This window comes from Capricornis sumatraensis, chromosome 9 (genome assembly GCF_032405125.1).
Source record: "Capricornis sumatraensis isolate serow.1 chromosome 9, serow.2, whole genome shotgun sequence".
Lineage (NCBI taxonomy): Eukaryota > Metazoa > Chordata > Mammalia > Artiodactyla > Bovidae > Capricornis > Capricornis sumatraensis.
Window position 1 is genome coordinate 19,334,492 of NC_091077.1, and position 69,995 is coordinate 19,404,486.

The 69,995-nt window shown below is 50.4% G+C and overlaps 3 protein-coding genes across 8 annotated transcripts; 2 read left to right on the plus strand and 1 right to left on the minus strand.

The window, feature by feature from the left end:
* The first annotated feature begins 242 nt into the window (after positions 1–242).
* On the plus strand, positions 243–21,459 carry PLIN3 (perilipin 3). Of its 5 annotated transcripts, none has more exons than XM_068979781.1 (9): positions 260–285; positions 2,909–3,126; positions 3,406–3,487; positions 8,842–9,040; positions 9,193–9,275; positions 10,413–10,710; positions 15,523–15,722; positions 16,991–17,116; positions 20,680–21,459. In XM_068979781.1, exons 3-9 carry the CDS (start codon positions 3,422–3,424, stop codon positions 21,022–21,024), a joined length of 1,317 nt encoding a protein of 438 aa, XP_068835882.1. In that variant the 5' UTR covers positions 260–285; positions 2,909–3,126; positions 3,406–3,421; the 3' UTR covers positions 21,025–21,459. The 5 variants fall into 5 exon arrangements, with proteins under 5 accessions (XP_068835881.1, XP_068835885.1, XP_068835882.1 ...); XM_068979782.1 differs by having other exon boundaries at positions 273–285; positions 2,923–3,126; XM_068979780.1 differs by lacking the exon at positions 2,909–3,126 and having other exon boundaries at positions 243–285.
* Positions 21,460–30,912: 9,453 nt separating this feature from the next.
* Positions 30,913–46,988, plus strand: TICAM1 (TIR domain containing adaptor molecule 1). Its single transcript, XM_068980608.1, has 2 exons — positions 30,913–31,036; positions 44,292–46,988. The coding sequence occupies exon 2, from the start codon at positions 44,438–44,440 to the stop codon at positions 46,754–46,756; it is 2,319 nt and encodes a 772-aa protein (XP_068836709.1). The 5' UTR covers positions 30,913–31,036; positions 44,292–44,437; the 3' UTR covers positions 46,757–46,988.
* Positions 46,989–62,557: 15,569 nt separating this feature from the next.
* FEM1A (fem-1 homolog A) lies at positions 62,558–66,125 on the minus strand. Of its 2 annotated transcripts, XM_068980179.1 has the most exons (2): positions 65,319–66,125; positions 62,558–65,216 (listed from the first exon to the last, which is right to left on the minus strand). In XM_068980179.1, the coding sequence occupies exons 1-2, from the start codon at positions 66,029–66,031 to the stop codon at positions 64,070–64,072; spliced, it is 1,860 nt and encodes a 619-aa protein (XP_068836280.1). In that variant the 5' UTR covers positions 66,032–66,125; the 3' UTR covers positions 62,558–64,069. The 2 variants fall into 2 exon arrangements, with proteins under 2 accessions (XP_068836280.1, XP_068836279.1); XM_068980178.1 differs by having other exon boundaries at positions 62,558–66,125.
* Between the last annotated feature and the right edge of the window lie 3,870 nt (positions 66,126–69,995).

Here is a 69,995-nt window from a genome sequence, read left to right on the forward strand (position 1 = left end):
CTCCTGGGCTGGCTCCGGGGTCGTACGGGTGTTGCCAACTGGGTGTACAGTTGGGAGGGCGCCCTAGTCCAGCCTTTCCTGGACTTCACTTGTGGCTCCAACGTCCCAAGCCGGGCGAGGGGCGTGGCCTGGCGGCAGGCGGCTCCCAATCAGATTGGTCCTCCGACCCGTCACTCCCGGGCGCCCGCCCCCAAATATAAACGCTGGTCTTGGTCCGGCCCAGGACGGTTTTGGAGCTGGCTTTGAAGTAGTGGCGGTTGCGCCCTGGACGTCCCGCTGACCGCGGTGAGAGGCGAGGGGCCCCGATTGAGGTGGGGGCAGGGTCCGCTGAGTCCTGGGGTGCCCTAAGGGAGGTAGGGACAGGGAGGGCCTTCCTGGGGACTCTGCTAGTCTCCGCGGCCCGGGGAAGGGTCTCCAGCCTGGGCTAAGCACTCTTCCCTCCCCAGAGAAATTAAACTTCTGGAACAGGCTTCGACGTTCAGACTTTCTTCTCTCAATATCTAGGACTTTGGCGGGGGGGAGGCGCACGAAAGAACACCCTAGAAGTGGCAGCATGGGGCGGGGGTCCAAGTTCCCCGTCCCAAACCACATCCTCCTGCATTGCTGACGCACTTTGGAGACAAGCCGTAGCCCATTCCGCGTAGAAATTCCCCCCCAACCCCGACCAGGGGAGCAATCCCTCTGCCTAGCAAAGCCCCTTCCTCTCCAAATGGTTTTGCCGCCTGGGGACTTGGCCCCTCCCTTCCCCTCCTTCTGGCACCCCAGCTGACTCTGGGAGGGTCTGGGGCCAATCCCGCCCCCTTTTCCTAGGTGGTGTGGCCAGTGGATTGCGCAAAGTGGCGGTGGGAAGGCCTACCCTTTATCTGAGTCCTTGGGACGTTTGTAAAACCAGAGCCAAGGCTTGGGTTCCTTCTCGGGAGAACTCTGGAAGTTGGATCTTAGCATATCCTGGCTGCAGTTGGACGGCTGCGTGACTCCAGTTTCAGCCAGTTCTTGCTCTCACAGCTGAGGCCCGCTGCAGGCAGGTTGCTGACCCCCAAGGACTTTTATGGGGCAGGGGGGTGTGATATCTGCAATGGCCGTCCTTGGTTAAACCGATTCCAGAGGGACTGGATGGACAAAACGGATGGGAGGGAGGACCTGTGTGCCGTCCAGCTGAACTCAGACTCTGGGGAAGATGAAGGGGAGAACAGGAGTCAGGTGATGATCACCCGGGGGGATGGGCCTCCTCTCCCCACTTCCCCTGTGGGGACCTTTGTACCAAGCAGAAGCTCAATCCTGGCTGTTTCACCAGTTTCTGTGTGGCAGACAGAGTGATGTGAGATGGATCCGTTTCCTGAGCGCCTGCTACATGCCAGGTCCCAAGCTAAGTGCGCACGCGCAATCTCTCCTCCAATCCGCAGGGACTCTGTGCTAGGAATGGTTACCTCCATTTCATAGATGTGGGAAGTGAGGCTCCAAGAAGGGGTGTTGCCTTCCTAAACTCCCACAGCTAGCAAGTTGCAGAGCTGGGATTAGAACCCAGTTTGGACACCAGAACTGGTGCTCTCAAAACATGGGTTTGCCGGGTTCCACTCTTGTGTGTGCACGCTAAGTCGCTTCAGTCACGTCCAACTCTTTGTGACCGCATGGACTGTAGCCTGTCAGGCTCCTCCCTCCATGGGATTCTCCAGGCAGGAATACTGGAGTGGGCTGCCATTTCCTTCTCCAGGGGATCTTCCCGACCCAGGGTTCGAACCCTCCTCTCTTATGTCTCCTGCCTTGGCAGGCAGGGTCTTTACCCACTTCCCAGGTTCTGAGAAGCCTGGGTTCCACTTCGGGAATGGCAAACACAATGTCTGGAAGAAAATGCTCAGACTCGAGGTCAGGGGTTCACCAGAGGCTTCTAGAATGACCCTGGGGGTCATTCATTGTGAGGGGACTCCTCTGGCGGTCCAGTGGTTAAGACTCTGAGCCTCTGAGCTTCCACTGCAGGTGGGGCACAGGTTTGATCCCTGGTCAGGGAACATGCCATGTGGTATGACCAAAAAAAAAAAAGCAATTGGAGAACCAGCCTTAAGGAAGGTTTAGCCCCATTTTACAGATAAGAGGACTGAGGTTATCAGGTTATGAGATTATCAGTTACGAGGTTATCAGCTCCTTGCCCACTTGCCCAGCATAGGTGGGGCTGGGACTCCTGAAATGTAATCTGACGAGGCTCTAGTTTTTCCACCTGGCCAGGAAAGTGGAGCACCTGTGGCTGCTGTCTTGCCTGCAAATATGTGCATTAGATTCACGCAGGGAACCTCTTTTGATTTCCCCACATCCCTGAAACTGACATAACGGACCTGCACTGGGGCCAGGCTTGGTCTCTCTAGCTTTTTTTTTCAACGTTAATTTTTTTTTTTGAACAGATAATATTATCTACTTGGCTCACAAGTCAGAGGCTTGTCCCAGCTACAACGATCTTTCTTCCTGTGTCTCTTTAAAGATTTATAAGCAAAAACTTTAGCCCCACTCACACCTTTGGTCTCTTAACAATATCTTGTGTTAGTCGCTCAGTAGTGTCCGACTCTTTTGCGACCCCAAGGACTGTAGCCCGCCAGGCTCCTCTGTCCATGGATTCTCCAGGGAAGAATACTAGAGAGGGTAGCCATTCCCTTTTCCACGGCATCTTCCCAGACATGGGCTGTGTCAATTATGTGTGAGTTTTACAGTCTTCAGCCACTGCCCTGGGCTACCATTGTTATCTATCTTTATTGCCCTTCTTTTCAGCAACACAGGTACACACATCTCTGTCCACGTGGCAGTACCAGTATGAGACTGTCCCCAAAGTGAGGTTTCTGGGTCAAAGGGAAGATGTCTTGAAACCCAGTAGTAACTGACAACTTGCCAACTCCAGGGGTTTTGCACCATAATCCTGATACAGGTGGGGCTTCCCAGGTGACTCAGCAGTAAAGAATCCACACGCCAATGCAGGAGACTTGATCCCTTCGTGGGGAAGATCCCCTGGAGAAGGAAATGGCAACCTACTCCAGTGTTCTTGCCTGGGAAATCCCACGGACAGAGGAGCCTGGTAGGATACAGTCCACAGGGTCACAAAGAGTCGGACACAACTGAGTGACTAAACGACAACAACTGATACAGGTGAGCCCTTGGAGGGCTGTGCGCAGACCTTGCCCTTTAAGTTGTGGCCCCAAGACCAGCTGCTTGAGCAGCAGCTGGGAGCTTGTTGGGAATGCAGACTTCTGACCTGATGAGTCAGCACCATTCTGAACAGGCTCACAGGGGCATGTGGTTGGTCTACAGGCAGAGTTCTAGGAAACTGGAGGGGTGGGGGAGCCCTGAGGGCAGGGGTGAACCCGGACTTGCCCATGGAGGGAGGCGAGAAGCAGGCTGTGCCCTGACTAGTCCTCCTGTTCACAGCGCGCGCCTCTGCGAAATGTCCGCTGACGAGACTGAAGCCGCTGCCAGCACCCAGGCGACGGCAGAGGAACCGGTACAGCAGGTGAGGAAGGCCTGGGATCTGTGGGAGGGCCTTCCCACACGGGGAGCCTTGGCAGAAGGCTGCTGGCAGCACAGAGGGGTCGAGAGACACCCTTCCAAGTGGGTCGAGTTCTAGACCCTAGCAGGTACCCCATTAACAGGTGAAGGTGGGAGAATTTGGGGTTCCAAGGGCTCTTGGGAGAACAGGGGTGCAGCTCTGTTTGAACTGCCTGACTCCCCCAGCCAGTTCTAATGCACATATCAGAGTCCTCCTTCTAAGAAAGTCAGTTTCTATTTCCACTTTTTCTTCTCAGTTTAAATAAAATTCCCCCTGCTACATTTTTTTTGGCCATGCCAGGACTCTTGGGATCTTAGTTCCCCAGCCAGGGATCGAACCCAAGCCCTCAGCAGTGAATGCTAGGCGTCCTAACCACTGAACTGCCAGGGAGTTCCCCAAAGCCCCTTTTAATAAACAGTTTTTTAAAAATAGAAAGTGAAAGTGGCTCAATCGTGTCCGACTCGTTGCGACCCCATGGACCGTAGCCTACCAGGCTCCTCCATCCATGGGGTTTTCTAGGCAAGAATACTGGAGTGGGTTGCCATCTCCTTCTACAGGAGATCTTCCCAACCCAGGGATTGAACCCGGGTCTCCCACATTGTAGGCAGACGCTTTACCATCTTAGCCACCAGGGAAGAGGTATCATTCACATACCATAATTGGAGAAGGAAATGGCAGCCCACTGCAGCATTCTTGCCTGGAGAATTCCACAGAGAGAGGAGCCTGATGGGCTACAGTCTGTGGGGTCTCAAAGATTCTGACATGACTAAGTGACTAACACATGCACACACACATACCATAAAATTCATCCTTATGAGGACTTCCCTGGCAGTCCAGTGGTTAAGACTCTGCATGCCCACTGCAGGGGGCATAGGTTCAATCCCTGGTGGGGGAACTAAGATCCCACATGCCCTGTAACAAGGCAAAACAACAAAAAAAGATGATGAAGCGTTTTTAAAAAGTTTACCCTTATGAAGAGTACTACTTAATGATTATTAGTAAACTACCCATATGCAGCCGTCACCACCACACTGGACATGTTTCATCTCCCGCCAAAAGAGACCCTGTACCCACCAGCAGTCACTCGTCCTTTCTGTTTCTCCTGGGAACCCCTTATCTAGGTTCTGCCTCTCCTGATTTGCCTGTTTTGGACATTCCGTATAAATGGAGACGTACGCTACAATGCCCTTCTGCACCTAGCTCCTCTTACTGAGCGTTATCTGTTTGAGGTCCCTCTGTGTTGTATTGATAGCATCTGTCGGGGCTCTGTCCCCTGACTTTTTTAAAAATTGATTTTTATTGGAGCATTTTGACTTCCCTGGTGGCTCTGTGTAAAGAACCCTCCTGCCAATGCAGGATGCGAGAGATGAGGGTTCGATCCCTAGGTTGGGAATATCCCCTGGAGAAGGAAATGACAACCCACTCCAGTATTCTTGCCTGGAGAATCCTATGGACAGAGGAGCCTGGTGGGCTACCATCCATGGGGTCACGAAAGAATCAGACATGACTTAGCAACTAAACAACAACAGCAACAGTTGACTTTTATTAATTCAATTAATAATATAATTTATTAATGCAGTGTTGTTCATTTCTGCTATACAGCAAGGTGAGTCAGTTATATGTATATCTACTGTTTTTTAGATTCTATTTTCATAGGTAATTACAGAATATTGAGTAGAATTCTCTGTGCTATATAGTAGGTCCTTATTAATTTTCTCATTCCTTTTAAAAAATTATGGAAAAATCCACATAACATAAAAATATACTATTTTAACTGTTTTGAAGTGTGCAGGTCAGTGACATTAAGTACATTGGCAGTGTACAACCATCATCACTGTCTTATTCCAGAGCTCTTTCCTCACCCCACATTGAAACCCCACACCCACTAACAGTCACGCCCGTTCCCCTCTCCCCCAGCCCCTGACAACCACTAACCTGCTTCCTGCCGATGGATTTACCTATTGGACATCTTGTAGAAGCAAAATAAGCAGAATCATGTTTATAAAAATAGAACCTTCTGGGACTTCCCTGGTGGTCTCAGGGCTTTGTGCTTCCACTGTAGAGGGTGAGGATTCGATCCCTGGTCATGGAGTTGAGATTTCACAAGCCACAAGGCGCAGCTGAAAAAAAAGTAGAATCTTCTGCTTTAGGTATCACATAAGTGGAATCATACAGTATTTGTCCTTCTGTGTCTCGCTTATTTCACCGAATATAATGTCCTCAAGGTTCACCCGTGTTGTGTCAGAATTTCCTTTTTAAGGCTGAATCCTATCCCACTGTGTGCATGGACTACAGGACACTCAGCTTGCTTCCACGTTTCAGCCGTTGTGAATAAAGCTTCTTTGACCATGGGTATACAGATGTCTCTTTGAGATTCTGTTTTCAATGCTTTTGTCTGTATACCCAGAAGTGGAACTGCTGGATCATATGGTAATTCCATTTTTAGTCTTTTGAGGATCACCATAGTGTTGTCCATAGTGGGGGTGGCATTTTGCTTTCCCGCTAATAGCACACAAGGCCTTCAATTTCTCCACGTTCCCACCATTGCTTATGAATACCTGTTCATTTGATAGTAGCCGTCACAGTGAGTGTGGGGTGTGAGGTGGTATCTCATTGCAGTTTTGACTTGAATTTTCCTAACTAATTGTGATGTGGAGAGTCTTTTCTGCCTGTTAGCCCTTCGAAGGGTATATTTGTGTGTGTGTGTGTGTCTATGTGTGTGTGTGTGCGGGCTTTTCTCTAGCTGTGGCGACTGGGGGCTTCTCATTGCGGTGGCTTCTCTCGTTGTGGAGCACCGGCTTTAGGAGGCAGGGCTCAGTAGTTTCAGCTCCCGGGCTCTAGAGTACAGCCTATTAGCTGTGGCACACAGGCTTGGCTGCTCCGTGGGACGTGGGATCTTCCTGGACCAGGGATGGAACCTGTACCTCTTGCACCGGCAGGTGAATTCTTTACCACTGAGCCACCAGGGAAGTTCTTGGAGGCTATGAATTTTTTAAAAACATGCTTTATACCACATTTTCTTTATCCATTCACGAATTCATGGACATTTGGATTTTTTCCGTTTCTTGGCCATTGTGAATAGTGCTGGTGAAAACATTCATGTACAAGTCTTATGTGGACAATGTTTTCCTGTCTCTAGGGTAGACTCATAGAAGCAGCATTGCTGGATTTTGTGGTAAATTTGTAATTAACTTCTGAAAAGACCTCCTGGGCAAACACTGAAGGAGGACTGCCTGAGTCCAAGGTCCAGCTTTGCCATTGGCTAATTTTGTGACCTTGGATGACTTACTTAGCTTCTTCTTGCCCCAGTTTACCTGTCTGTAAAGTTGGAATAATACTCCCAACCTCCTGGGACTGGTGATTGAACAAATTTTACAGGTAGCACCTTTGAGACTTAAGTCTTCTGCATGCGTCTTCACATGGGTCACCTTTGCAACTCCTTTAGGACAGAAATGAATTCTCATTTTATGGGTCAGGAAACTGAGGCTCACAAGGCCTGTCTGACTACTCAGTTCTGCTCTTGTAGGTTCCGTTCAGTTCAGTCGCTCAGTCGAGTCTGACTCTTTGTGACCCCATGAATCGCAGCACACCAGGCCTCCCTGTCCATCACCAACTCCCGGAGTTCACTCAGACTCAAGTCCATCGAGTCAGTGATGCCATCCAGCCATCTCATCCTCTGTCGTCCCCTTTTCCTCCTACCCCCAATCCCTCCCAGCATCAGAGTCTTTTCCAATGAGTCAACTCTTCGAATGAGGTGGCCAAAGTACTGGAGTTTCAGCTGTAGCATCAGTCCTTCCAATGAACACCCAGGACTGATCGCCTTTAGAATGGACTGGTTGGATCTTCTTGCAGTCCAAGGGATTCTCAAGAGTCTTCTCCAACACCACAGTTCAAAAGCATCAATTCTTCGGCACTCAGCTTTCTTCACAGTCCAACTCTCACATCCATACATGACCACTGGAGAAACCATAGCCTTGACTAGATGGACCTTTGTTGGCAAAGTAATGTCTCTGCTTTTGAATATGCTGTCTAGGTTGGTCATAACTTTTCTTCCAAGGAGTAAGCATCTTTTAATTTCTGCAGTGATTTTGGAGCCCCCCAAAATAAAGTCTGACACTGTTTCCACTGTTTCCCCATCTATTTGCCATGAAGTGATGGGACCAGATGCCATGATCTTCGTTTTCTGAATGTTGAGCTTTAAGCCAACTCTTTCACTCTCCTCTTTCACTTTCTTGTAAGTTAAGAATGGCTATATTCAATACGTAAATGAATGGGAATAGCCATGTGCCAATAAAACTTTATTTACAAAAACCAGGTAGCATGGAATACCATACCATGAAACAGTGAGGCACTGACATGCAGCGCAATGTGGACGAAGCTTGAAGGCATGTTCAGTGAGGGAAACCAGGCACAGAAGGACAGGCACTGTCTGACCCCACTCACAAGAGTCCTTAGAGGAGTCAAATCCATAGAGACACGTAGATGGTGGGGCCAGGGGCTAAGAGAGGGGGATCAGTGTTTCAAGGGGACAGAGTTTCAGTTTAAGAAGCTGAGAATCTGGAGACAGGTGCTGGCAAAGGTTGCACAGCAGTGTAAGTATACTTAGTGCCACTGAGCTGTGCACGTAATTATTTAAATGGTAAATTTTATGTGTATTTTACCATAATTTTTTAAAAAAGGAGTGAAGCACTGGCACACGCGACTACATGGAGGAACCTTGAAAATGTCACTGTGTGAAAGAGGCCAGACACAAAAGGCCACGTGTGATTCCATTTTTTTGTGAGGTGTCCTGAACAGGCAAAAATCTAGGGTCAGAAAGTGGAGTCATGGTTACCAGGGGCCGGTAGGCAAGGGTGTGACAGTCAGTGACAGCAAGTTTCTTTTGCGAGTGATCAATAAGTTCTGAAATTAGACAGAGTTACTCAACCTTGTGAACACACTAAAACCCTCTGAATCGTGCATTTCAAAATGGTGAAATTCTCTGACATTTGAACTAGATTTCCATAATGCTGTTAGAAAAAAGAAAAAAAACATAGGCAAAAGGAAAAGCAGGTAGTGGGCTGGCCCTGGGGTGGGGGGTTGGGGGCATAGTTTACTGACGTCAGTTTTAGACCTGAGCTCCAGGGCAGTGGGGTTCTCATGTCTTGTCACTGCCTGGCACACTGTGGGTGTCAAGGTCATGTTCAAACAAGTGAGCTGCCAGGCCGAGACAGAGGAAGCGCCTGGCGGAACCAGGGAGTTCCTGGCTTGTGCAACCAAATGAGTGCAGAGGGAGGGGAGACGAGCCACGTCCGCGGCCTGAGCCTCTCTGCCCGTAGCCCAGCGTGGTGGACCGCGTGGCCGGCATGCCGCTCATCAGCTCCACCTGCAACATGGTGTCCGCCGCCTACACATCCACCAAGGAGAGCCACCCCCACGTCAAGACTGTCTGCGACGCGGCTGAGAAGGGGATGAAGACCCTCACGGCTGCCGCGGTCAGTGGGGCCCAGCCCATCCTGTCCAAGCTGGAACCCCAGCGTGAGTGAAGCATGGGAGCCCATGGACCGTCCGGTCACTCCGGCCTATTTCCGGGTGGGGGAGGCGGGGCAGTGTCTGTGGACTCTCCTAGAGACCCCGAGGGATGTACATGAGCAGTAACCATCAGCTGTCTATCGCCCCCACCCCCACAGTCACCTCGGCCAGTGAATATGCCCACAGAGGGCTGGACAAACTGGAGGAGAATCTGCCCATCCTGCAGCAGCCGCCGGAGAAGGTGACTAACCCCCTCCATGAGGGGCAGGGTGGGAAGGATGCTCCGCTAAGACTGGGGGCCTACCTGGGCAGGGGGTCTGTGGTCTCAGCTTAACCCATAGCAGACAAATGTGACCGCATTTATTCTCCAACCCTCTCCCCATTGGGCAGCTGGAGGAACATTGTGAACACTAGCCAGGCATGCCCCAAGCCCCCTCGGGTCTTCCACCTTGCCTGGAGCAAAAGCCAGAGTGTTTCTGGCGGTCCCACCTGGTCTAGCTCCACTGCCTGCTGACCTTCTGCGCCCACCTCAGTTGCTCCATTCTGTCCGCGCTGGCCTCCTTCCAGTTCAGTCACATTAGTGCCCACGTGTACAGGACAGGGTGATGGATACAGAGCCCCTGCCTTCATGGAACTTTCATCTTGGGGAGGCAGGGAAAAGCAGAGACAGTGAACACACCCATCTCAGAGCTGCCTCAGGACCTTTGCACGTGCCGTTCCTTCTCTGTGGACCAGGCTGCCGGGTCTCTGAACTTTCTCTGCACATGCTCTTTCTCTGCACCATCCAATATGGAAACCAACAACCATATGTGGGTGCTGGGCCCTTAGAAGTTGGCCAGTATGACTGAGGAACTCAGTTACTAATTTTAGTTATTTTAAATTTTATTTTTTATTTAATCTACTTTATTTGGATTTTTTGATGTGGACTGTCTTTAAAGTTTTTATTGAATTTTTTAGTCTTGCTTCTATTTTATGATTGGGTTTTCTGGCCCCAAGGCATGTAGACAGACTGGATTAGGATCCACTATGATGGCCTCATTTTACCTTAATTACTGCCTTAAAGTTCTCATCACTAAATATGGTCACATTCTGAAGTCCTGGGGGCTTCAGTACCCTTTAGCCCATAACACCATGGGAAGAAGTGGAGGCCCAGAGAGGTCGAGTGATTTGCCTGAGGATACACAGCTAGGATATATCAAGCCAAGGACTCTAACTGGGCCATCCAGCCCCAGAGCATGTGATCTTAACTGCTCTCACCCTTCAGGGTCACCCGGGAGCTGGAGCGCCTCCCTCCAGCCCACCCCTTCTAGAGGTGCAGGGGTCAGGGCACCCAGGTACGAGGGGAGAATGGAGATGCTGATGCTGGCCCTTCTTGTAGGTCCTGGCAGACACCAAGGAGCTTGTGTCGTCCAAGGTGTCAGGGGCCCGACAGGCTGTGTCCAGCACGGTGTCCAGTGCCAAGGACACTGTGGCCTCCCGCGTCACCGAGGCAGTGGACGTCACCCGGGGTGCTGTGCAGAGCGGCGTAGACTTGACCAAGTCCATGGTGGCCAGTGGTGTCCACTCGGTCGTGGGCTCCCGTGTGGGCCAGATGGTGCTGAGCGGGGTGGACACAGTGCTGGGCAAGTCGGAGGAGTGGGTGGACAACCACCTGCCCATGACAGATGCTGAGCTCGGTGAGTGCAGGCCTTGACTCTGGGGCCCCTCCCCAGACCATCTGATATGGGTCCCTCCTAGCCACCTGGAGTCTGTCCCTCACAGGCTGTCGTCTGGTCCCTGCCCCCTCTCCCCTTCTGTCTTAGCCCACCTCAGTCAGCTTGGTTCCTCTGCCCTGGCTCATGGTATCTGTCCTCCCTGAAGCAGCCTCCAGAGGGCGCCTGTGAGCACTCAAGTCAGGCCCCTCCTCTCCCTGCAGCCCTCCAGGGCTCCCATCTCCCTGTTGGTAACAGCCTCAGTCCTCCTGGAAGCTCCCTTGTACGTACCCACCTGCCCTCATTCATTCTGCTCCAGCCTCACTGGCCTCCTTGCCCATCCTTGACCATGTTCCCACACCGGGGCCTTTGCACTGGCCTTTTCTTCTACCAGAAACCCTTACATGACATCTAGATGGCTCGTTCCCTTCCACCTCCAGCTTTGTGCTCACATGCCACACACCCCCATAAGACCTCTAAAATCACACCATTCCTTGTTCATATTGTGTCCTGAAACCTCAGCTTGGCTCTGATTTTTCTCTAGTCATTGATTCCACAAAGCAGAAGCTGTGTCCCCTGTCTGGTGCCCAGCAGGTGCTCAAGTCCCCGAATAAAATCACTGAAACTCTTCTCTATCATTCCACCCATACCCAGGCATCTATTTGTTTGTTCAAACCCTGAGCACCGGTTATATGCCAAACCTGCTTCCAGGTTCTAGGGATATGTCAGTGAACAAAGTTTTGCCCTCATGGAACCTAAAGGGTACAGAAATTAGATTAAAGGAGATGTTTCTGAGGAGGTGACCTTGCCCTGAGGTTTATGAAGCTGTGGTGATGTCTGAGCAGAGAGACCAGGGGCCAGGGTGGTGCCTGATGTGTGTGGGAGGAGCAGGGAGGAGGCATGTGTGGCTGGAGCAGAGTGAGCCTGGGAGAGAGAGGGAGGAGGGAAGGGCAGCGAGGGTACAGGAGCAGATGGTGAGCCATGGGAGGACTTGGTCTTTTACCCCTGGGGCAATGGGAACCCTGGAAGACTGAGAGCGGAGGGGGCGGGGCCTGACTCAGTGTTCACAGGCGCCCTCTGGTGGCTACTATGGGAAAGACACCGGGGGTGGGAAGCGAAGGAGACAGGTTCAGGTGACCCTGCTGGTCTAGGTGAGCTGTGATGGGGCTGGACCAGATGGTGGCAGGAATAAACCAGGGGTGAAAGGTGAGACAAAGAGGCCAGTCTTACTCATGGTTTCATATACCTATGGCTTGTGGAGTTGGCCTTGGCTCTGCGTTCAAGGCACAGCCATCCTTTGCACACCGTGATGGGGACTTCCAGCTGTACCAGTATTGCACACACTGGTGCCCATGGCAACAAAGGTCCCCGAGGGCCACGTGTACCAAGACCCCACGCTCCATCCAGGGGGAACAGGGCCAATGATCTCAGGCCCTGCAGCTCCTAGGTTGAGGGTCTCATGTCACTTGGCCTTTGAGCTTTCAAAACTTTACCCTGTATCTCTTAAAGGAAGGGATCCGGCTGATGTCTTCCATCTTGCACACCAAGTTCAGTGCCTGCTGGCCCCTCCTAGTGCTCAGACGGAGTAAGATGCAGCTGTGAGTCTTGGTCAGCAGAAGGCAGGGGAGATGCAGAGTCTGCAGGGAGGCAGGCCTGGGAGCCACTTCAGAGAACAGATCTATCTGACCAGCTTTGAGTTTCTTTCTTTTGTGTCCATCTGCTAAGGATGAACAGCTTTCCTGGTGGCTCAGTGGTAAAGAATTTGCCTGCCAATGTAGGAGACGTGGGTTAGATCCGTGGGTGGGGAAGATCCCTTGGAGGAAGGAGTGGCAACCAGCTCCACTAATCTGGCCTGGGAAATCCCATGGACAAAGGAACCTGGCGGGCTACAGTCCAGGGGATCACAAGGAGTCAGACACGACTTAGTGAATAAAGAGCAGCAACTAAGGATGAAATCACTGTGCAGAGCGGGGCTTCAGGTGCTGGGAGTCTGTGAGTTAAGGCGCCATGTTATAGCTGGGACGCTGCTCACGGGCTCCTGCCAGAACAGCCCTGCTCCCCCCATCTCCTGGGTCTCCCCTTTGCCAAGGGCACCTGCCCCCTCCAGGGGCCCTGCCAGCTTGCTCCCACATGCCTGGACTCTGCCAGACAGTTCAGTTCAGTTGCTCAGTCGTGTCTGACCCTCTGTGACCCCATGGCCTGCAGCACGCCAGGCTTCCCTGTCGGTCACCAACTCCCAGAGCTTGCTCAAACTCATGTCCATCAAGTTGGTGATACCATCCAACCATCTCATCCTCTGTTGTCCCCTCAATCCTTCCCCACATCAGGTCTTTTCCAATGAGTCATTTATCATTGGTCTTTTCCAGTGAGTCAGTTGCCAGACAACCTTGGCCTAAATAACAAAGCTGCTTTCACTTCTGAGGGCAGAGCTCCAGGGTTCGCAGAGGGCCATGGAGAAGTTGTGACCAGTAGCCTGGGTTCAGAATATTGGTGGTTTGGATTTAGTTTTTGCAGACTTGCCTTTGGTCAGGAAAACGGGGCAAGTTTGTTTTTCCCAAGATGCCAACTTTTGTTTTTGTTGCTTTTAAATGTCCTGGGTGTTTAGTATTTTTGTTCAGTTATTTGTTTGTTTTATACATTGTAGAATCCTTTTCTTGAAGGTAAAAAAAATTTTATTGAAATATAATTGATGTACAATTTGTGGTAGTTTCAAGTATACAGCAAAGTAATTCCATTTTACATACATACATGAATATATTCTTTTCTAGATTCTTTTCCATTAGAGGAAGAGAATATACTACAGGACATTGAGTATAGTTCCCTTTGCTATAGAGTAGGTCCTCGTTAGTTATCTTTCTCATTTAGTTTTTACTTTTATTTACTTTTTCAAAAATTATGTATTTATTTTACTGGGCTGCTCCGGGTCTTGGTTGCAGAATGCAGACCAAATCTTCAATTTTTGTCGTGGCAGGCAGGATCTGTAGTTGCAGCAGGCGAACTCTCAGTTGCGGTATGTGGGGTCTAGCTCCCTGACCAGGAGTTGAACCTGGGCTCCCTGCACTGGGAGCTTGGAGTCTGGACCACTGGACCACCAGGGGGCTTCCTTTTTTTCTTTTTAAGTATAACTCTTTTTCAGGGGACCACATTTTCTTGACAGGCCAGGTGGTAAATAATTTGGGCTTTTGGGGGCCATACAGCCTTTGTTCCAACTATGCAACTCTGTCATTGTAGCCCAGAAGCGTAGTCAGTAGGTAAATGAATGGGTATGACTACATGTCAATAAAGTTTTGTTGACAAAAGTAGGTGGCATTCAGCCCAGGGGCTGTATTTGTAGACCCTGTTACAGGGCATTTCAAATCCAGATAAGGTTACTTACAAAACTCAGACTTTAAGAGCTACTATATTAAAGTCTACAGGGAGCAGAATAAGATAGGAAAAAACTATCAAGACAGATGGATTTCCATCCTGTTACCTTGTAAATTTACGGGTATTTTCTGGACTAGACAGTCCTAACTTTTCCTTAACTGCTGGGAAGATGGTTCTCTTGTGGCTCAGACTTCTCCTCATGGAGAGTCAAGTATCATGGATAAGAACATGGGGCCTAGCATCAGATCTTGACTTGTGGAGCCCCAGCTGTGTGACCTTCGGCAAGTCAACTAATCTCTCTGAGCCCCAGTTTCCCCACCTGTAAAAATGGGATGACAGCGCTTCCCTATTAGAACTGTTAAAATTTAACAAGAATACATGTGAGGAACTTGCCTGGTGGTCCAGTAGTTAATAATCCGGGCTTCCAATGTAGGGGGCACAGGTTTGATTCCTGGTCGGGGAACTAAGATTCCCGAATGCCACACAGCATGGCCAGAAAAAAAAAAAAAGACAAAACAAATGCATGCAGAGCACCTGCTGCTGCTGCTGCTGAGTCGCTTCAGTCATGTCCGACTCTGTGTGACCCCATAGATGGCAGCCCACCAGGCTCCCCCGTCCCTGGGATTCTCCAGGCAAGAACACTGGAGTGGGTTGCCATTTCCTTCTCCAATGCATGAAAGTGAAAAGTGAAAGTGAAGTCGCTCAGTCGTGTCCAACTCTTAACGACCCCGTGGACTGCAGCCTACCAGGCTCCTCCATCCATGGGATTTCCAGGCAAGAGTACTGGAGTGGGGTGCCATCGCCTTCTCCGATGCAGAGCACCTAGAACATTGTAAAAGATTAACCACTATTAATATATGCTAGGACTTATACAGGCAGCATTGACCAACTTTTTTTGTAAAGGATCAGATAATGAATATATTTTAAGAAATATTTATTTATTTATTTGGTTGTACGGGGTCCTAGTTGCAGCACACGAGATCTTTAGTTGAGGCATGCAAACTCTTGGTTGCAGTATGTGGGATCTAGTTCCCTGACCAGAGATCGAGTCCAGGCCTCCTGCATTGGACGCAGAGTCTTAGCCACAGGACCAACCAGGAATTCCCAGACAATATTTTCATCTCTGCAGGCTAAGAGGCCACATACTCTGCCACTATAGTTTGAAAGCCGCTATAGACAGCGTATAACGAACATGCACAATTGTATTCACAGGTTGGATCGTATAAAACTGGAGGCAGGACAGATACAGTCCAAGGATCGTAGTTTTCAGACCCTCACATTAGTCTAAGGCCTCTTAATCCCAGGATATTTGGCCCCCATCCTACCCATTTCACAGATGAGGAAAAAGCCAAGGCAGGGAGATCCTTTTACACTTGCAGACCGGGGCATAAACTCTGCCTTCACCATGCTTCTCCTTCCTCCACACCGCAGCCCGCCTCGCCACGTCCCTTGAGGGCTTCGACATCGCCTCGGTGGCCCAGCAGCGCCAGGAGCAGAGCTACTTCGTGCGGCTGGGCTCCCTGTCAGAGAGGCTGCGCCAGCGGGCCTACGAACACTCTCTGGGCAAACTGCAGAACACCAGGCAGAGGGCACAGGAGGCCCTGCACCAGCTGTCACAGACGCTGATCCTGGTGAGGTCCATGGTGAGAGGGTCCGGTGGCGAGGGCAGCAGCATACGCCCCAGTGAGCCCGCCTCAAGCCTGGCGGCTTATTCCTCCCCATTCTGCATATCTGCTTGGGCCGGCTCATGCGGTTGCAGTCCTGGTTGAGTTTGCTGGGGCTGCTGTAACCAAGTACCCCGAGCTGGGCAGCTTAACACACATCCCTGCCTCACAGTTCTAGGGGCTGAGAGTTCAAGATCCAGATGTCATCAGGGTTGGTTCTTTCTGAGGCCTTGCTCCTTGGCGTGTGGATGGTGTCTTCTCTCTGTGTCCTCACCTGGTCATCCCGTCATACGTCTGTGTCCTAACATCCCCCTTAAAAAAAATTTTCGTTCATTTATTTTCTTTTTGGCCACGCTGTGCGTCATGCAGAAGCTTAGTTCCCTCCCCGACCAGCAGTTGAACCTGTGCCCGCTGCAGTGGAGCCTCAGAGTCTTAATCACTGCACCACCAGGGAAGTCCACCTAACAGCCCCTTTTTATTCAAGGACACCAGTCATATAAAAACATTGTTGTTGTTCAGTTGCTAAGTCTTGTCCGACTCTTTGTAACCCCATGGACTCTAGCACACCAGGCTTCCCTGTCCTTCACTGTCTCCCGGAGTTTGCTCAGATTCATGTCCATTGAGTCAATGATGCCATGCAACCATCTCATCCTCTGTGACCTCAACCTTTCCCAGTGTCAAGGTCTTTTCCATTCAGTCGGCTCTTCACATCAGGTGGCCAAGTATTGGAGCTTCAGGATCAGCATCAGTCCTTCCAATGAATATTCAGGGTTGATTTCTTTTAAGATTGACTGGTTTGATCTTGCAGTCCAAGGGACTCTCAAGAGTCTTCTGCAACACATTTCAAAGGCATCAGTTCTTCAGCACTCAGCCTTTTTTATGGTCCAACTCTCACATCTATGCATGACTACTGGAAAAACCATAGCTTTGACTATATAGACTTTTGTTGGCAAAGTGATGTCTCTGCTTTTTAATATGCTGTTTAGATTCATCATAGCCTTTCTTCCAAGGAGCAAGCATCTTTTAGGTCCACCCTAATGATCTCATTTTAGCTTAATCACTTTGAATACCTGTCTTCAAATGCAGTCACAGCCTAAGATCCTAGGGTTCAGGGCTCCAACCCCTTGGGCTCCCTGTGGATTCCTGCCTCTTCCAGCGTTCCTGTGGATCCCCAGGGCCTCTCCCAGATTCATTCAAGCCCTTAGGTAGCCACCGTCTATCTCCTTCTGCCCCAGATGGAAACCATCAAGCAGGGCGTCGATCAGAAGCTGGTGGAGGGTCAGGAGAAACTACACCAGATGTGGCTTGGCTGGAACCAGAAGCGGCTGCAGGGCCCGGAGGAGGACGCGGCCAAGCCAGAGGTACCTACCTGGGGTGGCACTGGGTGCTTGGGGCCCTGGCTCCCCTCTCCACATGCTTTCCCCAGCCTCTCCTCCCATTAACTGCCTTCAGGACCTGATGACAACTCCTCCAGGATGCCTGCCTGGATTTCTACTCTTGGGTGCGTGTATTGCTTCTGAACCACAGGGCACTTGATTGGGATGGGTCTCCACCTGCTGAATTCTAAGCCATGCTTCATTTTCTTGAGTCTTGACTCCTCGGGTTCAATCCCTGGGTCGGGAAGATCCCCTGGAGGAGGAAAGGGCAATCCACTCCAGTATTTTTGCCTGGAAAATCCCGTAAACAGAGGCTCTTGGCCGACTACAGTCCATAGGGTCACAGAGTCAGACACGACTGAGTGAGTGACTCCTCTCCCCCATCCCAGCGTCCCGTGACATCCTTCATATGTGCCCACCAGGCTCCTCACGACAGCTCCTCGCTAGCACGCTCTGGCCCCTCCAGCCCATGGCAAGCGCTGGTCTCTTGAACGAGCCCTGACTTTTGCCACCTGTGGTGCCCCTCATCCAGGCTTTCATTGAGTTGCTGCCTTAAACAATTCTCGTGCCTCATTCTGAACCATAGCCTCTCTGTATTAGGGACTCTTTTAATATCCTAGCACTGCAGGTTCTCAGCCTAACCTCGCTGGGCCTCAATTTCCCCATCTGTGAATGGGGTGCAGGACCATCGGCAGGGTCATTAAGGTGAAATGAACATACGTGTTTATAGCAGTATTTGTCACAACAGCCACAAAGTGGAACAGCCCAGATGTCCACCAGCAGATGATGCATCACAAAATGTGGTCCTTCCACACACGGGAGCGCCACTCAGCTGTGAAAAGGAGGGGAGCCTGAGACTCACTACCACGTGGACGGACCCTGAGAACACAATGCTCAGTGAGAGAAGCAGGCACAGAAGGACACACGGGGTGGGATTTCGTTGATGGGAAACGTCCAGAACAGGCCGATCTGTTGACACAGAGAGTGGATGAGTGGTTGCTGGGAGCTGGGAGAGGGGTAAGTGGGGAGGGAGTGTCTTTTTCTTTCTGTGCCTTTTATTTTTCGGTCAAGCCAGAAGGCTTTTGAGATCTTAGTTCCCTGACCAGGGATCAAACCTGTCAACCAGGGATCAAACCTGTGCCCCTGGCAGTGAGAGCTCAGAGTCCTAACCATTGGACCGCCAAGGAATTCCCTTTTTTTTTTGGAGTTTCTTTTGGGGTGATGGAATGTTCTGAAATTAGATAGAAGGGCTGGTTGCACTACCTGGTGAATGTACTATAAAAAAAAAAAAATCACTGAATTGTTCACTTAAAAGCGTGAGTTTCCTGGTATATGAGTTATTTTACACACACACACATTGACACATAAGGCACATAGTGTTAAAAAAATGATATTTCTAAAGATATTGTGAGTGTCTCTGTAAAACTGTTGCTCATTCAGACCCTAACCACTTAAAACCATCAACCCCAACCCCCCAACTGCTGAAGAGAAAATAGATACTGATCCTGGCAGCACCTCCTAGCCAGGTTCAAAGCCAGAGTCCTCAGCTGACCAGGCTCAGGACAGTCTAGGGTCCCTACCTGCTTTGATTTCCTCCCCAGACTCAGGAATTTTCAAGGACTCTTATCTCAGCTATGGTCTCCCCAACTGCTTACATCTTCTCCCTCAAAAGTTCTTCCAGACCTTCTCATTAAAAAAAAAAAAAAAACAACACTTTTTCAAAAACAAATTTATTGAGGTGTAAAATTCAGTATCTTGTACCTTAAAAAAGTTCTGAGGGAATTCCCTGGTGGTCCAGTATGTTAAGGACTCAGGACTTCCGCTGCCGTGGCCCCGGTTCAATCCCTGGTTCAGGGAACTAAGATCCCACATACAGTACAGTGAGACCAGAATTAAATAAAGAAGTTTTGAGATATAATTCACATACTGCACAACTGACCCATTTAAAGCGTACAATTTAGTGGTTCTTAGTATATTCACAGGTTGTATGACTATGAACTGTGTTAATAATTCAGAGCATTCGCATCACCCCAAGAGGAGACTGTCTCCCCAGTATCACAGCAGCCCGTCTCTGTCTTCCTCCATGCCCTGGAAACCGCAAATGTACTTTGTCTCTGTGGATGTTTCGTATCAGTGGAATCATAGGCCCTGTGGCCGTCTGTGTCTGGCTTCTCTCACTGAGCATCATACCCTTGAGGTCCGTCCACGTGGCAGCAAGTGTCAGGGCCTCGCCCCTTTATATGGCGGAAGAACGTCGCGGTGTGTGAATGAACCACATTCTGTGTCCCCATTTGCCAGCAGATGGGCATTTGGGTTGCTTCCGCTTTCGGCGGCTGTGAATAACACCCCTTTGAGCATTTGTGTACCAGTCTTGGCACAGACATGCATTTTCTTTTCTCTCGGGCGGAAGTCTAGGGGGTGGAATTGCTGAGTCAAGTGCTTACTTAGGCTTACAGTTTACCATTTTGAGGAACTGTCAGACCGTCTCCCAAAGTGACTGCTGCGCTCCAATATATGAGGGTTCCAGTTTCTTCCCATCCTCGCCAGGGCCTGTTCGATCTTGTTTTTTCAAATTTATTTGGCTGTTCCAGGGCTTAGTTGTGGCGTTCAGGATCTTGAGTTGCAACATTCAGGATCTAGTTCCCTGACCAGGAATGGAACACGGACCCCGTGTATTGGGAGCATGGAGTCTTAACCACTGGACCACCAGGGAAGTCCCATATGTGTTTTGTTTTTTGGCTGTGCTAGGTGTTTGTTGTTGCACGGACTTGCCCTAGCTGCAGCAAGTGGGAGCTGTTCTTTGTTTTGGTGCACAGGGCTCTTTCTGCGGTGGCTGCTTTTGTTGCAGAGTACAGGCTCCGGGGTGCACAGGCTTGGTTGCCCTGAGGCATGTGGGAACCCTCCCAGACCAGGAATCGAACCGGTGTCCGCTGCTTTGGCAGGCAGATTCTTAACCACTGGACCACCAGGGAAGCCCCCATATCCGTCTTTTTTGACCCAAATCATCCTGTGTGGGTGAGGTGTGTCTCATCGTGGGTTTGAGCCACACTTCCCTGATGCCTAATGAGGCTGAACATCTTTTCATGTGCTTATTGTTCTGTGTATCTTCTTTGAAAATATCTCTGTGCCTGTTTTTCAATTTGATCAGCAATTATCTGACACAGTTTGAAACTCAAAGCGCTGGTATTCTGAGCCTCCGTGCCCTAGGGAAAGGCTTTCCTCAAGGTGGGTGGAATACCCCCATTTCCTCTTTCCTGGTCTTTGGGTCCTGTTGTTGTTCAGTCGTGTCAAAAGTCGTGTCGACTTTTTGCCACCCTGTGGACTGTAGCCTTCCAGGCTTCTCTGTCCATGGGATTTTCTCAGGCAAGAATACTGCAGTGGGTTGCCATTTCCTTCTCCAGGGCGTCTTCCCGAACCAGGGATCGAACCCACATCTCCTGCATTGACAGGTGGATTCTTTACCGCTGAGCCACCTGGGAAGCTCCTTGAGTCCTGTTACCCCCAAAGAAAAGGGTCTTGATGTCACGCCCTCACCCGCCCCTTCTCAGCAGGTCGAGCCTCAGACACTCGCCATGTTCCGTGACATCACCCAGCAGCTCCAGACCACCTGTGCCTCACTGGGTTCCAGCCTCCAGGGTCTGCCCGCCCACATCAAGGACCAGGCGCTACAGGCTCGCCAGCAGGTAGAGGACCTCCAAGCCACCTTCTCTGGCATCCACTCGTTCCAGGATCTGTCCAGCAGCGTCCTGACACGGAGCCGCGAGCAGGTGGCCAGGGCCCGAGAGGCCCTGGACCACTTGGTGGAGTATGTGGCCCAGAACACACCCATCACTTGGCTGGTGGGCCCCTTTGCCCCCGGAGTCGTCGAGAAAGCCCCAGAAAAGAAGAAATAGGGGAGACTGGAGGAGGGCTGAGAGGGCTCCAGGCTTCTCCCAGGGGCTGGCGAGTGACAGGGGACCCCTCACTGGGAATGCACCTCAGGAGGCTGACGTTCTCAAATCTGACCTGTCCCTCATCCTCTCCATGCTTGGAGGAAGCGTGTCCTGAGCATCACATCTGTCATCAGGACAAGAGTTCTAGGGAAAAAATGTTTTTTTCTAGAGGGTTCCAAATTTTTCTTCTTCCTTAAAAACCGGGAATATAGTTCTTACATCCCACACACTTTTTCTACATTGAGGCCCCTGGATATCAGCCTGAAGCTAGTGGACTTGGACCTCTGGGAGGTGGGCCTCTTAGGGGTGAGGTGGGGGCAGGGCAGCTGACAGTCTGGAGCAGGAGGGAGCTCAGGCCTGCCCAGCGAGCCCTGGGTGCGGGAGGCTTCAGTGCTGCCTTAATAAATTTTACCTGCAAAGTCCAGGCCTCGTATATATGTGTATTTGTGTGTGTGTGGTTTTTTTATTTTTCAGCAGCTGCACAACTCTGGAGTCTCTGTACGGCCTTCTTGGGCTGTGGGGGGTCTTTCATCTCCCCCCTACTCACCTGCCAGAGTCTTGCCCCCGTTGTCACATCCCAGGCAGCCAGAGGAAGGGAGAAGCCTACTGCTTTTCCTGTGCTGGGCCTTCCCAGGCGTGTGGGGGAACTGTGTGACCCCCGAAAAATGCTGATGACCTGATTTCTCACCTGGCAAAGGAGACTTTACAAATGGGATTCAATTAACACATTACTGACCGGACATATTGATATGTCTTTTTTCACCTGAACGTTATTGACTGGAGACGTATCAGTATGTTTTTAGAGAATGATACCGTTATCATCAGGATTCCCTGGTGGCTCAGGTGGTAAAGAATCCACCTGCCAATGCAGGGGACACGGGTTTGATCCCTAGGTCTGGAAGATCCCCTGGAGAATGAAATGGCAACCCACTCCAGTGTTCTTGCCTGGAGAATCTCATGGACAGGGGAGCCTGGCAGACTACAGTCCCTGGGGTCATAAAGAGTCAGACACGACTGAGCAATTAACATACACACACATACACACACATATAATATATATGCATATAAATTATATATATATAAAAGACTCCAGACTTCTGACCCCTAGAACCGTCAGATGATAACGTGTGTGGTTTCCAGCCGCTGTGTTTGTGGCCGTTTGTTACAGCAGACTCAGAGAACTTGTCCTGGCTTTGAGGAGTTCAAGGTTGCCAGTTTGGGGTTTCCAAAATTTCTATCCATTTCTGGGACTGGCCGTGTTCCCACTGCTGTGCTAATGTTTGCTTACAGAGAAAACACAGCAACCAAATTCTCCACCCACTTTGGCCCAGGGCCATTCTGTACACTTCACATAAAAACCTTTTTGGTCTTGTGCTTTATTTTATTTCATTTATTTTTTTCGGCTGTGCCATGTGGCATGTGGGATCTTAGTTCCCCGGCCGAGGGTCGAACTCGGGCACCCTGCATTGGGAGTGTGAAATCTTGACTACTGGACTGCCAGGGAAGTCCCTGGTATTGAGCTTTATAGATGGAGCACGCAGCGGGGAAGGGTCCGCCTACTGTCAGCCATGTTGGTGATGGCAAGACGTGCTCATTCTGTTTATGACGTGCTCTCAAGGGCTCGTCATCCTGTGCTGGCCTGGCCATCCTGGGCTCCAGCTTGGTGATGGGGCGTGGGTCCACTGGCCAGCTCCTTGGTCCCTGCTGTGTGACCCTGGGTGGGGTCTTTTGCCTCTCTAGCCCTCAGTTTCATTGATAACCAGCTCAGTGCAGTTCTGTGCAAAGATTCTGTGGAGTGGTGTACTTAAAGATCCTAAGGTCAGGACCTCCCTGGTGGTCCAGTGTTTAAGACCTTCATCTTGCAACGCAGGAGGTGCATTGCACCTGCACGGTTCGATCCCTGGTTAAGGAGCTAAGATCCCACCTTATGGCCAGAAAAGCAGCAAAACATAGAACAGAAGCAATGTTGTAACAAATTCAATAAAGACTTTTAAAAACGATTCACATCAGGGCCTTCCCTGGTGGCTCAGTGGTAAAGAATCTGCCTGCCAATGCAGGAGACGGGTTTGATCCCTGATCCAGGAAGATTCCACGTGCCACAACTACTGAGCCTGCGCTCCGGAGCCCTCGAGCTACAACCACCAAAGCCCAGACACCCTAGAGGCCATGCTCTGCAACAAGAGAAGCTACTGCAGAGAGAGGCTGATGCAATGCAACTAGAGGGTAGCCCCTGCCAGCACAAACAGAAAAGCCTGAGCAGCAAAGGAGACCCCGTGCAGCCAGAAATAAATGAAGTTACATTAATAGAACAGTGTTGCATTGGGTATTTGAAAGTTGCTGAGAGTAGGTCTTAAAGTTCTCATCATAAGCAAAGAAAAATGTTTACCTGTGTGAGGTGATAGATGTTACCTAGACGTATTGTGGTCCTTTCACGATATATTCAATATATTATTGCGTGTGTTAGCCACTCAGTCTTGTCCAACTCTTTGTGACCCCATGAACTGTAGCCCACCAGGCTCCTCTGTCCATGGAATTCTCCAGGCAAGAATACTGCAGTGGGTTGCCATTTCCTTCTCCAGGGGATCTTCCCAACCCAGGGATCAAACCCGGGTCTCTGGCATTGCAAGCAGATTTTCTACCATCTGAGCCACCAGGGAAGCCCAATATATACATACATGAAATCGTTATGTTGTACACCTAAGTTTAATGCTCTATTGTACATCAATTATTTAAAAAAAAAAAAGATTAAACATTTTGGGGTAGTAGTAAGAAAAAGAACACATAAAAATAAATTCAAAACTAGATGCCATGGAAAATTCGCCTGTCAACTCTTAGAAATGAATACTTGCTGTGTGTCAGGCAGTGTGGTAAAATGATTTAGAGTAAAAGTCTGCAAACCAGCCCGAGGGCCAATACTATCCAAAGAATTTGTCTGTTGGCATGACTCACAAGCTAAGAATCTGTACATTTTTAAAGCAAAATTACACAACGGACACCTCCTGTATCCTGAAAAGCTGAAAAGACTTACTATCTAACCCTTTACAGGAATAGCTTGCCAACCTGCTTGAGACCACCATACTGGCCTTCCCATTCCATCTTCCTGCTTAGACTTAACTTTCTCCCAGTACATAAAGATGGGAACAAGGATGAAGTACTGATATTCACAAGGACGTGGCTGAAACTCACAGGCATGATGCTGAGGTAAAGAAGGCAGACGCAAACACACCCACACACTGGTTCTCTTTTGATGACGTTTCAACATCAAAACTAAAGCTATGATGAGAGAAACCAGGCGGGCTGTTGTCCTGTGGGTAGGGACAAAAAGGGGGCCCTCGGAGACTTGTAGCGGTTGGAATCACCTCTAATGTGTCTCGGTAAGGAAGTTGGTTACAGGAGTGTGTGAAATATGAAGGGCTGCCCTGGTGGCTCAGATGGTAAAGAGTCTGGCTGCAAATGTAGAAGACCCAGATTTGATCTCTGGGTCGCAAAGAGTGTGTACATGCCCCCAAACCCACTGAGCTGTCCCTTTAAGCTTTATAGACTTCAGTGCTTGTGAATTACACATCAATACAAATTAAGAAAGAGAAAGTATCACAGTGGTAGAGATGTGGGAAGTAAGCCCTTCCGTTCACTTCCGGGGGGAGTGCAAACAGGGATGCACTTTTGGACAAAAAAAAATCTCTGGCAGTATTTAGTAAGAGTGAGAGTGTTTCTTCTCCATGTCTGAAAAGATCCAGAAGTTCCTGTTCTTTGCAGTTACCCTAGAAGCTCTTAGAAACCCTTTCAATGAAGTCACCTAGTTTTTTTTTTTTTGGCCCCAGTTCAGTTCAGTTCAGTCACTCAGTTGTGTCTGACTCTTTGCGACCCCATGGACTGCAGCACTGCCAGGCTTCCCTGTCCATCACCAACTCCCGGAGTTTACCCAAACTCATGTCCATTGAATTGGTGATGCCATCCAGCCATCTCATCCTCTGCCATCCCCTTCTCCTCCAGCCTTCAATCTTTCCCAGCATCAGGGTCTTTTCAAATGAGTCAGCTCTCCGCATTAGGTGGCCAAAATATTGGAGTTTCAGCTTCAACATCAGTCCTTCCAATGAATATTCAGGGTTAATTTCCTTTAGGATTGACTGGTTGGATCTCCTTGCAGTCCAAGGGACTCTCAAGAGTCTTCTCCAACACCACAGTTCAAAAGCATCAATTCTTTGGCACTCAGCTTTCTTTATAGTCCAACTCTCACATCCATACGTGACTACTGGAAAAACCATAGCCTTGACTAGACAGACCTTTGTTGGCAAAGTAATGTCTCTGCTTTTTAATATGCTGTCTAGGTTGGTCATAGCTTTTCTTCCAGGGAGCAAGCGTCTTTTAATTTCATGGCTGCAATCACCATCTGCAGTGATTTTGGAGCCCCCAGAAATAAAGTCAGCCACTGTTTCCACTGTTTTCCCATCTATTTGCCATGAAGTGATAGAACCGGATGCCATGATCTTCGTTTTCTGAATGTTGAGCTTTAAGCCAACTTTTTCACTCTCCTCTTTCACTTTCATCAAGAGGTTTTTTAGTTCCTCTTCACTTTCTGCCATAAGGGTGGTGTCATCTGCATATCTGAGGTTATTGATATTTCTCCTGGCAATCTTGATTCCAGTTTGTGCTTCCTCCAGCCCAGCGTTTCTCATGATGTACTCTGCATATAAGTTAAATAAGCAGGGTGACAATATACAGTGTTGACGTACTCCTTTCCCAATTTGGAACCAGTCTGTTGTTCCATGTCCAGTTCTAACGGTTGCTTCCTGACCTGCATCTCAAGAGGCAGGTCAGGTGGTCTGGTATTCCCATCGCTTTCAGAATTTTCCACAGTTTGTCGTGATTCACACAGTCGAACGCTTTGCCATAGTCAATAAAGCAGAAATAGATATTTTTCTGGAACTGTCTTGCTTTTTCAATGATCCAGTGGATGTTGGCAATTTGATCTCTGGTTCCTCTGCCTTTTCTAAAACCAGCTTGAACATCTGGAATGTCACGGTACTGTTGAAGCCTTGGAGAATTTTGAGCATTACTTCACTAGCGTGTCAGATGAGTGCAATTGTGCGGTAGTCTGAGCATTCTTTGGCATTTCCTTTCTTTGGGATTGGAATGAAAACTGACCTTTTCCAGTCCTGTGGCCACTGCTGAGTTTTCCAAACTTGCTGGCATATTGAGTGCAGCACTTTCACAGCATCATCTTTTAGGATTTGAAATGGCTCAACTCTTTTGGCCTTGACCAGAGATCAAACCTGTGCCCCCTTGTGGTGGAAGCGTGGACCCACTGGACCCTCAGGGAAGCCCCATCACCTAATCCTTTCATCAGTCCCATGAAGCAGGTGCTGTTACCGTGGCTATGTTACAAGGGAAGGAAGCTGAGGCATGGCTCAGAGGACTCGCCCGTGGCCCCGGCTCATAGCTGGTAAGTATCAGAAGGATCTGAACCCAGCACTCACTCAGACTCCCCCACCCCCACCCCCACCCACCCCCCGCTCTGTGTTCACAGCCACTAATGTATAAGGTGTCCATGCCTGTTTGCGGGGAACATTGCCAGCGATCAGCTTGTCTGATAACAGCTGCTGTGCTCAGTCGTGTCTGACTCTTTGCGACCCCATGGACTGGAGCCCCCCAGGCTCCTCTGTCCATGAGACTCTCCAGGCAAGGATACTGGACTAGATACTGGGTTGCCATTTCCTTCTCCAGGGAACTTCCCTACCCAAGGATGAAACACGCACTTCCTGCATTGGCAGGCAGAATCTTTACCACTGAGCCACCTGGGAAGCCCCTGACAGTGACAGAGGACTCAACATGCTGTGATATAGCAATGCTTAATGAGACCACAACACACTTTAAAAGAACAAAGTTTGGGGACATCCCTTGTGGTCCAGTGGTTAGGTCTCCATGCTTCTACTGGAGGGGGAATGGTTTTGATCCCTGGTCAGGGGGCTAGGTTTCCCCAAGCTGCATGGTTTGGTCAAAATAAAAAAGTTTGGGTTACATATACTGGCTTAGAAAAGTGTTGGAGACAGTCACCAGTGCCTGTGTGCTAAGTTTCTTCAGTTGTGTCTGACTCTTTGCAACCCTATGGACCATAATCTGCCAGTCTCCTCTGTCCAGTAGATTCTCCAGGCAAGAATACTGGAGTGGGTTTTCATTTCCTGTTCCAAGGGATCTTCCCGATCCAGGAATCGAATCCAAGTCTCCTGCCTCTCCTACGTGGGTTGTTTCAACTAGCTCCACCTGGGAAGCCCATAGTCACCCAGAATAAAGCTAAATATTGACACCATCGATGTCCAGGGTCAGCAAACTACTATCACTGTCCAGCCCACTGCCTGGTTTTATAAATAAAGTTTTATTGACACACAGCCACACTCATTTATTGACGTATCACCTGTGACTGCTTTGGGGTTACAAGGAATGGCAGCATCAGATAGTTGTAATAAAGACACTATGGTCCATTGTCGGACAGTATTTTACTCTCTGGTCCTTCACAGGAAAAACTTTGCTGACTTCTGGCCAATTTGGATAAATAGCAAAGCCAGACCAAAGTGAGCTGAAGACGAGTGAGTGACTGAACAACGGCAATAGACCTACCAGGAACGGTTGTTTTAAGACGCGGATCAGACAACCACCAAGATGTGTTTGTTGTGGGAACAGCCACGTAATGGGTGCTCCAAAGAGTGGCTGTGCGGGTGTGGGGAGAGGTGTGGGAAGATGGGTTGGATGCCTTCTCCCCATCCAGCTCGGGAGGCCCCAAGGGCATGGACCACTTCTTCCCCCACCCCGACCCCAAGGTGTCCCCAGAGCCTAGACATGCCTAGCACACAGTATGGGTTCAGTAAAGTTTCTCCCTCTCGGGAGACTAGGAATCAGTGAAGCATTGTGGTGGGGGAGGGGCAGGCCGGCAGAGTGGGATTTAGCATCTAGATAATTCACATTTCATCTCTCTCCCAAAAACCTTTCCGTGAACTTTGGCCTGGAATCCATGCACTGCTTGGGAGATCTAATGATAAAATTCAGGGTGTCCAATGTACCAATGAGGGGGGAAACCCTCATATCTTTATTCTCACTGACTCTAACTGATATTTATCATTTCCTCAATTATGAATGAAGTTTTTGTGGCTTTGTCTCAAGTAGAGAACCACAGACATTTTCATATCAGGTCACATTGCCTCAGGCGGCTTAAAATACGGTTGACCCTTGTTACTATTGCAAAATCACTGGAGGGATGAGGTCTTGTTAATGTGATGATACACACAGAGGTGGAACCCTAAGTTCTGTTTGTTTGCTTGGGTATAGCTCTATTTCAGGAGTCTTTTTGAAGTTATTGTCTTGCAAGTGTTTGAAAGCAATTTTTTATTGTGGTGAAATATAGTAAACATGAAACTTATCTTTCAGCCTTTTTTCTTTTCCCTTTGGTTTTTTTGTTTTGGCGGCACCATGTGACACGTGGGATCTTAGTTCCTAGACCAGGGATCAAAGCCACACCCCCTCCAGTGGAAGCGAAGACTCTTAGCCGCTGGACCACCAGGGAAGTACCACCATTTAACCATTTTTAAGTGCAAAGCTCAGTGACATTAAGTACTTTCACTTTGTTGTGAAACCATCCCCACCATCCATCTCCTGGACTTTCTCATCTTCCCAAACTGAAACTTTGTCCCCACGAAACACCGACTCCCCCTCTCCCTGCTGGTGGCACCTACCACCTCCTTTCTGTTTCTATGAATCTGACCCCCCAGGGCCCTGAGTAGAATCACACAATATTCATCCTTCCCTCTCTAGTTGATCTCACTGAGCACAATATCTTTAAGGTTCATTCACATCATTGTAGCCTGTGTCAGAATTTCCTTCCTTTTTAAGGTTGAATAATACCTCATTGTGTGGGTAGACTCCATTTTGCTTATCCATTCATTCAAGGATGAATCACTAAGCTGTATTTTTTTAAAGTATTTTAATAGGTATATTTCATATACATGTCTGAGTCCCTTTGCTGTCCACCTGAAACTATCATAACATTGTTAATCGACTATACTCCATATAAAATAGAAAGTTAAAAAATATATATTTAAACATAATGGACTTTGTTGTAACCTCCTGTGTTGGGTTTAATGAATCTAACAAATGGTACTTTTAAAATCGAAGTGTTGTTGCTCAGTCGCTAAGTTGTGTGACTGTTTGAGACCACATGGATTGAGGCACACCAGGCTTCCCTGTCCTTCACTATCTCCTGGAGTTTGCTCAAACTCATGTCCATTGAGTTGGTGATGCTATCTAACCATCTCATCCTCTGCCGCCCCCTTCTCCTCCTGCCCTCAGTCTTTCCCAGCATCAGGGTCTTTCCCAGTGAGTTGACTCTTTGCCTCAGGTGGCCAAAGTATTGGAGCTTCAGCTTTAGCATCAGTCCTTCCAATGCGTATTCAGAGTTGATTTCCTTTAGGATTGACTGGTTTGATCTCCTTGCTGTCCAAGGGACTCAAATAGAAGTATAGTTGATTTACAATGTTGTGTTAGCTTCAGGTGCATTGAAAAACATACATATATTTTTCAGATTCTCTCCGATTATAGGTTATTACAGGATATTGAATGTAATTCCCCATCCTTTACAATAGAACCATATTAGCTGGTTGGGAAGATCCCCTCGAGGAGGGCACGGCAAACCACTCCAGTATTTCTGCCTGGAGCATCCCATGGACAGAAGAGCCTGGTGGGCTAGAGTTGGCAGGTTGCAGTCCACAGGGTCGCACAATCAGATACAACTGAAGCGACTTAGCGCTCATGAAGCTCTTAATCCTAAATTCCTGATTAACCTCACCCATACCCCTTTTCCTTTGGGTAACCAGAAGTTTGCTTTTTATAACATGGTATTTTGATAAGAGATTCCAGGCGACAAAGGGGCCCAATAGAAAGTATTATTTATGGCTTTTGTAGGCACCTTCCTCCATTAAAAAAAAAATTACATTTTACAACTGTGTTGGTTTAAAGACACATGTAATCTAAGCTAGATTATATTCATTTTTTTTCTTTCTGATTTTAAAAGAAATTAAAATATTTTCACGGGTCCCTCTCAGCACGATGGGCTCTCAACACTGTGGTTTAACTGTGCCAGATAGATATGTAAGCCCTGGGTCTAGGGTCTTCCAAAAGGTTAGGACCCCTGTGAATTTAATTGTATGTGTATTTTTTATTACTTTTTTTGTTTGTTTGTTTTTGGTTACAGGCTTTAGTTAGTTCTGCTCCCGGTGAATTTTAAAACGTCACGTTTGCGGCTTCAAGATAATGCCCTCTTGCAAATTCCCTGGCGGTCCTCTGATTCCGACTCTGCCCTTTCATTGACGAGGGCCCAGGTTCAAGCCCTGCTGAGGGTACCAAGATCCCGCTGGGTGACTCAGCCAAAAAGAAAAAAAAAATAAAATAAAATAAAAAAATATATATGGCCATCATGCTGTCTGACCCTCTTCCAACCACAAAAGCGTCCCCAAACCCCTCCAGGGTGGCCATGATTCCCACCCTCACCCCTGCCCCCAATTATCCCATCCTTTTTGTTCATTTCCTGGAAAACATTAATTACCCATTGGGATGCACTAAATTGTGGTTCTTTCTCACTAGACTGTGGGTCCCCGCAGACAGGGTTTTGTCCCTGTGGAGCCCCATGGTGGTCTCCCGCGGCCGGGCCCCCGAAAGGTCCCCAAACACGGTCTACGTGGCAGCCGGGGAGGCAGAGGACGTCGCTGGGGCGCCTCAGGGACTTTCCCTGTCCCGCTGGGAAAGCGTGATCTCACTCGGTTCCTCCCTCCTCGCCGGACGCGGAAGGGGCGGGCGGAGGCCGTGCGCCTAGGGCTACAGGCGCGCCCTCTGCGCTGTGCCTTCCGCGGGCATCGCCACCAGGCCGTCCGGCCACCAACCTCCGCCCCGAGGACGCGAGGCGTGCGGCCGGTCGCTCCCGCGACCCCAGGTAGGTGAGGAAGGGGCGAGGGCCTGGGGGGATGGGAGACCCCCGAAAGCCTGCAGGGGCAGGGGGCCTGGCACCCCGCAACCCTCGCCACGGTCAAGGCCAGCTGCCCTCCTTGGGAGCTTTGGACGTCCTGGCGATGCATGCTCAGGTCCGCCGCCCCAACGCTGCAGCTCCCCTCCCTGGCCCAATCCTCCTTCGCCTACTCTTCCTCAACACACGGAGTCCTCCCCAGCAGGCTGTTTCCCTCCCAATACCCCTTTCCTCCTCCTCGTTTCTGGTATCTTCTCCAAACGCGGCGCTCTCTCTGCCCCAGCTTGGGTTCCTCCCGCCCCGGGATCGCCACTCACACCGCCCTCTCCTCCAGGGCACCGAATTCCCACTTTTCCCAGCGGCTGCGGGGACCCCTTCCCAGGCGCGGCGCACTTCTTTCAGTGGGTCTCATCCATCAGATGGGTGCCATTCCATCCGGATGGGTCTCCGGGAATGATCAGCTCCTCATTCCCTAGACCTCCCCGCGGGGTACGGGGTTCGGTGGTACTGGCCCAGGATTGGATCCAGGTCTGCTCGCTTGTGGCTGCTGGCACCACTCAGGGCCTGGCTGGCCCCAGACCTTCATCTAGGCACCTGCACTCCTTCCCTCTCCTTGTGGCTGAGCAGGGGTTTGGGGGAGGGGCGCCCTCCCCCGTGACCTGGGCAGGCTGAGGTGTGAGTTCTAGAGTTTGGGGGAAGATTGGTGGAAGCCCCAGGCTCCAGAGCCTGCCCAGGCTTCTGTGTCCTCCGAATTAGGGCCATTCTTTCATCCTTCAACAAACATTTATGGAGCACCTGCTGTGTGCCAGTAGACAGTGTTCAGTACTTTGGGCACACAGTAGGGGCCAAATAGTGTCCTCATGGAACCACAGTGGGCAGAAACCGTGACCCGTGTGTGTGCTAAGTGCAGGGGGCAGGTATCTGATCCCTTCTTTAGTGGACAGGCTTGATAATTCCTCAGATCCAGGCATGGGAAGGGGACTGCACATAGTAGGTGCTCAGTGAATAAAGGGGGCTTTATTCTGATGGCTCAGATGGTAAAGCAATGCAGGAGATGTGGGTTCGATCCCTGGATCCGGAAATTCCCCTGGAGAAGGGAATGGCAACCCACTCCAGTATTCTTGCCTGGAGAATCCCATGGACAGAGGAGTCTGGTGGGCTACCATCCATGGGATCGCAAAGAGTCCGATAGGGCTTAGCAACTAACGCCGGCAATGAATCAAGGCAAGGACCCTGTAGCCAGGCTGTCTGGTTTAAATTCCTGCCTCTTTACTTTCTACCTGTGTGATCCTGGGCAAGTCACTCAGCCTCTCTGTGCCTCCCTTTACCCCTGGGAAACAGGCATTTTTTTAAAAAGTAGTCTTAACTCACAGGGTTGGCTTTTGCTTTGCAGAATGTGCGGTATATAGCAGGTGCTGAAGAAACACTTATTGAATAAATGCCCTTGAGTCTTTTACACATTTTTCAGAGATAGTCTGGTTATGGTTTAATTTCCATATCTCTCTGGAACTTTAAAAAAATTTTTTCTCTCTTTAAAAAAATATCTATTTATTTGACTGTACCAGGTCTTAGTTGAGGCAGCTAGGATCTTGGGTCTTGGTTGCAGCATGCAGGATCTTTAGTTGCAGCAAGCAAAAATCTTAGTTGTAGCGTGTGGAATCTAGTTCCCTGACTAGGGATCGAACGGCTCCCTGCATTGGGGGTGCATAGTCCTAACCACTGGACCACCAAAGAGTGCTTTATTATATTGTTACTCTAAACCCTCACACATGACAAGGGCCCCTTTCCTGCTGGTTTTACACACAAGGAAACTGAGGCTGAAAAACAGGCTCCTACAAGCTGGCAGGTGGCAGAGCCAGGTTCCCCACTCTTGTGGCTGCTGCCCTGCCGCCCAGGCGCCCACTGTCAGGTATGAAGTGGACTTTGCCCTGGAGGCCGTGGAAAGTAGGGCAAAATGAAAGCCAGGTTTCCTGAAGGCTGGGGTGACCGCTGGGCAGGGCATATTGAGTGGATGGGGAACACGTTGAGGGAGACAGTGTCTAGGGAGGGGGCACTGAGTCTGGGCTTAGGCTGGCAGACAGGGAGATGGAGAAGAAAGAGGGTGTGATCTTAGGCAGTTTGCCAGGAGGGCTGCTTCTCAGTCTGGCTGCGCTGTATGCTTTCGCACAAACCCAGCCCTGAGCCTCTGCTGCGGGGGCCTCTAGCTCGGGGCCTCAGCTGGGGCAGGGGGCCAGGGTAGGGCAGTCATCATGCACTTGAAGGCTCGTGGAGCAATCAGGATGTGCCAGGCATTGGTCTATACCATCTCTGCGTGGATTAACTCATTAGACCTATGACAGCCCTCGTAGGAAGGGCTTATCTTTGTACCCAATCCACAGAGGAGGAGACTGAGGCACTGACATTTATACGGCCAGCCCAAGGTCATAACCTGGAGGCAGTACAGCTGAGATCTGAACCCCAAGGGCACGCTGTCTCTGACTGCTCTCTGTTGCCCTGGAGGTGACTCATTTCAGATGGGTGATCTGTAAAAGGGGATAGCCTTTGGCTCCCAGACCAGTGCAGCAGGCAAAGTCTCGCTGACCGTCCAAATTCCGAGAGAAACCAAAACATCTGAGTTTCACACACAATCTCCTCTGTTTAATGTCAGCAGCTATTTCAGATGGACTTCTCACACTGTTGCTGGTGAAGTCGGGAGTTGGTAAGTTTCATTTTTCAAGATTTTTTTTTTAATGCGGACCATTTAGAAAGTCTATTGAATGTGTTACAACATGGCTTCTGTTTCACATCTTGGTCTTTTGGTCATGAGGTTATGTGAGATCTTAGCTCCCCAGCCGAGGATTGAACCTACACACCCGTCATTGGAAGGCAAAGTCTTAACCACTGGACCACCAGGGAAGTCCCTCCTTTTAACATTTTATAGACGTAGAACCTGAATTCAGAATAGGACACAGATCCTAAGTATTGAACTTGAATTTTCAGAGTGAACACTGCATGAAATAGAACTTAATGTCCAGCCCCTGTCGTGTCCCATCCTTCACACTCTATCAGCTGTTGTCCTTTATCAGTTAAAAATTGGAGGGTGCATGTCAACACGTGTCTGATTTTTTTATCTTTTTTAAAATTAATTTTTATTGGAGTATAGTTGATTTACAATGTTGTGTTAGTTCCGGGTGTACCAGAAAGTGAGTCAATTCTACATATACATATAGCCACTCTTTTTTTTTTTTTTTTAAGCTTCTGTCCCTGTATATGTCATTACAAAGTACTGAGTAGAGTCCCCTGTGATTTTTTTATTTTTAAGTTACTACACACACAGCTGTTTCTAGGAGGTGGAAAGAAAGTTGATCCAAGGGTCAAAACTGCAAGTAATTTGGATATTCCCATAAGTTTTGGCTGACTTGTGGGCCCATCTGAAAGTAAGATTGTTGTCCTTTTTGATCCCATTTTGCTGATGATGGGAACTCACATCAGAGGTAGGAGAAAGTATACACTTTGCCTTTTTCGTACTGCTCACTCGTGCCTGCATTATAGCAAGTTGTCTGTCTTCCGCTTTCCTCCAGGACACTCTGGCCGTGAGATCATTGCACGGGCTATTTTAATTATAACTAGATAAATCTGTTTCTCAGGCCATGTAACCAGGTCCATGGAAGCTAGACTCTCTGGTGATACACTTTGGAGACCACAGGGTTAGTGGGTTTAGATTCAGGCAGCCTGGGTTCCTGTCCACCTGTGCTCCTTACATACCTTTTCTCATATGAATTCTTCCCCCCCGCCTAATATTTATTACTTATTTATCTGGCTGCACTGGGTCTTAGGACATTAGTTCCCTCACCAGGTATCAAACCTGGGCCCCCTGCCTTGGGAGCACAGAGTCTTGACCACTAGGCCACCAGGGAAGTCCCATTCTTGTACTAATTCTTCAAGGTCTGGTATGTATTTTTACAGAGCTCGACTCAAACTCTCTTTTTATGTATATGTATATAGTTTAAGTGAAATCTTAGCCTACTGAAACAAAGTTGGGTTTAACGGGGTGAAATTTTTTCTTTTTTTCACACTGCCCAACTTTTCCATTTTCAGTTTAGTTCAGTTGCTCAGTCGTGTCCGACTCTTTGTGACCCCATGAACCGTAGCACGCCAGGCCTCCCTGTCCATCACCAACCCCCAGAGTCCACCCAAACCCATGTCCATCGAGTTGGTGATGCCATCCAACCATCTCATCCTCTGTCGTCCCCTTCTCCTCCTGCCCTCGATCTTTCCCAGCATCAGGGTCTTTTCCAATGAGTTAGCTCTTTGCATAAGGTGGCCAAAGTATTGGAGTTTTAGCTTCAACATCAGTCCTTCCAATGAACACCCAAGACTGATCTCCTTTGGATGGACTGGTTGGATCTCCTTGCAGTCCAAGGGACTCTCAAGAGTCTTCTCCAACACCACAGTTCAAAAGCATCAATTCTTCGGGGCTCAGCTTTCTTTATAGTCCAACTCTCACATACACACATGACCACTGGAAAAACCATATCCTTGACTAGACGGACCTTTGTTGGCAAAGTAACGTCTCTGCTTTTTAATATGCTGTCTAGTTTGGTCATAACTTTCCTTCCAAGGAGTAAGCGTCTTTTAATTTCATGGCTGCAATCATCATCTGCAGTGATTTTGGAGCCCAGAAAAATAGAGTGAGCCATCGTTTCCACTGTTTCCCCATCTATCTGCCATGAAGTGATGGGACCAGATGCCATGATCTTAGTTTTCTGAATGTTGAGCTTTAAGCCAACTTTTTCACTCTCCTCTTTCACTTTCATCAAGAGGCTCTTTAGTTCCTCTTCACTTTCTGCCATAAGGGTGGTGTCATCTGCATATCTGAGGTTATTGATATTTCTCCCAGCAATCTTGATTCCAGCTTGTGCTTCTTCCAGCCCCAGCATTTCTCATGATGTACTCTGCATATAAGTTAAATAAGCAGGGTGACAATATACAGCCTTGACGTAGTCCTTTTCCTATTTGGAACCAGTCTGTTTTTCCATGCCCAGTTCTAACTGTTGCTTCCTGACCTGCATACAGATTTATCAAGAGGCAGGTCCGGTGGTCTGGTAGTCCCATCTCTTTCGGAATTTTCCACAGTTTATTGTGATCCACACAGTCAAAGGCTTTGGCATAGTCAATAAGGCAGAAATAGATGTTTTTCTGGAACTCTCTTGCTTTGTTGATGATCCAGCGGATGTTGGCAATTTGATCTCTGGTTCCCCTGCCTTTTCTAAAACCAGCTTCACGTATTGCTGAAGCCTGGCTTGGAGAATTTTGAGCATTACCTTACTAGTGTGTGAGATGAGTGTAATTTTGTGGTAGTTTGAGCATTCTTTGGCATTGCCTTTCTTTGGGATTGGAATGAAAGCTGACCTTTTCCAGTCCTATAGCCACTGCTGAGTTTTCCAAATTTGCTGGCATATTGAGTGCAGCACTTTCACAGCGTCATCTTTCAGGATTTGAAACAGCTCAACTGGAATTCCATCACCTCCACTAGCTTTGTTCATAGTGGTGCTTCCTAAGGCCCACTTGACTTCACATTCCAGGATGTCTGGCTCTAGGTGAGTGATCACACCATTGTGATTATCTGGGTTGTGAAGATCTTTTTTGTACAGTTCTTCTGTGTATTCTTGCCACCTCTTCTTAACATCTTCTGCTTCTGTTAGGTTCCTACCATTTCTGTCCTTTATTGAGCTCATCTTTGCATGAAATGTTCCCTTGGTATCTCTAATTTTCTTGAAGAGATCTCTAGTTTCCCATTCTATTGTTTCCCTCTATTTCTTTGCACTGATCGCTGAGGAAAGCTTTCTTATCTCTCCTTGCTATTCTTTGGAACTCTGCATTCAAATAGGTATATCTTTTCTTTTCTTCTTTGCTTTTCACTTCCCTTCTTTTCACAGCTATTTGTAAGGCCTCCTCAGACAGCCATTTTGCTTTTTTGCATTTCTTTTTCTTGGGGATGGTCTTGATCCCTGTCTCCTGTACAATGTCACGAATCTCTGTCCATAGTTCATCAGGCACTCTGTCTATAAATCTAGTCTCTTAAATCTGTTTCTCACTTCCACTGTATAGTCAGTCATAAGGTCATACCTGAATGGTCATACCTGAATGGTCTAGTGGTTTTCTCCACTTTCTTCAATTTCAGTCTGAATTTGGCAATAAGGAGTTCATGATCTGAGCCATAATCAGCTCCCAGTGTTGTTTTTGCTGACTGTATAGAGCTTCTCCATCTTTGGCTGCAGAGAATATAATCAATCTGATTTCGGTGTCGACCATCTGGTGATGTCCATGTGTAGACTCTTCTGTTGTGTTGTTGGAAGAGGGTGTTTGCTATGACCAGTGCATTCTCTTGGCAGAACTCTATTAGCCTTTGCCCTGCTTCATTCTGTACTCCAAGGCCAAATTTGCCTGTTAAAATTGAATAAAATGTAATATTTACTTTCTCCTCGGCAATTTGTAGCCACATTTCCAGTGCTCAGTAGCCACACAGAGCTGGGACTGCCATAACAAAGTCCCTCAGGTGTGGGGCTTAAATACCAGAAATTTATACTCTCATGGTCTGGAAGCTGGAAGTCCAAGATGACGGTGTAGGCCGGGCTGGTTCCCTCTGAGGCCTCTCTCCTTGGCTTGCAAATGGCTGTCTTCTCTCTCTGTGTCCTCAAGAGATCCTCTGTCTGGGGTGTCTGTGTCCTAATCCCGTTTTATAAGGACACCAGTCTTATCGGATTGGGCTTCCCAAGTGGCTCAGTGGTAAAGAATCTACCTGCAAGGCAAGAGATGCAGGAGACCTAGGTTTGATTCCTGGGTGGGAAGACCCTCTGGAGAAGGAAACAGCAACCCGCTCCAGTATTCTTGCTTGGAGAATCCCATGGACAGAGGAGCCTGGCAGGCTATAGTCCGTGGGGTTGCAAAGAGTAGGACACGACTGAGCCACTGAGCGCGCGCGCGCACACACACACACACACACACACACACACACACACACACACACACACACACACACTTAATGGATTAGGGCCCCACCCTAGTGACCTCATTTTAACTTGATTACCTCTGTAAAGATCCCATCTTCACTGTAGTAACATCCTGAGGTCCTAGGGGTTAGAGTTTTAACATCTAAACTTGGGGCTGCTACTGCTGCTGCTAAGTCGCTTCAGTCGTGTCTGACTCTGTGCGACCCCATAGATGGCAGCCCATCAGGCTCCACCATTCCTGGGATTCTCCAGGCAAGAACACTGCAGTGGGCTGCCATTTCCTTCTCCAATGCATGAAAGTGAAAAGTGAAAGTGAAGTCGCTCAGTCGTGTCCAACTCTTAGTGACCCCATGGACTGCAGCCCACCAGGCCCCTCCATCCATGGGATTCTCCAGGCAAGAATACTGGAGTGGGTTGTCATTTCCTTCTCCAGGGGATCTTTCTGACCCAGGGAATGAACCCGCGTCTCTTATGCCTCCTGCACTGACAGGCAGGTTCTTTATCACTAGCACCACCTGGGAAGCCCATGTGGGCTCCAGTGACAGGCATTTTGGTTCTCGGATTAGAAACACCAGTGTCATAGCACCGTTCTGCCCATCCCTAACTGTGCAATCGAAGTTTGCCCCTCTGTGGCATGGAAAAAGAAAAATCTTAGGTAGCCCAGGTGTTGGCAGGCTTTTCCTGGAAAGGACGAGAGTATCTCTTGTTGTCTGTAGGGGCTACATGGTCCCTGCGGCAGCTACTCAGCGGAAAGCAGCCCTGGGCCCCAGGTCAATGAGTGAGCATGCCTGTGTTCCAGGACAGCTCCACTAAAACAGCCTGTGGCCTGGGCTTTGTGACCCCTGTCCTAGGCAGCTGTACAGTGTCACTGGGGCAGGCTTGACCAAAAATCTGATGGAGAAGAGGGATTGAGCTGTGGGGATACACAGTGTTCTAGGCAGAAGAGCAGCCCGTGCAAAGGCCCTGAGATAGGACCGTGTCTGGCAAGTTTGAAGGACCACAGGAAGGACAGTGTGGCAATTAAGAAACATAATATACTAGGGTGGGACTTCCTGGCGGTCCAGTGGTTACGACTCTGTGCTTCCACTGCAGGGGGTACAGGTTTGATCCCTGGTTGGGGAAACTAAGATCCCACATGTGGCGCAAATAAATACACTTGTTTGTAGATTATGTATATATGTGGCTTCCGAGGTGGCTCAGTGGTAAAGAATCTGTCTGCCAATGCAGAAGGCCCAGGTTTGATCCCTGGATTGGGAAGATCCCCTGAAGAAGGAAATGGCAACCCACTCCAGTATTCTTGCCTGGAGAATCCCATGGACAGAGGAGCCTGGCGGGCTACAGTCCGTGGGGTCACAAAGATTTGGACACAACTGAGCATGCATTTTTTATATACATATATATACCTACTTTGTTGCCATATATTACCATATATTTGCTCTTGACAGAAGTAAAAACATTTATGAAAAGAAAAAAGGAACTCTTCACAGTAATATATGGCTCATATTGGGTCTTTATGGAAAAATAATTCAGAAACCAAGGAAGCACATAAGCAATACTTGTTCTCCTTTTTATAGTTATGACTCTACTTTAAAAATATATATTTCTTTATATATTATTTATTTGGTCGTGCTGGGTCTTAGTTGCAGCATGTGGGATCTAGTTCCCTGACCGGGGATTGAACCTGGGCCCCTGTATTGAGAGCGTGGAGTCTTAGCCTAGGGACTGCCAGGGAAATCCCTTCACTCTTGACAAATGAAGCATGGAAATGTTGACCTCAGTCTAGTGGACAGAAGTGGTTTTGTTGCTTTGCTTTTGTCATATATTATATATAATAATAGTATTTTATATACAATTTATAAATTGGACTGGATTGTCAGCTCCGAGGGGGAAGAGCATTCCTTTTTCATCCTTCTTTCTGCCCTGATATGATCAGTAGTGTCCAATACATGGCAAATGCTGGAAAATTACCTCTTGAATGAATAAATGAATGTTATGTATCTACCGTTTCCTCCTCTTCACAGACTTCCTTTATTACTTGCAATAAATATGTTTAGAGTTTTTACTTTGTGGATGGCACAATGGCTTGCCTTTTTTTTTTTTTTAAGCTCACCAGGTCTCTCAAAAATATCTGAATCAATTGCTAACTTGGCACAACTGAACAGATTCCTGAAAATCTGCATTTCTGGCTTGTCTTGAAATGTTAGCCAATGTGGTCCTGCTGAACCCATTTGTCTTCTTGGAAACACGCATGAGGCAAGGCCACCACATTTAGACAGGTTGAGGTGGTTCTAGGTTTTGGAGTTAAAGCCCAAGTGCCCTCTCCCCGACACCCCCAGATCCACAAGACCCTGCGTCCCCTGCCCGTCCCCTCCCTGCCCTCCCCTCCTCCCTCTCTCCCCTTTGCTCACTCTGCTCCCGCTACACAGGCCTCCTCAATGCTCCTCCAACACACCAGACACAGTCCAGCCCCAGGGCCTTTGCACAGGCTATTCCCTCTGCCTGAATCTCTCTTCCCTCAGATGTTCGATGGGTGACCTTCTCCCCATGTTTGTGTCTCTTCTCATCAAGACCTTCCTAAACCGTGTTGTTTAAAACTGCACACGGGACTTCCCTTGTGCTCCAGTCACTAAGACTCTGCATTCCCAGTGCAGGGGTCCCAGGTCAGGGAAGTAGTCCCACACGCCACAGTTAAGACCTGGTGCAGCCAAATAAATAAATATTAAAAACAAAACTGCACACACCCACCCCTTGATTCTTGGGGTCCATGACCCTCCTCCCCTCCTTGTTTCTCTGTGGCATTTGTACAGTATAAATGTGATATACCGTGAATTTCACTCATATCTCCGTTGACCACTTGTCCCCCCCACTAGGAAGTCAGCACCACTTTTTGGGGTCTCTTATTTCTCCATCCCCATAAGCATTTCAACGTGTCAGGCTGCTTCAATTTTCAGACCCAACCAGACAGCTGCTCACCTCCTCGTGGGTTTCCCCCAGCACCGCCTCACCCTCTGCGCCTTCTTGGCCACTTCTCTGCCCACTCTGCTCAGTCACGTCTCCCTCAACCCTCCACCCTCTGGCTCTCTCTGCTCTGTGCCTGGCTTTCCTGGAATCATTGACCTTTGTCCTGGGCCCTATGACATTTGCTAAAAATGAATTTGCAAAAAAAAAAAAAAATGCTGAGTCATTTATACAGTGACGTGTGTGATTTGTCAATCGAGGGGGTTGATGGATGAATCAGCTCTTGATCCAGACCAGGGATCCTCCACGTCAGGGCTTAGCAGCATCTAGGGCCAGGTCACTCTCTTGGGGACAGGGGGGTCATCCTGGGTGCTGTGGAATGTTGAGCTGCGTCCCTGGCACCCACCCACTCAATGCCAGGCGCCTCCTTCGATGCAGTTGTGACAACCAGAACTGTCCCCAGATGTTGCCAAGTGTCCCCTGTGGGGATAGAGTTGTCCATGGTGGAGATGCACTGGTTTTGGCTCTTGGTAGGGGGGGTCTCATCGTGGGCACCAGGGTGGAACAGGAAGTAGGCATAGTTGAGGGGCAAAGAAAGTGTTCTTAGCCCCCTGGACTGGGAGTGAGGCTGTGCATTTTTACAGGTCTGAATGTGATATACCTGGAGCACCTGGGGACTTAAAATTGGGGCTTTGGGACACTTTCCATGGTGTCTTGTTCTCTGCCCATGGGAGAAACCTTCTCTCTGTACATGCCTTTTTTTTTTTTGCCACACCATGTGGCTTACGGGATCTTAGTTCCCTGGGCTGCTGTGCTGTGCTGTGCTAAGTTGCTTCCATTGTGTCTGACTCTTTGTGACCCCCATGGACTGTAGCCTGCCAGGCTCCTCTATGCATGGGATTCTCCAGGCAAGAATACTGGAGTGGGTAGCCATGCCTTTCTCCTGGAGATCTTCCCAACTCAGGGATCAAACCCAGGTCTCCTGCATTGCAGGTGGATTCTTTACCAGCTGAGCCACTGGGGAAGCCCAAGAATACTGAAGTGAGTAGCCTATCCCTTCTCCAGCGGATAACCAGGAATTGAACTGGGGTCTCCTGCATTGCAGGCAGATTCTTTACCAACTGAGCTATCGGGAAAGCTGGTGGTTGGGAGGCAGACAGAAAATGTAAAAGGTTTAACACACAGGAAAAGGTCACCCAGTGGCCAGTTCTGTTGTGGGGGGACATGGAGAAGACAGACTGGGATAGAGAACCAGGGTGGTCACGGAGGGCTCCCTGAGGTGGTGTCATTGTACCTGGGGGCTGAGGATGAGATTTGGGTCACCCAGGCAAAGGTCTCAGTGCTCCAAGCAGAGGGAATGGTGTGTGAAAAGAGCCTGTAGTGGGAACCAACTTGGCATTTTTCAAGAAATGGAGAGAAGAGGAAAGAGCCTCCAAAGGCTTGGCAGCAGTGTTAGTCATAGACCTGACCCTTGGTCATGATTAACTTTATAGTAATAATAAAATGTTATCAGTTAGCTATTGCTACATAACAAATTACCCCAGAACTTCATGGCTTCAAAACACAGACATTTATTATCTCACACAGTTTCTGAATATTAGGAATCTGGGGGTCAGATGAGCTGGATGGTTCTGTCTCTAGGTCTCTGATAAACTTGGCAGTCAGGCTGTCTTCCTGGCTGCATCATCTGAAGACTCAACTGGGGCTGGATTCTGAGACTGGCACCCCCATGTGGCTGCTGGTGGTGGTGGTTTAGTCACAAGTGGCTTTTCTCTCTGTACCACTGTTTGGTGGTGGTGGTGGTTTGGTGGCTGGTGGTGAGAAGCCTCAGTTCCTCCCCAGGTGGGCCCTTTATATCAGGGTTTGCCCCTGACAGAGTGACAGAGAGAATGACTAAGAAGGAAGCCGGTGTCTTTTATTTATTTTTTAAAATTTTATTTATTTTGGCTGTACCAATATGGCATGTGCGATCTTAGTTCCCCAACTAGGGATCGAACTCACACCCTCTGCAATGGAAATGCAGAATCTTAACCACCGGACTGCCAGGGAAATCCCAAGCCAGTGTCTTTCATAACCTAATGTCACAAGCAACACCTCATCACTTCTGCCATATTCTGTCAAACTCACAGAACTCTAGGACCACATTGGAAGGACCACCCTGGACTGTGAATACCAGGATGTGGGGTCACCGGTGTCACCTAGGAGACTACTTCCTGAGTGACAGGTATTGAGTGCCTGCTGACTTCCATTCATGGGACTCAGAACTTTCCATATGTTAACGCTACTCAGCTCCCTGAAACACTCCCTAAGTGGGCTTATTAGCATCCTAATAGGCAGTGTAGTCTTGTGGTTAAGCACATTAGCCCCAGCCTCTGGAACCAGACAAGTGAGTGAAGTGAAAGTGAAGTCACTCGGTCGTGTCAGACTCTTTGTGACCCCGTGGACTGTAGCCCACCAGGCTCTTCTGTCCATGGGATTCTCCAGGCAAGAATACTGGAGTGGGTTGCCATTTCCTTCTCCAGGGGATCTTCCCGACCCAGGGATTGAACCCAGGTGTCCCGCATTGCAGGCAGACACTTTAATCTCTGAGCCACCAGGGAAGCCGAGCAGGGAAGCTGGAACCAGACAGCTGGGGTTCAGATCCCAGCTCTGGGATTTCTCTGGCAGTCCAATGGTTAAGACTCCGTGCTTTCACTCTAGGGGGTGCAGGTTCCATCCCTGGCTGAGGAACTAAAATCCCCTATGCCATGTGGCAAAATATCAAACAAACAACTAAACAAACAAACCCCAGATCTCTCACTGGCTGTGACTTGGGGCAAATGCCTTCACTTCTCTGGCTTACCTTTTTCCTCTGTGAATAGAAAAAATATTAGTTGCTCAGTCATGTCGGACCCTTTTCGACTTCATGGAATGTAGCCCGCCAGGCTCCTCTGTCTGTGGGATTCTCCAGGCAAAGATACTGGAGTGGGTAGCCATTTCCTTCTCCAGAGGATCTTCCTGGGAATGCCTACCCACTCCAGTATTCTTGCTTGCAGACTTTCCAATTGTGGCACTTGGGCTTCCGAGCCTGGGCTCAGTAGCTCTGCTGCACGTGGAGTCTTAGTTCCCCGATCAGGGATCGAACCCACATCCCCTGCATTGCAGGGCAGATTCTGAACCACTGGACCACCAGGGTAGTCCGGGTCTGCTGGGTTTTGGTGGCATTGGGGGGGTGACGTCTGGACTGCCTCTCAGAGCCCCCTTTCTGGTGATAAGCATGTCTTTCTGCTTCACAGGTCAGCTCTACAGCCCCCAGGGGTCCTGGTACCCGTGAGCAGGGTGGAGACACCGGGCCTGCAGCGCAGCGGGGCAGGGTGCGGAACATGACTTCATCATCCAGCGCTTCTCCCGCAGCCGCTGGAGGCCACGCCCACCTGAGCCCATGGCCTGCACCGGCCCTTCGCTCTCTGGAGCCTTTGACATTCTAGGCGCGGCGGGTCAGGACAAGCTCTTGTATCTTAAGCACAAACTGAAGACCCTGAGGCCCGGCTGCCGAGGGGCGTACCTCCTGCACGCCATGGTGCTCCTGAAGCTAGGCCAGGAGACCGAGGCCAGGATCTCCCTGGAGGCGCTGAAGGCGGATTCGGTCGCCCAACTGGTGGCCCGCCAGTGGGCTGGGGTGGACAGTACCGAGGCTCCAGAGGAGCCCCCAGACGTGTCCTGGGCCGTTGCCAGGGTGTACCACCTTCTCGCCGAGGAGAAGCTGTGTCCCGCGACTATGCGGGAGGAGGCCTACCGGGCAGCCCTCCGAGCTTTCAGCTCCAGGGACGACCTCCAGCTGGGACAGCTCCAGGAAGAGGCCCGGGACCGGTGCGGGTGGGACGTCCTTGGGGATCTGGGAGGAGTCCAAACACTGCATTCCGATCTGGGCTGCCTCCCGCCGTCCTCGGCCTCACTTTCCCGGACGCGCAGCGACCCGCAGCCCATAGAGCATCTTTCGGGCTGGAGCAGAGCGTGTTCCCTAAGATCCACTGGCAGCCCGGCCTCCCTGGGCAGCAACTTGGAAATCAGTCAGTCGCCCACCATGGCCCTCCTGAGCGTGCACCACAGCCCCCACGGGCCCAGCAAGCTGTGTGACCATCCCCAGGCCAGAGTGGTGCCCGAGCCTGCCCCTTTGGGTTGCCAGGAACCCGAGGAGATGAGCTGGCCCCCATCGGTGGAGGCTGCTGGCTCCCCGGTGCGGCCGACCAGCCCAGGCGCCGGGCTTCCCGAGGTGACCACCGATGCCTGCCCCGCCAGCCCGCGCTACCCACCGGAAGTTCCGGAAATCAGCGCCCACTATCCGGTGGAGTGTACGGATGTGCCAGCAGCCCCGAAATCTCTCCCCTCCCCTTCCAAAAACGCCTGCCTAGTCACAGATCAGACGCCAGTCCAACTTTCAGAGGAAGACACCGCTTACCTGTCGGCTCAGCCACGCCCACCAACTCCTTCTGTGCCCCAAACATCCCCATCTTTTCCTTCCCCATCAACGTCTCCCTTTCCTTCCCCATCGACCCCTCCTACGGCTCACCCGACCCCTCCTACGGCTCACCCGACCCCTCCTAAGGCTCACCCGACCCCTCCTATGGCTCACCCGACCCCTCCTACGGCTCACTCGACCTCTCCTAAGGCTCACCCGACCGTCTGGAACCCAGAGCCCCCTCCTCCGGAGCTGGAGTCCGAGCAGAAATTCTATAACTTTGTGGTGCTCCACGCCAGTGCAGACGAGCACATCGCATTGCGCGTGCGCGAGAGGCTGGAGGCGCTGGGCGTGCGCGATGGGGCCACGTTCTGCGAGGATTTCCAGGTGCCCGGGCGTGGCGAGCTGCACTGCCTGCAGGACGCTCTAGACCACTCGGCATTCATCATCCTGCTGCTCACCTCCAACTTCGACTGCCGCCTGAGCCAGCATCAGACGAACCAGTCTCTGATGAGCAGCCTCACGCGCCACGGATGGCAGGACTGCGTGATTCCCTTCCTGCCCCTGGAGAGTTCCCTGGCTCAGCTCAGCCCCAGCACGTCTAGCCTGCTTACCGGCCTGGTGTTGCTGGACGAGCACTCCAAGATCTTCGCCAGGAAGGTGACCAACACCTTCAAGCCCCAGATGCTGCGGGCCCGCAAGGCCAAGTGGAAGAAGGAACAGGATGCCCGGGCACTGCGGGAACAGAGCCAACAGCTGGAAAGTGAACGGCAGCACGCAGCGGCGTGGGGCGCGGCGTGCTCGGCTTATGTCCATAGCTACCTGGCCTACCAGATGCAGGTGGAGAAGCTCCAGGTTGCTTTGGCGAACTACGTGCCCTTTGGAACTCAGCTGCCCTTTGGGGGACAGGGGTCCCTGGGAACCCCACCATCACCCTTTCCCACCCTGCCGGGTCATCAGCCACCGCCCCTACCTCCTTGGCTGGGGGGCACACCCCCACCGATCTTCCCGCAACCCCCACCGACCTTCCCGCAACCCCCGCCGACCTTCCCGCAACCCCCGCCGACCTTCCCGCAACCCCCACCGACCTTCCCGCAACCCCCGCCGACCTTTCCGCAACCCCCACCGGCCTTCCCACAGCCCCCGGACTTCTCACAGGCACCACCTGCGCGTCCTCAGAGCCCTGGGCTCCAGCCCCTCATCATACACCATGCACAGATGGTACAGCTGGGGGTCAACAACCACATGTGGAATCAGAGAGGGACCCAGGCACCCGAGGACAAGACGAGGGAAACGGAATGACCAAGTGACTGGATCCGATGACCTCGGCTTTGGCCACTCCCCTTCATCTCTAGGGGGCGGTGGAGCACGGGGTTTTTTTGCTACTTTCAGGACACTGCAGGGGAGAACTTCCGTCTCAGGAAATAGGGCAAAATGGGCCCCATGACTTTCTGGCCCTGGAGGTGGCCAGAACTGGATATGAGTTTATAAATTCTCTCTCTTCCCCTCTCTCTAGATGGTAGTGATGGGGAATGAGCTGGGGGTATGGGTGTGGTGTTTCAATTGTAATAAATATTTATTGAATGCTTTGATAGCACCATTGTACTCAGGAAGGCCTGCTCCTTGCCATTTGTCAAGATAAAAACGTGGCTAGTGGGACTTCCCTGGTGGCCCAGTGGTTAAGACTCTCCGCTTCCAATGCAGGGGGCACGGGTTCCATACCTTGTCAGCGAACTGAGATCCCACATGCCATGCTGTGTGGCCAAAAGCAAAACAAAAAAACAGGTGGCTACTATTGCCATAAAAGGAACAGGAGCTGAAATTTTGGTTTCGCTTCATTGGTCAGGATGTAGTCCCCTGGACCACCCCCAGGTGCAAGGGAAGCTGGGAAATATAATCTTCTCACGGGCCATGTGCTTTGCCAAAAGTGTTGGTTCTAATTCTAGAGAAGGTGGAGAGAAAACACACTGAGAGTACATATAGCTGTTTCTATTGCAGCCCTTTTTTGGGGAAGAAGGGTTCTGCATTGATGCTCTTACCTTGAAGGCTGGGCTCAGATCACACTGTGTATTCTTGTACAAGTGCCTTCACCTCTCTTGAGTCTCTGCTTTCTCACCTGTGAAATGGGTTTACGAGGCCATCGTTCCAAGGTCATCAGCGGATTGTGGGCGATTGCACTGAAATACCAGGGACAGTGTAAGTGCTTGTTAACTTCGTGTCTGGTATGAAGGGGATTAATCGTTTTAAGGGTCTCTTATTCTCTTTTGAGGAGAAGGCAATGGCACCCCACTCTAGTACTCTTGCCTGGAAAATCCCATGGACGGAGGAGCCTGGTGGGCTGCGCTCCATGGGGTCGCTGAGGGTCAGACACGACTGAGCGACTTCACTTTCACTTTTCACTTTCATGCATTGGAGAAGGAAATGGCAACCCACTCCAGTGTTCTTGCCTGGAGAATCCCAGGGACGGGGGAGCCTGGTGGGCTGCCGTCTATGGGGTCGCACAGAGTCGGACATGACTGAAGTGACTTAGCAGCAGCAGCAGCATTCTCTTTTGAGAATAAGAATAGAATTAACGTTTGTTGAGCACTTACCATTTATCCATTCTGGAGGCTTTACATATGTAAACATTCTAATCCTCAAAAATGACCTCCCTAGGACTTTCCTGGTGGTCCAGTGGTTAAGACTCCAACGTTCACTGGAGGGGATGTGGTTTCCATCCCCAGTCAGGGAAATAAGATCCCACATGCCCTGGGGTGCAGCAAAAAAAAAATTGACCCTCCCCCCCGGGAGTAAAAGATTCTGTTACTGGTCCCATTTTGCAGATGGGGAAAACCAAGGCTGAGAGAGGTGAATTCTGGCCCCAAAGCCACACTGATTGTAAATGGGGAGATTGCAATGCCATAGTCGGATTTCCGCGGGAGGAAATGAGACCAGCCCAGGAAGGGTGTATGTGGGTCAGGTGTGTAGGCCTTCTCTGGCCCAACAGCAGGATTTGAACTCTGCCTTAGCATGCCCTTTCTTCCACCAGCCCCCCCAAAGGGCGGGCCTGGTGTGAGTCACCCAGGCTGTCATGCACCATTTGCTATTTTAGTAGCTGACTCAGATTTTGTCAAGGATCTGCTCCTGAACTGGCCTTCCCCCAGTGAAGTGAAATCTGGAAAGATTAGATTTTTGGTTGGGGTGGGGGTCAAAGGAACAGATGGTTTTCCTTTTTTTCTTTTTTTTTTTTTTGACCCTGCAGCGTGTCTTATAAGATCTTAGCTCCCTGACCAACAACCGAACCTGGTTGACCCCAGTGAAAACGCTGAGTCCCAACCACTGGGCCACCAGGGAATTCCCAAACAGAAAGTTTCTGATGACTGAGGCTAGGGTCTGCCACAGTTCATCGGACACTTGCCATTTTTCCAGTTGACCAATATTTATTGAGCTCCTGCTGTGTGCCAGAATCATCCCAGATATTGGGGTGCAGTAGGGGCAAATGTGAACTGTCCCTACTCTATTTTCAATTGCAGGCGGAGGTGGAGGGGAGGGAGCAGCGAATGAGTCATCAAATGAGGAAGTGAGGTAGTTTCAGTAAGTGAGGAGACTTCTGAAATAAACAGGGCACCTAATGGTAGTGCCTCACGAGGAAGAACTTTGGCCCAGATAGCCAGGAAGGGCTTCTCTGAGGAGGTTGCATTACAGCCAATATCTAGAGAAAGAAAAGGAGCTGGTCATCATGGGAAGAACTTGGAAAGAAAGGTGATCTGGGCAGAGGAAACAGGCTGTGCAAAGACCCTGGGGCAGGACCGCACATACTGTTGCATGAACAGCAAAGACAGACAGTAGTGAGGGGGAGAGAGGGAGGAGGTCCGGGAGAGAGGGCGCAGGCAGGTCGTGCAGGGCTTTGTGGGCTGCAGGAGGACTTCGGTTTTTGCTCTCAGGGGGTTGCGAGCCCTGGAGGGCTATGGGCAAAAGAGGGGCGGAGTCTGACTCAGGTGCTCACATGCGCCCTCTGGTGGCTGCTGCAGGGAGGGCAGACGGGAGCGAGGCAGAAGCTGCGAGTCCAGGCCAGTGAGGCTGGGGGCTAGACCCCGGTGGAGGGAGAAGAGGGCACATTCAGAACGTGAGCTTTTATTTCGTCCCCGAAATGTTGTGAGTCACAAGTCACAGCCCTTTCCTGGGCCGCATCTTTCTCACTTGTGCCATCGACCTGGCAAGCTTCGGTCTGGAACTCTGGTAGGTACATCACTGCATCAACCCAAATGTATTTAAAAGATGATCGTTTTGAAAGCCCTGAGCTGAGGGCTTCACGTAGTGGATGGCACCCCCAAGTGGCTCAGTGGTATAGAATCTGCCTGCCAATCCAGGAGACATGAGTTTGATCTCTGGGTCGGGAAGATCCCCTAGAGGAGGAAATGGCAACCTGCTCCAGTCTTCTTACCTGGAAAATTCCATGGACAGAGGAACCTGGCAGGCTAGGTCCATGGGGTGGCAAAGAATTGGACACGACTGAGTGACCGAGCTTGCAGGCCTGCACTCACTTCATTCTCTCAATGGCCATGGGAGCTAGAAACAGTGTTCCCAGTTTACAGATGAGGAAACTGAGGTCAGGAGGGGTGATGTCATTTATCTAAGGTCATACAGCTCACAAGCAGTCTTTGGGGGCCAGGATAAGGAGCCAGGTGTCTCTCTACTGGATTTTAGCAGCTTGTGAATTAATGGCCTTGATTTTAAAAAATTCTTTGAACTATTCCTGTTCACTTCATTACTTGCTAATTTCTGGCTTCTCCACTACAGCCTGCCCACCCTGAGGGAGCTTGGGGCTGATCTGTCTTGGTCACTGCAGCATTTTCAGAACCCACCACAGACCGTGGCACACAATAACTGTTCAGTAAATTGAATCCTTTTGACTGACAGTTGGTGAGCACGTACTGTGGGCAGATCCTGCTGAGCACTGTGGTCACAGGCCTGGTCCCTGCCCCCATGGAGCTTACTGGGCAGTAAGTGGAGAGGATGTGGATTCTTCCATCCATTTAGCCAACCGACATTTATTGAGCTGCTACAATGTGCAGGCCCTTGGACACAGGGCTGACTGAGTGGTCACCCCCTTAGGTGACCTGAGACACCTCTGTGCTGTCCTCCCAGGGGTCATGGAGCAGTTTCAGAGACAGAGTTACAGGGTGGTCAGGACCGTGATAAAGTGTAGGGGGCTCAAAGGGGATCCTTGACCAGCCTGGGGGGATTAAGAGGACCTTCTGGAAGGAGGAAGTCAGCTGACACCAGAGGCTTATGTCAGAATGAACCATTGGTGGGCAAAAGTGTCCCTGGGGGTGGGCACAGCACTGGCAAAGGCCTGGAGGAGAGACCCTGTAGGAATGGTCAACGTCACAGGAGGCCACGATTCCTGCTGCTCCAGCGCCCCCTGGTGGCCACTTCCGGCTCAGAGACCCGCCCACCTCACATGGCTCCATGGGCCTGGGGGTGCTTCCTCTAGGCCAAACAGCCCTGAAGGCAAAACAGAGGAGGGGCTTGCCTGGTGGTCCAGCAGTTAAGAATCCACCTTGCAGTGCAGGAGACACTGGTTTGATCCCTGGTCCGGGAAGATTCCGTATGCTGTAGAGCCACAACTACGACCAGCCACAACTACTGAGCCCGAGTGCTTTAGAGCCTGTGCTTGGAAACAAGAGAAGTCACTGCAATCAGAAACCTGAGCGCTGCAACTCGAGAACAGGCCCTGCTAGCCATAACTAGAAAAAGCTCTTCTGCAGGAGCAAAGACCCAGTACAGCCGCCCCCCGAAAAAAAAGCAAAAGAGGAAGTTTTCCCAATTTTTTTCCCTTTTTAAAAGTCTAAAGCTTGAATTTATTTCCTATGAGAGTTATCTTATTTTTCAGTGTACACTTCAGTGGTTTTTAGTATAATCAATATATTGCAAAGTCATCACCAATTCCAGAATGTTCTCATCACTCCTTAAAGAAGCCACATCCCCAGTAGCAGTCACTTGGCAGTGCCCTCCTCAGCCCTTGGCAACCATGAATCTGCTGTCTGTCTCTGGACGTTTCGTATCAATGGTATCACACAGTATGTGGTCTGTGGCGTCTGACTTCTTTCACTCGGCAGAGCAAGAGCATGCATTCTTAGGCTGCCCCTACTATCAGGAGCATGGGCTAGCGCTGTTTGCTTGGTCTTATTCTTTTTCATGGCTGCATAGTATTCTCCCCCCTCAAAGCCCCTTCATAACCAGTATGAGAAGCACTCTTGGAAGCTGGATAGCTAGAGCAGTGGGGTGCCTCGGGGTTGATCAAGCAATCCATTGCAGGGTAGAATAAAAATAGAAGAAATCATACTTTTATTTTTTATTTTCTGGTTGCACCATTCCCACCCAGTGATGGCTATGGAGTGTCGAGGCTCTCGCCTTAGGTGAGGTAATAGACAAACACATGCCTGGGCAGAGCTGTCCACCAGGGTGCTGGTGTGGAGGTCTGCAGACAGCCCGTGATGAGGCAACCAGTGTCTTGTTTCTTCTAGAAGCATCTGCTTCCTGTTCAGGTCTGGCTCTGTCCTGGGCCTTTGCCAGAGGTCGTGATGCTGGTTACCCTGACCCATAACCAGGCAAGACAGGCCCTCGCTTGGGAAAATGAAAGTCTAGTGGAGTCAGAAAGAGGAAGTTTCTGGAGGTTGTGTAGCCACCTCCTCCCCCTCTCCTCTGCCCATGCAAATAGAGGGCCTTCTAGAAAGGGGGCCCAGGGTGGGGTCTTTCCTGAAGTGCTTGCTCCAGAATCAGCCCTCCTTCCTCCCAAGGCTGCAGAAACCGCCCCGGTCTAGGTCATTAGTACTGAGCTGTTCAGTCCAGCAATCACTTCTCTGTCCTCCTCCCCTTGTCTGAAGTGTCTATGTGCCTGTTGGCCTCCAAGACCTCCGTCCTCACATGGCTTCAGGGCCCATATTCTCTCACCCCTTCATGCCCCACGCCATCCCTCCCCACTCTCCTGGACCCCCTGGGGTCTCTCCCCTCCTCAGTGGCCTCATCTATATACTCAGCCCCGTCTCCAGCTCAGACCTCCCCTGAGCTCCAGGCTCCAGAAGCCTCGAAGTCTCCAGGCGCTGGGGGTTCATGGTGGGGGCGTCTCACACTCAGCATAGCCACGCTTTGTCTGACCAGTCTCCTTAACCTGTTCCCCCCACGTCTCTTCTTTGTGGATGGAAGCTCTGTCCTGGGAGTTGCTCAGCTAGAAGATGGCAGGCACCCTCAACTGACCTGTCAGTCAAGGTTTCAGCTTCTGCTTTCAAAAAACTGTCCAGAGCCCACCCACTTCTGCTCCCACTTGGACCTGCAGCCTGGTTCCTAGACTCCCAGGCTCACTGCCACAGTCTGTCCTCCCTGAAGCATCCACAAGAGGGCAGGCCCTGCCCCTCCTCTACCCTTGGCCCTCCGGGGTCTCACCTCCCTGGGGGTAAACCTCCAAGCCCTACCTGCACGACCTGTGCGTTCCCTCCGTGCCCTCCACTCCTCCCTGTCTCCCCCTCGCCCACTTGACTCCAGCCATACAGACTTCCTTGCAGTTCCTCTAACATGCTAGGCACAGTCCTGCCCCAGGGCCTTTGCACATGCTCTGCTCACTGCCCAGGGTCCTTCCTTCACACTCTGAAATAGCTCCTTCTCTCACCTTCTCCATATCTTTGCTCAAATGTCACTCTCTCAGTAGAGGCTTCTATGAGGTCCCTCCATTTAAAATTCATTTTCAATGGCACCCACCAACCCCCCTGACTATGCCTTCTTTTTCCATAACTCTTAGCACTTTGGGACAAATAGAAGTTACCTACACATTGTTATTGGTCTTCTTTTGGAGGACACAATGTTTGTCTGACTTCACTGTACCTGGCACACAGTAGGCTGTCAACAAGTGAACAAACAAACCTCGTTGTATCCTATTTCACTTTATTGCCGTCCACAAATATTGCATTTTTTAAAAAAACAAATTGAAGGTCTGTGGCAACTCCGCAACAAGCAAGTCGATCAGCACCATTTTCCCAACAGCCTCTGCTCCCTTTGTGTCTTAGTGTCACTTTTTGGTAATTCACACAAAATTTCAGACTTTTTCATCATGACTGTATTTGTCACGATGAGCTGCGATCAGTCTCTTTGACTATTGTAATTTTGGGGATGCCATATAAGACTGTGAACTTCATAAATATGTATGTATTAAAAAATTTTTTTTGATGTGGATCATTTTTAAAATCTTTATTGAATTTATTACAATATCACTTCTGTCTTATGTTTTATTTTTTAGACTGCCTGACCAGGGATCAAACCTACAGTCCCTGCACTGGAAGGCAAAGTCTTAATCACTGGACTGCCAGGGAAGTCCCCACTGTGTGGGTGTGGGTGTTCTGATTGCCCCACCCGCTAGCTGATTTCCCCTCTCTCCCCCTCTCCTTGGGCCCCCTTATCCCCTGAGACACAAGAATATCGAAATTAGGTCAGTTAACAACCCCTCAGGGGCCTCTACATGTTCTAGGGAAAGGAAGAATTACACATCTCTGTAAATCAGAAGCTAGAGATGAAGCTTCATAAGGAAGGCATGTCAAAAGCAGAGAGCGGGCGACCGCTGGGCCTCTTGCTACAAATAATTAGCCAAGTTGTGAATGCAAAGAAAGGAAAAGGCTTTGAAGGAAATCAAGTGCTGCCCCAGTGAATGCACGAATGATAACAGAAAGAAATAGCCTCACTGCTGATAGCGAGAAAGTTTTTGTGGTGGGGATAGGAGATCAAACCAGCCACAGCATTCATTCCGGTAAGGCAAAGCCTCATCCAGACCCCGGCCCTAGCCCTCTTCAGTTCTGTGACGGCCGAGGGAGGTGAGGAGACTACAGAAGAGAAGTGTAAGGGCCGCAGAAGGGGGTTCATGAGGTTGAAGGAAAGAGGCCATCTTCGTAACAGAACAGCGCAAGGGGAAGGAGTGAGTGCCGGCATAGTAGCTGCTGCAAGTCCTCCGGAAAATCTGGCTCAGATCGTTCAGGAAGGCGGCTACGCTAACCGAGAGAACTGCTGCAGACTTTTGTTTTTATTTATGTTTACTTTTGGCTTGCTGGGTCTTCATTGTGGTGAGCAGGGATTACTCTTCGTAGCAGCGCGCAGGCGTCTCATGGCAGTGCCTTCCCTTGTTGCAGAGAACAGGCTCTAGGGGCAGTCGGGCTTAGTGATTGCAGCCGGTGGGTTCAGTAGCTGCAGATGCCGGCCACAAGCTCGATAGTTGTGAAGCACGGGCTTAGTCGCTTCTGAGGCATCTGTGGGATCTTCCCAGACCAGGGATGGAACTTGTGTCTCCATTAGCAGGCAGATTCTTCACCACTGGACCACCAGGGAAGTCCTGCACATTTAATAGAATACAGTCTTAGTGTAAATACAACTTACATACGCTGGGAACTGGAGAAGGGAATGGCAACCCACCCCAGTATTCTTGCCTGGGAAATCCCGTGGACAGAGCAGCCTGGTCCACGGAGTTGCAGAGTCGGACGTGACTGAATGACTGAGCACACACACACACGCGTGCACTGGGAAACCTCAGCATCTGTGTGACTCGGTTTATTATGATATTCACTTTATTGCCATGGTCTGAACGCAAACTTACAGTGCCTCTGAGGTCTGCCTGAATTTGAATTACTGCTTAAGTCTGTGTTTATCTTTAAAACAATCTCTTTTTCTGGTTTACAGCAAGGTGATTCAGTTATGCATGTGCATCTGTTTTCATGTTATTTTCTGTTCTGAATACTGAATACAGTGTCCTGTGCTATGCGGTAGACCTTTGTTTCTCTCCTTTATATATAGTAGTTTGCACCTGCTAATCCCAAACTCCTGATCCATCCCTCCCCAGCCCCTTTCCCCTTTGGTAATCATAAAGTTGTTTTCTGTGTCTGTGTGTCTGTCGCTGTTTTGTAGATAAGTTCACTTATATTTTAGAATCCATATAGAAATGATACGACATTTACCTCTGATTTATTTCACTTAATAGGATCCTCTCTAGGGCCATCCAGGTTGTTGCAAATGGCATTATTTCGTTCTTTTTTTTTGGCTGAGTAGCCTCCCGTTGTATACATGTACTGCTTCTTCTTTGTCCATTTATCTGTTGACGGCTACTCAGATTGCTATTGTAAATAGTGCTGCTATGAACACACGGGTGCATGTATCTTTTCGAATTAGAGCTTTCTTCATCTATATGGCCACTCGTGGAGTTGTAGGTTGTTCTATTTTTATTTTTATTTTTGAGGAACCTCCATACTGTTCTCCATAGTGGCTGCACCAATTGCACATCCCCGCCAAAGGGATAAGAGGGTTCTCTTTTCTCCACGTCCTCTCCAGCATTTGGAGAGCATTTTTGATGATGGCCATTCTGACCAGTGTGAGGTGGTACCCTAGTTTAGTTTTTGATCATTTCCTTATGATCAGTGATATTGACCATCTTTTTATGTGCCTATTGTCCATCTGTATGTCTTCCTGGGAGAAATGTCTGTCTAGGTCTTCTGCCCATGTTTAGATTGGGTTGTTTTTGTTATTGAGTTGTATAACTGTTTGTATGTTTTGGAAATGAAGCCCTTGTCAGTTGCATCATCTGCAAATATTTCCTGGTAGGCTTAGGCTGTCTTCTTTTCCTTTTGTTTATGGTTTCCCTTGCTGTGCAAAACAGACTCTTTATACTACATTCCCTTCTTTCCCGCCGGTGAGTGTTCCAGTCATTCATTTACTGAACAGTGTCTGTTGGCACTTAGGTATGTCAGGGGCTGTTTCAGACACACTGTGGATTAAAGCAGACCCTGTTTCTGCGCACACATCTGTGGGGGAGATAGATATTAGTCCAAGTGGTTACAACCAAGAGGGTCCCTGGGTGTGATGGGACATGGTGGAGGGGGAGACAGGGATGAGTAGCTGTGGGAGGCTTCCTGGAGGGGCTCATTCCAGGGAGAGAGGGTGTTCTAGGTAAGGGGCACAGCCCAGTATAAGGCCCTGTGGTGGGAAGGAGCATGGCGCTTGGGAAGGGTAGGGCAGAGCCAGTGTGGTCCAACCAGGTACAGAACTGTGTCCAGCGGTGGGGGGGCAGAGGGGAGAACAGGATGGTTCCTTTATTTGTGGGGATCCAGAGTCACTGACTCAATGGACATGAGTTTGAGCAAACTCCAGGAGGTAGGGAAGGACAGGGAACCCTGGCACGCTGCAGTCCATGGGGTCACAAAGAGTCGGACAGGACTTAGTGACTAACAAGATGCTGCGATGAGCATTCACTGACACTAGGGGGCACCCTTGAACAACAGCTCCTGCCTCTCCTCCTTTCTGGAGGCTGGGAAAGGGCTTCTTCCTAAGAGAAACCAGGCACGGAGGGAGAACAGCCAGAGAGTGCCAGCTTCCAGGCCATGCCAAAGGCCACTCTCCCTGTTAACAACCTCTGTAAATAAGATCAGCAGCTGTATAAATATGCCCATTCACTGGATATTTGGAAATCGTTCAGTGTAATGCTATTGGGGACCAGAGGCCAGAGAGGGCAGACACCTGCCTTAGGTCACACAGCAAGGCCTACTCTGCCTTCTCTACACAGTGTCTCCTCCCAACCCCAAATGCCCCTGGGTGGGGATCTTTTATTTTTAACCTGGTCAGTGGACACATCACCTTTTTATAGCCCTGGAAGGCGCCCAGGGTTTCCAATTTCCAAAGGAAGTTTTAAAAAAAAAAAAAAAAATGGTCCTCTTCTTGAGAAAAGGAACGGCCTGATCTCTCAGAGGGCCCTGGTCCCATCTCTTATTTTTCCCCGAGGCTCCCTGGGGTTCCCCCAGACCCCTCAGCGGGTGCTGTGTACATTCGCATCCCTGGAGGTTCTTAGAGGCCCCTTCTGTCAATCTGGGCCATCATGCCTTCTCAAAGCCTCCTGGGGATTCACAGACTTTGCTTACCTGTCTACCGTCCCCAGCATTGCTGCTGGCCATCTGCCGTCTTACTTAATTTCTATTCCTTGAGTCGTTTAATATTTTTCTTTAAACAGATTTAAAAAGCAACTCTTTTTTTCTTCCTGGAATTAGATAGTGGTGATGGTGGCATCCTTAAGATTACACTAAAGCCACTAACTGTACATTTAAAGTGATACAACTTGGGACTTCCCTGTTGGTCCAGTGGTTAAGCCTCCACATTTCCAATGCAGGGGAGGCGGGATTGATCCTTGGTGGGGAAACTAAGATCCCACATGCCTCGTGGTGCAGCCAAAAATAAATTTAAAAAAATATATAAAAGCAAAAAAAAAAAAAAAAAAAACCCAAACCCTTAAAAGAGTCATCTTAAGATTTTTAAAATAAATAAATAAATAAAATGGTAAGGTTTTATCTCAGAAAAAGATTGTAAAAAAATATGAGCTCGTCTTTATTTTGAACTTTTCAGTATTAACATCTATGAATTCACATATTGGAAATAGAGGGCCTAGCCATACTTTGTTCCCCAAAACACATTCAAATAAATGCATAACTACTTAAATTTTTTTACAGGTCATCTGTGTATTGTTACGTATAAAGGAGTGTGCGGGCAGTAGGCACCTATGACAGCTTCGCTGAGCACTTCACTGTGTGCCAGGGTTTCTTGGATAAACTCATTTAATTCTTCATGCCCACTCCAGTATTGTTGCCTGGACAGAAGAGCCTGGTGGGCTACAATCCCCGGTGTTGCAAAGAGTTGGACACAACTGGGTGACTGAAGCCACTGCACTGCAATGCTGGTAGGCAGCTGCTACCACCAACCCCATTTCACAGATGAGGAAACTGAGGCTCAGGGAAAGGAAGTGCCATTCCCAAGGTAATATGGCCTGTGTCCTAAAGCACCACACCACACTGCCCAGTGAACATGTTCATTCTGAGTGAGGAAACTGGACAAAATCGCAGGATTGATTGCAAGGTGGTAACCCCAGGGCAGAATCTAGAACCCCACCCTACCAGCCCATCTGTTTCATTCAATATTTTTTTATGTGGGCCAATTTTAAAGTCTTTATTTAATTTGTTACAATATTGCTTCTGCTTTATGTTTTGTGTTTTTGACCTCAAGGCATACGAGATCTTAGCTCCCTGACCAGGGATTGAACCCACATCCCCTGCATTAGAAGCACGGTCTTAACCACTGGACCACCAGGGAAGCTTCTGTGTTTCATTCCATTTTATTAAACTTTCTAAAGAACCAGCTTTGCTTTCATTGGTTTTTACTCTATCATTTGCCCATTTCTATTGTGTCGATTTCCACTCTTTATTTTTTGGATTTAGTTCGCACTGAATTTTCTGGCTTTGTAAGGTGAGATTTTAGATCAGGCATTGGCATGCTTTTGTCTATAAAGGGCTAAACATTCTATTAATTATTAATGTATTAATATTAAGTAACTATTTTAGGCTTTGGGGGCCAGATGGGTCTCTGGCATAACTTCTCAGTTCTGCCACTGCAGCATGAGCGTGGCCACAGGGAAGGTGTGAGCACAGGAATGTGGCTGTGCCAGTAACACTTGATTTGTGAAAATGAGGCTGGATTGGGCCCGGGGGCCATAGTGTGCAGATTCTGCTTTTCTTGTCTTCTAGCGCAAGCGCTTAAGGCTACACACTGCCCTCTAAGCACTGCTTGAGCTGCACTGCACACACGAGCATGCCTTGTGCTGCACGAGGGGTCTAGCAGGCTCTAGTCCACGGCGTCGCAAGAGTCAGACATGACTGAGCGACTCAGCAACAACAACAAAACACTCAAAGAATTCTCTAGTTTCCTTGGTGATTTTTTTCTTTGACTGGAGCTGCCAACCCCCCAGCTCACTCACATGCCTTCCCCGGGGGTAGAAGCCTTTTAGTCAACACATAGAGACTGAACTCCCACTACCTGCCAGGCATTTTCCTAGGTACTGACTAAACAGTGGTTTACGAGGCCGCTCCAGGGGAGCTCCCATCAGGCCCTGGAGTCACCCTGAGTCAGCAACCCTGCTCCATTTGTCCCTGCCCCATTAAACGGGCCCACCATCCATCCACTTATTGATTCTGGCCAAGAAACTCAGGAGTCATCTCAGACTCTTCTTCCCCAAACCAATTCATCGAGTCCTGCCAGCCCTCCTCCAAAGATCTGAAGTATGTTCATCTCTCTGCATCCCACCGCCTCCCTCCAACCTGTTCTTCCAGCTGCAGCCAGTGATCTCAAGGCTTAAACCAGGCCGTGTCTCTCCTCGGTGTGAAATTCTGCTTTGGTTCCCCACAGCCCTGAGGGTAAGTATTACTCTGTTCTTTAGGACCTTAAAGCCCTACACCATCTGCCTGTGTCCACCAGCTCCTCCTGCACTCCCCCTTTTTTTTGGTCACACCGCACAGCTCGTGGGATCTTAGTTCCCCAGTAATGGTTTGGACCCGCATCCCTTGCAGTAGAAGCTCAGAGTATTAAACACTGGACCACCAACCAAGTCCAATCTCTTCACTCACTGATTCAGCCACACAGAGCTCCTTGTTCTTTTTTTTGAATGAACCATGTGAGCTCATTTATTCATTCAACAAGTGCTTAATGAACTACTGAGTTAGGCCTTCTTCTAGGTGCTATGGATGCAGCATGGATGAACTCGAGTAGCTGACATTCTAAGGAAGGGACGTGATGAATAAACAAGGAAACAAAGAAAAAGGTGACAGGGTTAACGTTTTAAGGATTACGAGGCAAGTACACAGGAGGATGGGTTAGAGGTTGTCTGGGGCCACATTATTGATGATGATCTGGGAGGGCTTCATGGAGGAGGTGACATTCGCTCAAGAACATTGCTTGACAGGCTTTTAATAGAAGACATCAGGACTGAAGTCAGGGGGAGATGGCTGCACTGGAGGATCTCAAATGTCCTGTCCACTGTGGAGGGTCACCGTCTCTTTTGCAACCTACTACAAACACAGACGCTCAGGCCAGAGGAGGGAACACTCCCTCCCCCAGATGCCCCCCTGCCCCCAGGACGGATGGTGCTGACCGCATCTGGGCTGGGTCTTGCTTAACACTTGTTGTGGCAACCACTGGGTGGGTCCCCCCCCAACCCCCCTTTACCCAGTCCTAACTGAATCTCCCGAAGGACTCCACACCCCCTAACCATTCTGCAGGGACACGGGGTCAGCACCCTGCGGTGCCAGCCAAGTGCCACCATCCTGGGGGCTGGCCTGTCATCTCCTTTTGGGCCTGTGATGTGAGCCCCTGAGCTGTGCTATCTTTAACCTCGGGCTGGGACGCTCTGCTCCCTGTAAACACTGCTCAGATGACAGTCCTGGAATCCTGTGGGGGCGGCGAGTTCCGTGTGTGGCAGAGCCATCAGGGGCTGCTCCCCAGTTGTTAAGAGGGGACTGGAATCTCCAGAGGCGACAGGCATTGGTTCTTTCACTCACCACAGGGGTCACTCAGTGGGGACCAGCACAGACACTCCCAGGGTTCCATAAGAGCTGAGGCAGGCATTAACTGAACAGATGAGTCAGTGAGCAGAACTTCAGGCTGACTCCAGCTGTGTGGAGGCCAGAAGTGGGCCAGGGGTGACACTGAGAGGGGCAGAGGCTCCCCCTGGTGGGGTGGGCTGCACACTTTCAATGCCCTCAACCTTGGGTCTCAGCCTTGGCCCCCGGTGAGCTCAGGCAAACCCTCCTCCCTCTGAGCCTTGGTCTGCTGCGCCTACCAGCGAGGCGGGTCACCGGCCTGGCTGTGTGACCTGGGGCAGACCACTTGGCCTCTCTGAGCTTGTCTCATCACTGATAATTTGCACGTAATAATTGACCCGGGCTTCCCAGGTGGCTCAGTGGTAAAGAATCCACCTGCCAATGCAGGGAATGCAGATTTGATTGCTGGATCTGGAAGATCCCCTGGAGAAGGAAATGGCAACCCACTCATATGTTCTTGAGGAGCCTGGTGGGCTACAGTCCGATCAGAAGAGTCGGACACGACCTGGTGGCTAAATAATAACCAACTGTCAGCAGGACCCGTGCCTGGGCTGCTGCGGCTCGTCCAGTCCCAGCGAACACCGCGATGCTGGCTGTCACGTGGCCTCCTGCTGGCCACCATGTCAGGACCCGGGAGGAACCGCGTCTTTCCTAATTCTGAGCTGCTGGGTCAACCCACACTGCAAATCTGCCTGAGCTTTATGATGGCTTTCTCTGGAGAGTCTCGGGCTTAAGTCACAATTCTCAGGCGTGAGCTTTTAAAGTAAGCAAGCATTTGGCCCGCAGGGGTTCCCCTCTTTGGTGAGTCCTGTCACACCACAGAATGGGGCCTGCCATCGAGCCGGGGTTCAGTACCTGCTGCCAGTGCAGGTGTCTCCTGAGAGGCTGCTGAGCACCCACTGACTCGACACCCACTCCTCTGGGGCGACCGCCATGTACTCACACGGCTGTTGAGTGGGTGTGGGCTGCTAAGGGTCGTTGGGTCCCCGCGAAACCAGGAGCTACAGAACCCTCCAGCCCCTTTCACCACTGGACGTGAGACGGCCCCAAGGCAGTCTCCCTGTTGTCTCAGGAGGTGAGGATGTGGGGAGATGCCTGCCTCAGGTACGGCTGGGTCAATCCTCTCCTCTACGGGGGCTTGAACCCGGCCTGGTGCAGGGCAGGCCCTGGGGAAACAGCCAACGTCGGACTCCCAGGACGCTGCTGTGGGTGAGGAGTTGACCGACCATGCCAGTGCAGAGAAAATCAGAATTTAACAACACGGCAGGACAAAAGGAAAGGGTGGGACTTTCCTCTGGGAAACCCAAGTTCATGCACAGACCTCTTGGGGCAGTGGGTTCATAGGCTCCATCAGGGTCTCAGGGAAGCAGGGCTGAGTTGGGGGTCTTCCTGTTCCCTTAGACCTTCCAGAAGGTCAAATCATGCCATGCTCTCCTCTGAGGCAACCCTCCTGCACAGCAGAGCTGACGACTAAGCCAGTGGTTTTATGTTTTTTCTTCAGGAATACATTTTCCTGACTAACTCTGACACTAAGCCCCAGGACATAAACTGGGATGGGAGTCGTGCAGAACCCTCCTCCCACCCCCCCAAGCACTCCCTTCAGCGTCCCCCCACCCCACCCCACCGCAGTCGTCCACTTAACACAAGGGTGAACAACAGCACCGCACTTGCAGTTGACACTCCTCCTCTCTTTATTCCAGGCTTCAGGGGGGACAGTGAGGGCGGTTCCCACCTTGATGGAAGGCAAAACCTGGTCTTGGAAATAAAGGACGTCCTAACTAACACTGCAAATCCAAAGAGACCTGGTTCCCTCGGTGGGGGCGGGGCATCCGGGGTCCCACTGTGCCTGCCGAAGGCTTCTATCAGTGTAGCTGCCCCGAGCGACAAGGCTGCGGGCGGGGCACCGGCTCCAGTCCCCATCCGCTCTCCCGACGGGCCGGGAACACTCTCCTGTTGGCGGCCAGGGCCATGGAGTATAGGCCCTGAGAATCCCACTGGGAAGGGTTCTCTGGCAGGAGGACTAACAATTCCCCTTTCCCAGGAGCCCCCAGTGACGGGAGGCCGAGATTTCCTTCCACCTTAATTGGCAACCCGTCTCGACACCCACTGTCTACCTAGCTAACACAGTGGGTCAACAGTGTACCTGGCGTTGCCTCAGGGTCACCTGCATCCAGATCTCCAAGCAGCTAAAAACTGGACACAGCCACTCAGGATGCTGGCCACGCACCTGTGCCCTCGGGCGTGACTTGCGACGTGGAAGCGGCCTGCGGTTTTTAACTCATAAATTGTGAAAACCAAAGCCCAAACTGACCATGCTAGGTTTTGCTGGGCGAGAAGCAGCCCGGCCCCTAAGAAAGGCTGAGTGAACTATCAGAAGGAAACGTACTGTCACCTTCGCTCTGGGGACGGATACGTGGGGCTGGCACCTCCCTTCCTTAACACAATAAATCTCACCTCTGCCGGCTGGGCCACCTCGGGCACGACAAAACCCTTGCTGCATGAAATTAACTTAGCGAGTCTGACAAACCAAAAATTTTAGAAAAAGAAAAAAAAAGGATATGGCAGCAAAACTTCAGGACTCCTGCATCACACCTGTAACCTGCCCGCTGAGTAAATAAACAACACCAAACCATGAAAGCTACGCAAAGGGCAGGCTGCCCCTCCCCGGGTGGAGACCCTTACCCACTGCAGGGTGGAGGGAGCAGGTGCAAACGTGCTAGAAAAGGCAGGTCTCTCAGCTTCCCCTCGGGGCCGCCGTCCTAACCCTGCACTGGGGGGGTCTAGGTCTATCCGGAGGCCGGACCAACTCTCAGCTTCTTCCTGCGTTTCTACGTGGGGGAGGAAGGCAATGGCTTCAACTCATCCGCCTCTGAGTCAGAAAGCAAGACCCTCCTTAACCCAGGCAAACGGGGCGTGTGGAAGGTTGAGCGTCTTCTCCCGGCCAAGGATGGGTGCACAGGCTCCTGCAATAAAGTCCATTCTCCGAGCGCGTCACCCAGAAGGCTTCTAGCACCGACAGCTCGCTCACTCCTATCCCCACTCCCTGCGGAGGGGAGGGGGCCATGGAGGCGGGAGAGCCCCTCCCCTTTGTGGCTCTCCCAGGTTTCTAGCCACCGGAAGTGCTCCCAGAGAGAGGGCGGGACCGGTGCGGGCCCCGCCGTCCTGGGGTTCGCCTCTCCCACTATGGTCAGTGTGGTCAGTGCAGCTCGATGAAGGCCTCCAGCTCCTCAGGGATGAAGCCCTTGTAGGGGATCTTGTTCTTATCCAGGGCGCGGGCCGCAAGGCACTGCAGGGTCACGTAGTTGAAGGGCTGGATGGTGCTCTTGGCCAGCAGCTTTTCGTCCAGCAGCTCGTAGGCCGTCTTCTTGAAGGCGTTGGTGGCGTCCATGTGGGCCCCCGCCTCAATCAGGGCGTTCATGATGCCCGGGCAGTTGTTCTGCGCTGCGATGTGCAGTGGGGTGTTGTTGTCGAAGTCCCGGCTGTCTGGGTCGGCCCCGCAGTCTAGCAACACCTTGACCACCTGCAGGGAGGGGAACCTGCCCACCGGGTAGCGGCCCACGTTGGTGGTCTCTGCGTCCACGGCCATGTGCAGGGGGGTGAAGCCGTTCTTGCCGCGGGGGGCGCACTTGAGCAGCCGGTAGACGGTCTGGTGTTTCAGGTGCTCCTGGTCGGGGGTGCACTCCACCTTCTCCAGCAGGTAGAGCAGGTGGAGGATGATGGCCAGGGCCTTGGTAAACTGTGCCGAGTCCCCGGGCTCCTTGGGCAGCTGCAGGGCCCGCTCCACTTCCCGCACCCCTTTGCACAGCACCCCCATGAGGTCTGCGAAGCCGATGGGCGTGCCTAGGCTGCCCTTGGCCGAGCGGTCCTGGAGCACGTAGGAGAAGAGTTCGGCGAAGGACAGGAAACTGCTGGCCGTCATGGGACTCAGAGGCTCCAGGTTGTTCTGCTGCATGTCCAGGGCGTACTTCCACAGGCGGATGCAGCGCTCGAAGTTGCCTGAGTCGGCGTACACCGCGCCCCGGTAGCGGATGTAGTAGGACGTGTCCGGGTGGGAAGGACCTAGGATGCGCTCTCGGATCAGCAGGGCCTGCATGCGCATCTCATCCGGGTCGGTAATGAGCGCCTCCAGTTCCTCGGTGGTGTTCACCTCCCTCGAGTAGTCATAGGCCAGGACCAGCTGCGGGGGCTCCGGTTTGGGCAGATACTCGCCCCCCTGGTGCCGCAGCTCCATCGCCCGTCTCCAGTGTTTCAGGGCCCCGAGCAGATCCCGCTTCTTATCCACGTAGGTGGCTCCCAGCAGCTCCAAGGCTTCCACGGCGGCTTCCCTGCTGGTGGGGCAGCAGCTCTCGTACGATTCACCGCTCGGGGGCTCCTCGGGGGACGAGTGGGCGCCCTGGGGCTGCGCCCTGGCCAGCCCGGGCTGCGCCTGCTCGTCCCCAGCAGGCTGCTCCTGGATGAGGTACTCCACGATGTTGGTGTGGCCCGTCACGCTGGCCGCCAGCAACGGTGTCATGCCGTAGCCATCACGCTCCATGCGGGCGTTGCAGCCGAGCAGCAGCTGCAAAATCTCCAGGCTGCCAGACTCGGCGCAGTCGTGCAGAGCTGTGTTGCCCTTGGCGCTGCGCCGGTTCACCTGGGCGCCCTGCTCCAGCAGGTAGCGGGCGATCTCGCGGTGGCCCTTGTAACAGGAGATCATGAGGCACGTGTGCCCGTGCCGGTTGGCCACCTCCAGGTCCGCCTGGTGCTCGCCCACCAAATAGCGCACCACCTCCAGGTGCCCGTCGAAGCAGGCGGCGCGCAGGGGCGTCGAGTTGGTACGCGTGGTGCGGTTCACCGAGGCCCCGCGGCGCAGCAGGCTCCGCACCACGTCCAAGTGGCCGGCGGCCGAGGCGGCCCACAGCGGCGGCGCGCCCTCGATGATCTCGCCATCAAAGTGCACCGAGCCGCCCGCCTCCACACTGGCGCCGCACCGGTCCACCAGGTACTCGACTACGTCCAGGTGGCCGTAACGGGCGGCGATGAGCAGCGGCGTACCCCCGCTGGCCACCTCGCCCGTCAGCTCTTCCAGCTCCTCCCGGCTCCGGCCGCTGAGCAGCTTCTGAAGGAGCTGCAGCTTGCCGTCGCGGGCGGCATTGTACACGGCGGTGTGGAGGTCCATGATCTGGGCCTCCGCCAGGCCATGGGCTGGCCGCCGGGGGACGAGGGGACCGAGGGACGGCGGACTAGCGCCCCGGGGGGCAGGCGGCAACCTTCACCGTCTCCCCCACCGCCATCTTAGGTGCTTCTGGGGCGGAACAAAATGGCTGCCGCGGCCTGTTTCCGTTGAAGTATGGAAATGTGCAGGGAAATGTAGTTCTCTGAGCGGGCACACTCCGTGGAACAGAAGAAGAACTGTAACGTGGTAAAACTACAACTCCCAGAATGCTTCGGGCCAGCCGCGGCGAAGTGGGAGCACGATGCATGGCGGGAATAGCAGTTCCAATACCAGCCAACTGTGACGGAAACTGGCTGCTCGAGGACTACGACTCCCGTCATCCAACGCTATCGCAATGACTTCTGGGACCCAGGGAAGTTTGGTTACGTACTTCCGGTGGCTGTCAGTGCCTGAGCTGACAGGAAACGCTGACTCCAGTCAGAAGACTACATTCCATAAAAGGCAGGGCGAGCGACTTGGAGCCAACCAGAAGCGAGAACGAAGGCGAAGCCAGGCGAGTGGTCTGATTTGGGCTTCGCGAGGCCAAACCTCTCACTGGCAGGGGGCGCTCAGGAGAGGCAGGAAAGTGAGTCGGAGTGCGTACATTTGGAGAGCAGAAAGTACAGGTGGCCCTAAGGGTCCGTGTCCTGCGCGCTTGTTCATTTCTCATTCATTTGTTCGTTCGTTCACACACTTATATATTTATTTACTTACTCATTAATACCCTATTAAAAGTTTAGTTTTCCTTCATTCACTCCTCAGCATCCTCAATGTTGTTGTTGTCCGGTCGCTCAATCGTGTCCAACTCTTTGCGACCCCATGGACTGCAGCACGCCAGCAGCTTCTCTGTCCCTCATTGTCTTCTGGAGTTTGCTCAAACTCATGTACATTGACTCGGTGATAATTTGCAAGGCCCAGTGCAAATGGAAAATGTAGAGCCCCTTGTCCAAAAGTGATTAAAATTTTTCCAACAAAGACAGCAGGGCATTAAACAAAGCGTCAGGCCCTTCTGATTGAGGGGTCCCAGATGACTGCTCACATGGACATCCCTGTGAAGACCGAACCCCACACTCAAAAGACAGACCCTTACCTCCAGCACTGTCTGACTTCCATTTTGCGGCTGCCTGCCCCAGGCTTATTGAGGATAATGGGAAAAATGAGGAAGTTGCCATGTTCAGTTCAGTTCAGTTGAGTCCCTCAGTCGCGTCCGACTCTTCGAGACCCCATGAATGGCAGCACGCCAGGCCTCCCTGTCCATCACCAACTTCCGGAGTTCACTCAAACTCACGTCCATCGAGTCGGTGATGCCATCCAGCCATCTCATCCTCTGTCGTTCCCTTCTCCTCCTGCCCCCAATCCCTCCTGGCATCAGTCTTTTCCAGTGAGTCAACTCTTTGCATCAGGTGACCAAAGTACTGGAGTTTCAGCTTTAGCATCAGTCCTTCCAGTGAACACCCAGGACTGATCTCCTTTAGGATGGACTGGTTGGATCTCCTTGCAGTCCAAAGGACTCTCAAGAGTCTTCTCCAACACCGCCATGTTCAGGAATGTTCAAGAAATGCATGCTGTTCTCATCATCTCCCGACTTTTGTGTGTGCTGTTCTCTCTGCTTGGAATACTGTTCCATACCTTCTTCACTTGGCTACCCTGTAGGCCTTCTTCGGGTCTCAGCTGAGACTTCAGGTCTTCCTGGATGATTCCTTGACCTAAGGCTTAGTGGGTGTCCTCCCTGGCACCATTGGCATTCTGATCCCTGAATCTTAGTGAAACACTATGCTTTGATCAATTCAGGGTGCTGTAATAAATACCACAGGCTGGGTAGCTATATTAGTTAGGAATCTCCAGAGAAACTGGAGAAGGAAATGGCAGCCCACTCCAGTATTCTTGCCTGGAGAATTCCATGGACAGAGGAGCCTGGTGGGCTGCAGTCTATCGGTTTTAGAGAGTTGGACACGACTAAGTGACTTCCACTTTTCCAGAGAAAGGGAACCCAATAGGCTATATATATATTATATCCATATTTATATCTACACACAAACACATATACACACATTACATTACCAAACTCAGGATTTGGCTGCTGATCACTCAAAAGCCAATAATCTAGTGGCAAGTGTCAGTAGAAAGGAAAGATGGTGTATTTGGAAAAGCCAGCAGTTTGGGAAAAAGGTTAACTTATGTCTAGAGCCCAACTCTGCAGATTCTGCTCAGCCGTGACAATTTTTAAAGGGAAAAAGAGAGGAGTCTCAGTTAATCATTATGGAAGAAGCTAAGATTCTTCATCCTTTTTCCACTGTGTGCAGACCACTGACTACTCCTGATCTTCCTTTAAAAAAAAAAAAATGTAGTCTTTTTTTCCAAACCCTTTGGCCACACTGCCTGTGTCTGAGATCTTAGTTTCCAGACCGGGGGTTGAATCAGCACCTCCCGCTTTGGCAGTGTGGAGTCTTAACCACTGCACCACCAGGGAAGTCCCTGCTGATCTTTCTTTGGATGCTGTCTTGCCTGCATGGTCCGCCTGCAGATTTGCTATGGGGAAGCTGGGAGTAGAGAGCCAGTCATTCTTTAATCCTTCATTCTTAACACCTTTTAATCCAGGAAAGGAATCAACAGGTTAAGCAAGGGAATTGTATACATTCTGTAAAGCAAAAGTCAGGAATGCTACCCAGTGATCTCATTTTTATGATTAAGGTTTAAGGGGAACAGAAATAGATAAACAGGAAAGAGACAAATGAGATGCTTACAGATCCCCACTTGTCAGACATCATTCCACTTCTGTGAGATTAGGGGCAGAGGTCCATCTCCTGTGACTTCTTCGTGTTGACATAGAGTGCTGTGTTTTCAGAGAGGAAGATGTTGACACAGGTCTGTAGCATATATTTGCCGACAGTTTTAGTTGCCTGCTTACATATGTGGGCAGAGCAAGCTATAATTATTCTAATCCCACAAAGATGTAGATTATTATGAGCAATAGTGTTAATCTCATTCTTTCATTGGACATTGAGACTGTGCCTCTAATATCCTACTCTGTGACTGCCTGAGCCTGCTCTTTTGTGACTCAGGGAGGCCCAGGAGACTTCAGCTCTTCTACAGACAAGAGGCAGGGGACATAAAGGGGCTTTGTATTTGGGCAGGGCCCTGCAGGGCCCCTGGGAACTTTCCTTCTCCAGTTTCTCTGGAGATTCCTGACTAATATAGCCCCTGAACTCATGTGGCTATGGAGTCTGAGAAGTTCTGTGATCTTCCATCTGTAAGCTGGAGAACTAGCAAAGCTAATGGTGTAACTCAGACTGAGTCTGAAGCCCTGAAACCCAGGAGCTCTGATGTCTGAGGGCAGGAAATATGGATGTCCCAGCTCAAGAAGGAAGAGAATTAACCCTTCCTCCACTTCCTTGTTCTATTCCTGCCCTCCTTGGATTGGGTGAATCAAGTGCTAACTAACCTCTTCCAGAAAAACCCTCATAAACACACCCAGAAATATTTTACCTGCTCCCGAGGCATCTCTAAGCCCAGTCAAGTTGACACGTACGGACTTCCCTGGTGCTCCAGTGGTTAACTTCTACTGCAGTGGGGCATGGGTTTAGTCCCTGGCTGGGGACGTTCTGAATGCTGTGTAGTGCTGCCAAAAAAAAAAAAAAAAAAAAAAAACCCACACACAAACAATCGACACATACAATTAACCATCACAGTGGCTTAAAGAACGAACATGTATTTCTTACAGTTTGGAGGCTAGAAGTTGAAGGTTAGGATGCCAGCCTGATTAGGTTTCTGGTAAAGACTCTCTTCCTGGCTTGTAGACACCTTCTCACAGTGTCCTCACGTAGAGGAGAGAGAAGGAAAGAGAGCTCCAGTCCCTTTATCCCTTTCTAAGTGCCCCGAGGACTTGCTGGTGATCCAGTGGCTAAGACTCTGTGCTCCCAATACAGGG

Coding starts and splice junctions, on each gene's coding strand:
- PLIN3 (XM_068979780.1), top strand. CDS start 3,422: ATGTCCGCTGACGAGACTGAAGCCGCTGCCAGCACCCAGGCGACGGCA. Junction 9,041..9,192: donor GTCCAAGCTGGAACCCCAGC/GTGAGTGAAGCA, acceptor CCACCCCCACAG/TCACCTCGGCCAGTGAATAT. Junction 15,723..16,990: donor TGTCACAGACGCTGATCCTG/GTGAGGTCCATG, acceptor CTTCTGCCCCAG/ATGGAAACCATCAAGCAGGG.
- TICAM1 (XM_068980608.1), top strand. CDS start 44,438: ATGGCCTGCACCGGCCCTTCGCTCTCTGGAGCCTTTGACATTCTAGGC.
- FEM1A (XM_068980178.1), bottom strand. CDS start 66,031: ATGGACCTCCACACCGCCGTGTACAATGCCGCCCGCGACGGCAAGCTG.